At 33.9% G+C, this 72,089-nt stretch overlaps 3 protein-coding genes and 1 non-coding gene across 4 annotated transcripts in view; 2 read left to right on the top strand and 2 right to left on the bottom strand.

The window, feature by feature from the left end:
* LOC108199680 (uncharacterized) overlaps nt 1–1,427 on the top strand; it is a 5,965-nt gene extending 4,538 nt beyond the window's left edge. The window contains exons 5-6 of the mRNA XM_017367614.2: nt 209–364; nt 1,109–1,427. Of these exons, the coding sequence (XP_017223103.1) occupies nt 209–364; nt 1,109–1,246 (294 nt within the window). The 3' untranslated portion in view covers nt 1,247–1,427. The remainder of the gene's footprint in view (nt 1–208; nt 365–1,108) is intronic.
* An 8,098-nt stretch (nt 1,428–9,525) lies between these two features.
* LOC108197326 (protein OXIDATIVE STRESS 3 LIKE 1-like) lies at nt 9,526–11,188 on the bottom strand. The gene is made up of 2 exons (XM_017364908.2): nt 10,735–11,188; nt 9,526–10,211 (listed from the first exon to the last, which is right to left on the bottom strand). Exons 1-2 carry the CDS (start codon nt 11,058–11,060, stop codon nt 9,719–9,721), a joined length of 819 nt encoding a protein of 272 aa, XP_017220397.1. The 5' UTR covers nt 11,061–11,188; the 3' UTR covers nt 9,526–9,718.
* Nucleotides 11,189–65,565: 54,377 nt separating this feature from the next.
* LOC135148558 (small nucleolar RNA R71) lies at nt 65,566–65,672 on the bottom strand. The gene has a single exon (XR_010286638.1). It is a non-coding gene; the product is annotated as a small nucleolar RNA R71 (small nucleolar RNA).
* A 55-nt stretch (nt 65,673–65,727) lies between these two features.
* LOC135148455 (uncharacterized) lies at nt 65,728–66,812 on the top strand. The gene is made up of 2 exons (XM_064083680.1): nt 65,728–66,162; nt 66,255–66,812. The coding sequence occupies exons 1-2, from the start codon at nt 65,728–65,730 to the stop codon at nt 66,810–66,812; spliced, it is 993 nt and encodes a 330-aa protein (XP_063939750.1).
* Nucleotides 66,813–72,089: the final 5,277 nt, after the last annotated feature.

Raw genomic sequence — 72,089 nt, 5'->3', positions numbered from 1 at the left:
CTGTTGTATAGTTTTTTGCTACTATGTCTCTGTGGGTAGGCATTCTAAGTGATGACATTTTAACCCCTTTGCTGTGGAGGCGAGTTATGTGTAGTCTTGGATTGGATATACCAGTATAAGCTAGGTTGATCTATAAGGGATTATTTGAGCATGCTATGTTCAAGGATATATATCTGTTTATTTATTCCGAGAAACATGATCTCCACAGGTAGCCCAAAACACTGCCGTATCACTCGCCAAATGCTCAAAGTACTTGCAGCATTTGGATATTTCGTTCTGCCGGAATTTGTCAGATGAAGCTGTAGGACTTGTTGCAGATAGCTGCTTGTCCTTGAAAACATTGAAATTGTTTGGGTGCACCCAGGTATGTTCATAATAACTTTGTTTAAAAGAATACACTGCATGTCGCAGAAAGTATTCAAGTAGGAAAGATAATGGTCGGAGTGTTCATATTTTCTTCTCCATATGACTGGTTATGCAGTGGCACCCCACTTTCCCCCCTTTTGTCTTGTAAGTACACTAAATGGTCTACCTTTGCATTGGGTATGTAAATTCCTTTCTGTGGTAGATATACTAGACAATATGCTTCTATAGTTGTGAACGTACCTTTCCTTCCTTGCAAGCGACATGATGACATAGTTGGCTTTCTTAAAGCAACAAAATTATGCATCTAAGCTTTTGCAGGCCTGTGTTGACTGTGTGTTCCTTACAAGAAAGCCTGATGCTGCCACATCCATGATAATTAAATGAATTAAGCTCTCCTATATATTGTCTTGATATAGCTATATGTAATCTCCAAGGAACTTGCTCAGCAGAATTTCCTGTTTGATGGTCTGGCTTAGAAGGTGGATGATTCATGTAGTTATTCATTAGGATGTTAGATAGCCTAACACCTTCGGAGACTGTCCATTATTATTCTTGTCAAAGAAACTTTGAATTTTCTCATCTGCAGTATCAATGCCCAAAGTACAATAACTTGTTTGTGTGTATTATAGATGTCTTCTATGATACTGTTCTCTTTACAGTACAATTATGAGATTCTAAATCTTATCAAGTGTTGTGGGATGTGTGCATGCTTATACTTCTTTGACATGAAATCTTTTTGCAGATCACAAATCTTTTTTTGGATGGCCACTCAAATGAGCAGCTACAAGTTGTTGGATTGCAGTTGACACCCATATTAGAAAATATCAAGGTACCTGAACTTGTAGGACCATTACGGTACTCTTCAGTGCCTTCTCAGTAAATTCCTGTCTTGGATTGGAAAGCAGAAGTTTATATCACATCTTCAAAACGCTTGTTTGTGCATTTTGTTCGTTTATTGACTAAGCCGAAAATTTCAAGGCTCTTTTTATTGTAGGGATTTTTTTCTATGTTTCATTTTGTCCAGAGAATTTGATATCATAAAAACTTTTCAGAGTTCTTTATGTTTGATTTTTTTTTTTTTTCTTTTTCTTGGAATGGAGAGACTAGAGATACCTTTCAGAAGTGTGACTCTTTTGCTGTCAAAATAAAAACTGTTACCGAAACTCAAAAGGAAAACATATTTTCAATATTTTTTAGGTTCTTTGAGCAATGACAAGCATATGTGTATGCATATGCATAATAATATATATGAGTTGGGTTCAGTATACTACAATATTATTTATAGTCCTTGTAGAATGTAGACCAAAGAATACCCCGTTGAATTATAAAATCAATAAATGCTTGAGATTTATTAATGACTAATACAGTTATTTTTTAAAGTTTTATATTATTTTGTATATGTATCTTTTGGTGCTACATACCTGTAGAAATCGACAGCAAGCCCTGCAATACAATAGGAAAGAATCGACGGTCACAGAACAATCATTGTCCTTTAAAGAGTGAGATTAGTGCAACAACACGGTCATCTTATTCACTGTATTTGGGGACAAACGACTTTGTTTTTATCATCAAGTTGGAGGGAAGTTGGAGAACTCTACTCATCTCTTTTGCTGACCAACCTAAGGATTCTTCAACATAAATCATGTTAAGTTTATGTGGACCAATAAAATTACAGTAACTATTATATAACTCGTTTATTGTTGGGTGTTCTGCAAGCTGAGAAGATGAATGATAATTGCTGAAGAAAACAATAAAAACAACTTTAGGATGATATGTATAAAAGTGCTGAACATTTCACAAACTACATAAAGAGATAAAATGCCCTGATTTCCAGTTGTGTGCTTATAACTGCCACATGAAAGTAGTAATTATCATGTATTATACCGTATATGTGAGAGCTTGTGTGTATACAGATTTAAAAAAATTTAAAAGCAGGGATAATGGTGATCATTAGATTAAACAAACTGGATGGTTAAGGGGTCATTCGATAACAAGTGAACCACATCAGTTTAGCTGGACGAACAAAAAATGGATGATTAAGATCATTTGTTAAGGTTTTTAGTTTTTGGACGAACCAACAAATTCTCTGGACGACTGGGCCACTGGAATGGGGCTGGACCATTGAGATTGGTGTATAACAAGATCATACATCAACAAGCGGTACTTTTTTTTTCTTTTATAAGCATTAAAGTTCATTGGTTAATTTTAAATTAGTGTTTGTATATCATAAATTCTAATTTATGATATGATAAATAATCAATTATTTATTATAATATTATAATCAGGTGTAAAGTAATATATTCAATTTATTATTATTATTATTAATATATTTATGCGAATTTTGTTTAATTGGTCCGGGTCATTATATTTAAATAAAATATGTCTTTTGGCATAAATTATAAAATCATACCCCTTAACTAATAATAATCAAATAAATGAAATATAATTGAATGTTACCTGCATTTGTTCACAAATTTAAACGGTTCATAAATTATGGTTGAATTTTATCAAACGATTATTCATTGTCTCGTTCAGAAATTTATCTGATTCAAAAATCGTTGTCATCCAGAAAAATTTGTACAGATTTATCAAATGACCCTTAAGATGTTGGTCTTCAATACTATAGTGCTTTTGTGGTCTACAAGGAACTTTTCTCTAATATATATGTATGTACTAGGGATGTGTGTGGTGCGATTTGGTGCGGTTTGCACCTAAAACCGCAACCGGAACCACATAGGTGCGGTTTCTAAAATTCAAAACCGAAACCAAACCAAATACCATGATGCGGTTCGGTTTATAATATAAGCGGTTCGGTTTTATATGGTGCGGTTCGGTTTTCAAACCATAAAGATCGAGAGATTATATGGTTGCATCAACACCAACCTAGCTACGGGTGAGTAACTTCCGAAAGCTGCTGAGACCTAATTAAAACATAAGCAGACCTGCAGGTTACTGATCATGTGTTGATCATGTATCCAGGCCTTTAACAAGTTTGCAGTCCCTGTTGATATGCAATTTTTACCTACTAGAGCATAAAAAAGATAGAGTACATGACTACATCAGTGCCAAAAGAACAGAACTGTCCAATATATCATATACACTTTGGAATTCAAAATACATAGAAGCAGAATATGCAGCAGGATTACAGTAACATGAATTAACAGTTTATAATTCATATTGTCTAAATTAGAATACATCAAAAGAGGGCCAAGGCAGTCGAGCTAAAGTCACTGGCCAAGGCAGTGTATTACAATTCCATATCTAAATATCTAATTATATATTCTATAATAAATATAATTTATATTTTTAAATATAATATATAAAATAAATAAATAAATATATTATTGCGGTTCGGTTCGGTTTGTATTCGGTTTTAAAAATATTTAAAACCAAAACCAAAATCAAAGTAGCGGTGCGGTTTTTATTCGGTTCGGTTTTTATTCGGTGCGGTTTTTCTTGGTGCGGTTTCGTCCGGTTTTTGCGGTTTTTGGTGCGGTTTCGGTTTTCGGTGCGGTTTCTGCTCATCCCTAGTATGTACATTGTTGTTACAGTGGAATGGATAAACATGTTCAAGAATGATTTTTCAGCAAATTTATTTTTAATCAAGTTGCATCAAAGAAGAGAAACCAGATCTAAATATATTCGTGAGGCCGGGGCGTTGAGGTGATGTTCGATGTCCAAAATAAAAATCTAAGAGGTAATTTAATTTGGAGCTGAAAATCTAAGAGGTAAGTTAATTTGGAGGTGATGTGCTAAAATGATATCCTAAATAAAAATTTAAGACTTTATTTAATTTGATAGTATATTATGTTCATTAAGTTTATGAGTATAAAAAAGTACTTGGAGGGGTGTATTGTATTGAGATTATGAAGCATTTTTTTGCATTTATGAAATCCGAGGGTATTCGATTGGGATTGTTTGAAATCCATTAAAATCTCGAGGTATTCAATTGGGATTTCAAATTATGCTACAAAATCTAGTAGTACTCAATTGGGATTTTAAATTATGCTTTAAAATCCGATGGTATTCAATTGTGATTGTTTAAAATCCATTAAAATCTGATAGTATTCAAATGTCGATGGATTTTTTTTCATTTCATAAAATTATGGATTTTGTGGCATTCTTCAGTGTATTTTAAGTTTTTTGAAATCCCACCAAAATCAATGGGATTTTGAAGCATTGTCCCTAAATCCTATCAACTCTGCGACATTTTACCAAGAATCCGCACAAAATCAAAATCCCATACAATCCATTCCATTAAGATCTCAATCGAATACACTCCTGTTAATGATTTTGTGGACGGAATAACATTTAATGCTTTGAAATGTAAAATATAATCTAGGGGGAAAAAGATGGTTGTCGAATGTTGACAAAGTCATTTTTGTTAGTCCAGGTACATGGCCGGGTCATACCCCATCTACTGTTTCCGTTCGTACTCCTGCAGACAAGCCCATACACCACTTGATCCAAACACATTTTGGACCAGTAGCTGGCCCGCTTCAATCCCACAGAGAGAGGAAGTCCAGAGTACGACACTCGCGCTCACTTCGCATTACAGGCCCGAAAGCCCATCTCTCTGCTAAGGAAGAGAGAAATATGAACTCGGCCCATCTCCAACCATCTTATTGCTCCCACTTGGGTTACAGGCTCACGTTACTGAGCCCAGCGAAATCAGTGACACTTGTAACAATACTTAAACACAATACATGTTTAGAGAATACTCGATGTGGTACAAAAAAGTGTCTCGCATTGTTAAAAATTCAAATTCACTTTATGTCAAAGATGAGAATACTTATATCCTGTAAAAAAGAAGACGACGATGATAATATACTCATCATGCTTTTAAATTAAAATCTGAACATTAATCACCCAACAAATTAACAATAGTGTTCAAGTTGCTTCTCTTTTTTTTTCTTCTTTTTTTCCAGGGGTTTTTCTCCCCACAAAAGCTGCTTTTAAAGTTCTTTCCGATGACTTTATTGCTCCAAACCTGTGTTGGGTCAAGTTACTCAGCCCAGCGATAGTAACAAGTAACAACACTTGTAAATATACTTCTTCTTCTTGTTATTATTTTAAAATTTTCAATATACTCCGATTAATAAGAAGTGGCTTCCATAATTGCATTGTCAAAATCCAGTACAATAGAAGAAGAAGAAGAAGATGGTTGCTGAGTTAAAAACGAGGTGATCACTGTATAGTTTTAGCTGGTCTGTTATCCTTCCGGTAAGAGCAAGTCCAACAGATGCCCTATATCATGTCTAAGTTATAATTTAGGGCAATTGATCAAAAAACTTGATCCAACAATTTCCTAGTGATGCCTTATATCATTAGGACAACCTCCTCAAGCCCTATTTTTGGGTCACATCTCACCTTGCCCTATTCAATATTTTATTATAAATTCTCATCACATTCTATTTCTCTCTCTACTTTTATATTATGCTTAAATGATGAAAGAGAGTCTTTAATAATAAAATATTAAACATAGTGTGAGAATAATACACATTGTTAGAGTTCAAGTTAGTAAAGTATGTCCTAAATTACTATGACATAATATTTTATATTATACTAGTTGAGAATCCGCGCGTTGCGGCGGCCTATAAAAATTATATTAATGATCTAATATTAATATTTGTAGAATAAAATAATTTTATGACTGTCTATAAAAAGTATATTAATGTTTCAAGTTAATATTTGTAGGATAAAATAAAATTATATTATAAAAATCTTGATGTAATACAAATACAAATATATAAAATTGCAAAATTGGACTATAATTCATGGTGAAAAAATGAAAATAAATTTATACACGTAATTAACAATTTAAAGCATGACGAATCTTAATTTTATTTGTTTTTTTTTTTGGAAAAGTAATCATGTTCTTACATTGTCACCTTCCTCCAATTTTTTTAAACTGATTGTGCACAAAAACATTTAACTTAAATATAACTACCCTCTTAAAAGTTGCTTGAACGGAGCAAACAGATAATGCATGAATAATTTTTTCATGTATACAAAGTAAATAATATAAAAATTAACAACAACAAACATGTCCGATGAATAAAACAAATATTATAAAAGAATAACCAACAAACATACATCATTAATAGTTAATAGTTAATTTATTTTATTGACATCAACCATCAATATCTTATTAAGACTATATTCTTTTCCCGTATTTGGATTTGTCGACTCCAATGTAACGGTCTATAACTACATTTGCTTGCAACAACTTTTACTGTAACAGCCTTCACTTATTGTTGCAGAAGAACGACACCTCCGAATTAGAAATCGAGCAAGAGAAAGGTATTTCCAATTTTTGATATTTTTCATCCAAATATTTCAGAAAATTAAAAAAATAGAACGGAGCGATGTGAGAGGCGCCACCTACACGCCCCTTGCTTCTCCTTTAAAAATCGAGTAAGAGAACTATCAGGTAGGTTTGTGGTATTGAGAGAGGAGGTTGTGTTTAGATGATCAAAATCCTACGATCTATACGGGTATTTATAGGTGGAGAAAAACTTGTTTGCTACTATTTTCCATAATTAAATAATCTGAACAAAATCAGATTAAAATTTTCAAGCTACTATATTCCATAAATAATCTGTCTTTCCCATAATTGAATAATGGGATAAATATCAAGTTGGTGACTCGTTTCGTCCAAATATATCAATTGAGTGACTGATTCCTAAATTGACTCAAATGAGCTACTCATTAAAAAAATTTGTATCAAAAATATCACTCTATCGTTAGTCGAAATTTTGAAAGTACTATATATTGAGTTTCGCACATTTTTTATGAATGGTATTACATCTAAATGAAAGATTCCGAGTGCTAGTATTTTAGATAATATTTTTAGATTTTTAAAAATTTATCTCCTATTTATTTTTATTTAAATAAAATAAAACAATCAAAAAATTAAAAATAAATAGTTGATGAAATTTTAAAAATCTAAAAATATTAGCAAAAATAGTGGGACTCAGAATCTTTCATTTGGATGTAATACCATTCATAAAAAATGTATGAAACTCAATATATAATATTTTCAAAATTTTGACTAATGATAGAGTAATATTTTTTATACAAATTTTTCTAATGAGTGTCTAATATGAGTCAATTTGGAAATCAGTCACTCAATTGATACATTTGGACGAAACGAGTCACCAACTTGATATTTATCCCATTGAATAATCTGAAACAAAATCAGATTAAAACTTTCAAGCTACTATATTCCATAAATAATCTGAAACAAAATCAGATTCTTAAACTTGCTTCTAATATATCCGAAACTAAAAAAGGTAATTCTATTTTTTGATATTTTTCATTCAAAAATTCCAGAAAATTAGAAAAATAAAACGGAACGATGTGAGAGGTGCCACCTACACGTCCCTCGCTTCTCCTTTATATAAGTATATTGATATTGATGATTTGGGGCATTAAATAGGACACTCTTGGACTTGCTCTAAAAAGAGGTAAAATATGCAATTGGCGGGACTACATGCCCAACTGCCCAAGTTACAAGGGGAGTCAACGTCATTATGTTTTACGGGTTTGATGTGTCCATGAACTCATATTTCGTGCTGCTAAATTTGATGTATTTATCTTGTTTTGATTAGCGGAGATTTTATATAAATTACTTAATATATTTTTTATTATTTGACGATTTGACTTTTGACACACATTTTTAAGTTTTTTGACCGGGTAGTTAAAAATATCATTTCTAATTTTTTTCTGAATAAAAATATATAATCAAAATTCTACTCCCTTTGTTTTCAAATATTTGACGTTTGACTTTTCGGCACACAATTCTAGGAGCTTTGACTGCATATTTAGAATTATTATTTTTAAAATTTTCTTTTTTTGAATAAAAATATTAATCGTATATTTTAATTCACAAAAAAAAAATTAAAAATATTAATTCTAGTTATGCAGTCAATGCATTTGAAAGTGTGTGCACAAAAATCAAACGTCAAATATTTGAAAACAGCGGGAGTAATTCACAAAAAAATTTAAATACCCGGTCAAAGGACTTAAAAGTATGTGAGTAAAGTCAAATAATAAAAAACAAAGGGCATATAAAGAAAACGAATGTTTCAAGAATACTCGTTGTGGGACACGAAGTGAACTAGAGAAACACAAAAAGGCGCTATGCAAATCATTCACTTCGTGCATCTATAATTTTAATCGACTACTTTGTGTCCCCGTAATTTCAATTACATTGCAATAGTGTCAAACCTGGTCATCATACAAAATGGTTGGATCCAAATCAAGATAATATGAATTACGGAACATCATCTTTGCTTAAAAACAAAAAAACACAAGTAGAAATAAAAAGATGGTTGTTAAACTGGGAGAGGTCAACTTGAGTGGAACCCAGGCAGGACTCCTATAGAGCCGGAGCCTGCTAGATCCCAACCTTGTGCTGGAACCTAGACCTGACCTGTAATCCATCCCTGTAAGAGGCTTAACATCTCATCTAATCCCCGTCGAGTACACAACTAGGGACTACACTAGAAGTCCTCCTCACATATGATGGGCAAGACAGTTTAGACCCAAACAAGATCAATCAAACCCAATTCCCTGGGGAAATTTTATATCCGAGCAATTTTTTTATATCCAAAGCAAACATGAAAAGACGAAATTATCCGTTGTTTTTTTCTTTTGTTGTTATTGTGTATGCACAGGGTCAGTTTTGTCTTTTCATGCTTGTTTGCTCTTTTTCTTTTGCTGTTATTGTGTATGCACGGGGGAAATACTCAGCCCAGCAATACTTACCGTCTTTCTATTAACATATAAACACAATGAATGTTCTAAAATTATCCATGTAGGACACAAATTATAGGAAGACCAAGCTCTTTCCTTGTACTCACAAATTCATCAGAACTGTCATGTAATGAGTTTCCACTTAATCCAACTCTTTCTTCTTGCGTTTGAAAGATGATATGACGTTAAACGAAAAGAAAAATATAGATACCACGGTGATCCTTTAGTGATGACATATTTTTATGAACTTTTTGGTGGTTGTTACATGAGTGCGGAAACACAAAACACGTACCGAGATTGCACGTCATGATAACCTAAAACAGAAGACGATGAGTAACTACTAACCACGAATGAATGATTTTTGCAAGGCTAAATCAGTGGATGCCACACACAGATATATGCTCAGTGAGAAGATTGTTGTTGCATTATACTTTGATAACATTCTAGGCCAAAACAACAGTTACAGACTTAAAAAAAGGCATAAAGCATTATGTAAAACAATTGATTACAAGAACATTCTATCATAAAGAACTATGAAATTGACTTGCCTACATTCATGAGAGCATGATGAGACTTGCCTTGTATGTCACTGTCAGTCCCCACTTCTATTATCAATTACTAAGGCAGTCGAGGCTGTAGTAGCCGCTGCAGAATGTTGCAAATCAGAAAGAGAGAAAGACCTCCAGGGAGAAAATTTCCGTACAGGTGTTGGAGGTGATACTGACGATTCATTATTAGGTGATTTTGATCGTCTACCATTTGGAGGCAGAGGTGGCAAACATGGACTATGTGATAATGATTTTGAACCAAGGCATTCATTGTTATTATCGCAATCCAAGCTACTTATCATTGCAGACAAAGCTAAAGAACTTCTGCTCGAGTTAGCAAGCCTTTTCGACATGCCACTGCTAGTGTTCTCTAAGATCCGACTCTTATCCCAATAAGTACTATGAGCAAGCAAGTTCTTCCGTTTCCTAGTGTAGGCATCTTCCTTCTTTGAAATGTCTTTAACAGAAGAAGACGAAATATCTGCTAGACTTGTAAAAGATTTTGATTTGCCACTATAGAAACTTGATATGCCTCTCCTACATAAGTTCAAAAATCAGAATCGGGGATGTTAGTAACTTGCACAACATTTAAAAAAAAAAGCACTAATCACCAAAACTACATATTCTAAACTTTTTTAGCAACCAACCATTCTTGTTTTTAGTAACAGCACTTGTTCTTGTTCATAGTGTAGTAGTAACATACGTCAGTATTCAAAACAAACCCGAATTTCAATCAACACCCAAATACCCTTACAAGCAGACAATCTACAACATTAATCTCCTACTACCACTCAATCGACCCACAACTTCTTTACAGAAAGAGCAATTAACTATTAAAGAGAAGACAAACTCTAAATTTTAATCAACCACTTAACAAATTATCCAATTAGTAAGTTCATTTTCCGAAATTACAAAAACTAAAATAACCAAATTAGCATCAATTCAGTAAAGTTCACATATTTATCAAACAAAATTCAGCAAAACATCAAATTAACAATCAATAAACTACAAAAACGAAATAAAACCCTAAAGATGTAAACTTTAAATTATACGCACATACTTTATAGGCAATACTTCTTCAAGTGCATCCAAACAATCCAACGGTCCTTTGAAGCTACTCTGAACCTCATCATCACCTCTCGAATCATCCTCGCCGTCAATTGATGATTCGCCGCTGACGTCACTGTTCTTCCCGATCGAAGACGAGCTACACGAGTCCAGCTCATCGGCTCGCTCATTAACAGCAATCGCCGGCAACTTGACCGCCCGATCGCCGGTAAACCTGCTGGAATCGGCCGGATCGCAGATCGGTTTAAACGGCATCCGATCGACGAATCCTGGCCGTTGGATTAGGTTATTAGTAGTGGTTTGGAATGCGATCGACATAGTTATGGAACTAGTGAATGCTCATATGTAGTCGCCTGTATGTTTTATTGTGTGTTTATCGAGAGAGATAGAGAGAGAGAGAGATGTGAGAGAGACGAGAATGAAATGAAGAAGAAATGAAGGCCTTATCCTCATCCTACCTAAACATGACTCATATTAAAATACATTATCTGCTACACGTTTGTCTCTATCCTCCCAGCGAAAATCAATTTGGATTCCATTTCGGTTTACTACATTTCTTATTTTAAAATTTTAATTTAACACTTATATATGGTATAATACTCTCTCCGTTCCAATTCATCCAAACTTTGACATGCAATTAATAATTATTCTTACATGCTCTTGAAAATTGAAAAAATATTTTTTAAAATAAAATAGATGTAGATTCTGATAATATATTTTTTTTTATAATTTTTACTAATTATTATATATATATAAATTTTAATCAAAGTTTGATCAATTTGAACATAAAAAGTCAACCAAGACAGATAAACTGGGACGGAGGGAGTAATATTATATACTTGTAAGTTTCAATAAGTGCTAATAATTTTAATAATAATAGCATAGTACAATACCTTCAAAAATATAATATAATAATATAATATAATTTTTGATATTTATCTAAAATGTGTTTTAAAGTCATTAGTCTTTTAAAATGAATACCAATAAGTTGCTCGAATAATATAAATAAATTTTAGAGTCATTAGTGTTTTAAAGTCATTAGTCTTTTAAAATAAAGGAATTGATAATAAGTTCCCTGGTTTACAATTTAAGCTCCAAATCCAATTTCTATACCATATTTACCCATGCATTCTCTACATATTTCATTCATATTAGTGGTGATAATGAGATTTGGATAAATAAAAATTGAATTGGAGTTTAAATAATTAAATTTGGAGCTTATTTATCATTTTCCTAAAATAAATACCAATAGTATAATAATTTTTCATGTAATAAGTGTGGTTATAAATATTTAAGAGAATTGGAAAATGTGTTTAAATATTAATAAAATGAATCCAAAAATATAAGCAAAATGATAATTATTACAAAACTTAGTGTCATTTTTTTTGGAAATCATTACTTCAACTCATATTAATAATAATGAGATCATGTACACATAAATCACCTAATTAAATTCGGAAACTTGTCACGTTATTTAGAAAAATTTGTAAACAAAGATTTTGTAAATTTGTTCGGATAACATATTTTGGTTAAAATGATATCATCATTTATTAATATAAATATAAATATATATGATAAAGAGTTTGTGATTATATAATTTGTTCATTATTGTGATAGCAAGATTTAGAGCCGCAAGGTTTTGGTTTTAAGTAATTCCTGACTTTAACTTGAAAAATATTCAGCTTAAAATCAGAAATAAGTCAAAAAACTGATTTAAAGTCAGAAGTTAGATTGTGCTATTTTTTCAATGTCTTAATTGTTTTGAACCTTTTTTTGAGAAAAATTATTCATAAATCATAAATTATTCATAAATCATTTTAATTTTTATTATTATATTTTTAATAACTTATAAATTACGTCAAAATTATCCAAACGGATATTTAAGCCACATTAAAGCGTAAATCACGTTGCTGTTGATTCGAGCATTAGAGTGTGGATAAGATCTCAAACGGGTTTTATACGTCTAAAACTGATGACGGAACGTAAGAATCAGATATAATAATAAGCGAATAAAGAAAACAAGGCGTCTAGTTACAAAGCTGACGTGGAAATTCTTAAGCTGCATTGAATGAGTCGCTAATTTCGGATGAATCGTCAACGACACCGTTTCGAAGAAATGTTGGGATAATGGAGACGAGGACGTCAAAATCATGAATTTGTAGACATTGAACGATACAAATAAAAGAGGAGCATGATTCTTTGTAATTGACAAAAAGAGAAAAATTGAAATTTTGGACAAGGGAAATTAAATGAGGAGCACATGGAGGATTTGTGATCTTACTTTTTGATGATAGTGAGCGCAAAGTTTGTATTTTATGCCCCTATTATTGTATTGTGGTCCATATATAACGGTGGTTTTTTAGAAAATTTATATATCTGGAATTGTTTTAGAAAATATTGAATTTTATATTATTTTGTTTATTAAAATCTCTCGGTTATAATTTTTTTGTCAGAATCCTTCTGTTATATTTTTCCTACAAAACACTAGGATTTATTTTGGTGAAAGAAAATAAGGGCGGACCACATGGAGGTATTAGTGAAGAAACCTTTTAGTGTGATAGTGAACACAAGATTTGATTTTTGTACCACCGCTAGCTGTTTGTCTAGCTTAAAATCCCCGCTTAAGTCTTTTTTTACTTTAAAGTCAGAAATAAGTCGTAAACTGATTTAAATTCAAAAGTTAGTTCGAAGTATTTTTTTCAGTGACTTAGTTTTTTAAATTTATTGGATAAAAATTATCTATAAGTCATAAATAGAGTTGTTCACGAATCGAGCTGTTCGCGAACAAACTCGAGATCGGCTCGATAAAAGCTCGGTTCGGCTTGGTTTGTTAAGGACTCGAGCTCGAGCTTTTAGTGTGTTCGACTCGAGCTCGGCTCGAACTCGTTCTGCTCGTTAAAACTTCAAAAAAATGCAATATTTTCAGTATATCATTATAATATGTGCATGTTATTGAACTCAGAATCGATCAACATCTAATACATCTATACATTTTAATGAAACAAGCAAAGTTTAAAAAAAAAAATATTTGCTTTGCTATTTTAAGAGTAAGCAGCAGTTTGACATTATCTTTTTTTCTGGCTCGGTTCGGCTCGGCTCGACTCGACTCGACTCGACTCTGCTCGTATTTGTTCATGAACAAGTTCATATTCGGCTCTTTAGTTGACGAGCTGGAGCTCGAACACAATTTTTGTTTGATAAAAGAGCTCGGCTCGGCTTGCTAGAAAAAAAATTTGAAAGGATATCTTCGATATTAATTTATTTTGGTATTTATAAATAAACGTAAAATTTAAATCACCTAGTAATCCTCCCAATAGGATCATTAACTTGCATGATTATCCTTAAGTGGAAAAGTTATTTCTAGCAAGTCATTTGAAAAATCATCTTATATTTCTTCGTATCAAAATACCTATTTTTAAGAAATATATTTTCACGCAATATTCATGCTGAGGGATATCGCCACTCTACGATATTTCCCTATCTTCATATTGCAAAATTAAACTCGCATGAAGATCGAAAAAGGATTATCAAGATTTGATATTCTTTAGAACCCTCATGTAATATTATTTTTAAAGTGTCTTAATTAAAGTAATTTATTCCCTGATTTACAAATTCCTATTTTACGGGATAAATTATCTTTAATTATCCAAAAATAAATCTTTCATTTCAAAAATTGTTTTCTATCCAAAAGAAAGATTTACTCTATCAAAACATTAATATTTGGATGGTCAAATATTAATATCCATTTTTCTTGGTTCATTAAATATTTTCTCCAAGGTCTCTCAAATTACTCATTTTTTCGGAGAAAAATATTTTAATACTTAGAATACACTTTAAAATTGTCAAAACCATGATTTATCATGAATCATACTATTCTAAGTATTTTGGTATCAAAAATTAGTCAAGGGTCTACTCGTTTTGACCAAATACTAATTTTCTCGGTTTACGTATATTTCCTTATTTATCGAAGGAAATTAATTTAAATACTCAAAAATATTTCCATAAACTCCAAACTCTTTTATTCTCAAGGAAATATATTTGTAGTATTTATCCAAGTCAAAATTCTAGCCAAAAACGTTTTACAAATCTTCAAAATGATTTACGTATTTTATTCATACCCGAAAAGCGGTTTTTATCGTTTTAATTCCGGATAAAATACTTCCACTTGCTAGAATGACTTGAAACTCTGGGGATGTCATTTTTATGATGTGATGTATGTTAGGTAAAAGTTTCGTGATTTTTGGAGAATGTTTGTCGGGGTGTGTTTCCGAACGGTTGACCCGAGAAGCTTTGACTGAGCGTTTGACCTAGGAGACTTTGACCAAAAATTACCAAACTTCACAGATTTCCATTTTCCAATATTTAGAAAATTGTCATATTTTTTGTTGGATTTATTGGAGATGTTTAGAAATAAGCTAGTTTTAATTAACGATACTTAATCGTTAATTAATAGTTAATTGGGTTGCATTGGGGTGTGTGCCTTATCCTCTTCCAAGCAATAAGTGCTGAGATAAGGTGTCACATGTTGGTTGTCAAGTTGCTAGGCTAGTGGACAAGAACAATGTAGTCATCCCTTACATCACCTACCCATTTACATCATCCCTTACATCACCTTCCACTACCCACTACCCCAAAATTTCCCTATAAATACCACCTCATCCCCATTCATTTTCCACACAAGCTAAAGAGCTAATTAGTTGCTGGGAATTTTAGAAGTATTCTCTCTTTCATCTCTACAAACACTCTCTACAAATACTTCTTCTCTAAAACCTCTTTTCTTATACATATATATTTATATATACAAGGTTTTAGTTATATAAGCTTAGTTCAACCAACCAAGCTCTCTCCCAATCCAACTAGCTCAACCACTACTACTTTAGGCCTCCCGTAGGGCTGCCCAAGTTCCGCCACTAAGCCAAAATCCGGCCGAACCTCCGGCGAATTTTTCCGGCGAACTTTCCGATCGTTTTTGTAAGTGGTTATTATTTTAGCTTTGATCCGAGTCTTAACCGACCATTATATATACAAGAGCTCGTTATTATTCTCGATCTATTCATCTTAAAGCTCTTCATCTTATATCTCTTATAAAAGAGATTTCTTATTTCGAATTAAATTCAAACACGAACTAACAAAGTCGTGTTATTCAAAATATAAATATATATATATATACACGAACTATAGATTCGGTGTATATTCAAACGAACTAAGATTCGTTACATTTGAGTTATATACATAAACAAAGTTTATATCTTTCGAATATACTCAAATATATTTTGATACAAACGAACTACGATTTGTATCTTCTTACGAACTAAAGATTCGTAATAAATCTCGAAAACGAGATTAATATTTGACGACGGTCAAAATCAATTTTATTAAGCTTGATTCTATTCCCAACTATCATCGTATTGTTCCGTGGGAAGAAAATCTAAAAGGCTTACTTTAATTCTTTAACTTTACTTAGCACTAACTTAGCCAACTAACTTATTTACTTTCCGCTATTTACTTTCTGCACTTTATTGTTATTATTTATTGTTGTTGTAATTGCGGATTCTAGTTTGGCTATATCATTATATTGTGCTAAAGTTAAAGAAAGACTACACTCTCTCTCTCCGCACTAAATCGATTATATCTAGTCTAAAAAGACTATATCAAGAGAAGAGTTGTATTAAGAAGAGTCCATAGCCAAAAGAGCTATATCAAAAGACTCTCTTAAATCCGTACTTCGAAAATAGACGTATATTCGAAGTAATATATACTTAGTCAAAAAGACAAGTATTATACAAGTCTTAAGCGAGACTAAAGCTTATAAGACTTTTATTACTCCAACTATATACTCATCTTTAGTATTGGAGTAAAACATCAAGTATACTTAAATCTTTCTAAATCATTCGGAAAGTATACTTTAAATATATATATCATCAACATATATATATACCCACTATCGGCCTAGTTGCGTCTAGTCCAAAACCCTTTTTATAAACTAAGGTTATTTGTCGTAGATATTGTTTTCTAAGTTTTGCAGTGAGGTGAAGTGAAGTGAGGTGATCTTCGTTCTAAGACCCAAGTCCTAGACGAGCTAACGGGGAGTTAGTCGTCTTTGCACCGTGAGGAAGAGGAAAGACCCAAGACCTAAGACCTAAGATCCAAGACCCGCAAAAGTTTAGAAGTTCAAAGACTACACCCAGAGTACAACGACTTTGAGGAGGTGATGGGAAGTTACGCTCCAAGACGAGTCTTGTAAGTTTACATTTATAGTGAGGAGGTAACGGGAAGTTACGCTCCAAGATATATATTTGTAAAGGCTTCTCCGCCTACTGTAAAGGAGTTTCTTTATAGTAGAGAAAATCTCGAGTCCGGGGAGGAGCTCGGGGACTGGAGTAGGGGTGAGTGGACTCCAAGTGTTGAGTTAGCCACCGCGAACCAGGATAAAATCTCGTGTGTCGTATTACTCTTACATTGCTTCCGCACACATAAACTGCCTATACTCTCGATAAAAGCTATTCAAAAGGGGGATAAATTTTATTACACCACATCAATTTTTAAATTGGTGATTAAGCTATTCAACCCCCCCTTCTAGCATTACACTCTATCGGGACCTAACAATTGGTATCAGAGCCAGGTTGCTTTTAAAAGTGCTATTTGAATTTCAAGCACAAAGAAAAGTAGATCCGATATGGCTTATATAAATGCTATCGGTTGTAGTGAAGGTCTCTCAAATTCTAGACCTCCTCTATTTGATGGCACAAACTTTGCTACTTGGAAAACGAGATTTAGAATATATGCAAGATCTCAGGGAGTCAAAGTTTGGATGGCCATAGAAGATGGTACGATTATACCGACTAAAATTGTCGACGATACCATCATCGAAAAGAAAGTAAGTGAATACACTCACGAAGAAGAAGATAGAATGAATATTGCCGCAAAAGCGGAAATGGTTCTCACAAGTGCACTTGCGGAAAAAGAATATAAACGAGTAAACAATTGCAAGTCGGCACAAGAAATGTGGAACAAATTAGTGGTAACCTATGAAGGTACTACCGACATAAAAGATTCTCGAATGGACACATTGATCCAAGAATATGAAAACTTTAAACTCCAAGATGGAGAAAATATCATCGATATGGAAACAAGATTTACTCGAATAATCGATGAACTATCTCAACTCGGAAAGAACTACACACAAAATGAAAAGAATCGAAGAGTTCTTAAATCTCTACCTCCGAGTTGGAAAGTGAAAGTCACTACTATTAAAGAGATGCATAATCTCAATGACTATCACATTGATAATTTATTCGGAAACCTTCATGCTTACGAAGAAGATAATATTCCGGATGTTGTCGTTCCCAAAGTGGAAGACAAGAAGAAAAATATGGCACTAAAGGCTATATTAATCGACGAAGATGAAAATGATGAAGAATTAAATGAAAAAACTTCAAAATCTCGATGAAAGCGAAATCGCTTTACTCACGAGACAACTTCGTCGTGTGCTTCAAAGCAAAGCACAAAGGTATGGAAAAGGCTTCCTAAAATCAAATAATCAACAAAGAGTATTTAACTCTAATGGAAGGCCTAATTACTATCAAAATTATTCTCCAAACTACAAGAGTAATTTTCCTACCAACTCGGGCTATAACAAAGGTAAAACCAATCAAAGCCCAAATGGTTATAATACCAATAATTACACTCCTCCAAAACAAAAAGAACAAACTCCGGAGGAAACACAAGAAGTGTGTTTCGAGTGTAAACAACCGGGTCACTATAAACGAGAATGTCCTAAACTTTCTAAAGGAAGGATTCTCGTGGCCGAAAACGGTTGGGATTTAAGTGAAGATGAGGAACCTCCCGAAGCAAGTGAAGAAGTGGTTAATCTATGTTTGATGGCAATTGAAGATGCTTCTACATCAACGGATCCTTCCACTACTAACCAAGAGGTAAGTATTTCTTCACCAACTTTAGTTGATATTCCTCTTCTTAAACTCTCTAGTTTAAATTTGTCAAAAATGGAAAAGGATGAATTGATCAAGGTGCTAGTTGAAATGAATACTCGATATGATTATCTTGATCAATTATTTTTATCTACTTGGTCCGAGAAAGAAAAACTTGAAGATCTATATCAAACTCAACAAAAAGAGTTTTCTCGGATAAAGGAATCAAAAATTAAACTTGAAGAAGAAATGGTATCTCTTCAAGATTCCTTTAATCTTGATAACAACAAGATCAAGAATGAAATTACAAAGTTGGAAATTGAAAATATTTCCTTGTTGTTGCAATCTAAAGAAATGGAAGATGAGAAGCTTAAATTAAATGAAAACATTGGAAAGCTTCATGTTGATTTACTAAATCTTAAAATATTAAATGAGTCAATGACTCAAGAAAAAATCAACTACGAGTTATCAAAAAGATAAACTCGAAAAAGAATTTGCTCATGTCCTTGAAGTAAAAGAAAAAGAGTTCAAAATAGAAACTCAAAAACTCAAGGATGCTCACTCCAACATCTTAGCACAATATATAGATCAAGAAAGAATTCTTAATGCTAAGATTGATGCCTTAATTAATGATAAAGAAGATCTTGAACGAACGATTCAAAGATTTACCAAAGGCAATGAAATGTTGGATAAAATGGTACATTCAAAAATATCCTACAACCGTGAAGGATTGGGATATGATAAAAATGCTCAAAGAAAGAGAAATGTTCAACCAAAAGTACAACACTCAAAAATGGCTTCCAAATCACCTATGCCTAAATGCACATATTGCAACAAAAATGGACATGAAGTTCAAAGTTGCAAATTCAAGAGTGGTGAATTTAAGGGGAAGCATATATGGGTTCGTAAAGGGTCAAATCAATACCCCAAGGTTGAAAAACATGTACCATACAACAAAGTTGTAAATGAGCAAAGGCAACCAAGATTTAGTTATCATCAACAATCTATTCCGTTTCAAAGAAGAAACACACGAAACAAGACCTTCTCTAATGGTCAAACTTCCAAAAATTATTATGTACCAAGTTATGATTTCTATTCTCAAAATACAATGCATTATCCAAGTAATAGAAATCATGTGTATCAATATGAAAACTCTCAAAGATATAATTCGAGAGATACACGGTATTATGATAACTCAAGTAGGAACAATGCACCTCAAAATTATTATGCTTCAAGAAATGTGTTGCCTACTTCTAATCCTTATCTTTATTATGAAGTACTAACCCCAGGACCCTCAAGACAAAAGGGTACCTATAAATATACTTGATTTATCTTGTAGGAATCCTTTGTTGTTAAGCAAAACATGTGGTACCTCGATAGTGGATGTTCAAGGCATATGACCGGTAACAAGTCTCTCTTGAATGAAATTAAAAAGGTAACCGCTGGAGTCGTCACTTTTGGAGATAGCAGCAAAGGTAATATTATTGGCATTGGAAATATAGGAAATGAACATTTTAAGATTGCCAATGTACAATTAGTTACGGGATTGAAATACAATCTCCTCTCGATAAGTCAACTATGTGACAATGGCTACAAGGTAATTTTCTATCCATCACATTGCTCAATTCTAAATAAGGATGGAAAATTAGTACTTACATGTCCTCGTAGCAAAAATGTCTATACTTGCGATATTAGCAAACATAATAATGTGTGCCTAATCACTACACAAGATGACCCATGGCTATGGCATCGAAGATTAGGACATGCTAATATGAAGTTGATTAAAACTATATCAACAAATGATCGTGTTAGAGGTATACCAAAATTGAACTATCAAAAAGATCATACTTGTGAGGCTTGTGAAATAGGCAAGCAAATAAGGGCATCTCACAAAGCTAAATTCATGGTATCAACCTCTAGACCTCTCGAGCTATTACATATGGACTTAATTGGTCCGGTGCCCGTACAAAGTCTCGGAGGATGTTCTTATACTTTGGTAATTGTTGATGACTTTTCACGTTATACGTGGACGGAATTTCTCAAAGCCAAAAGTGATGCTTTTGAGTCCTTCTCGTCATTGTGCAAAAAGATTCAAAATCAACAAAATAATACCATTGTTTATATAAGAACTGATCATGGTAAAGAATTTGAAAATTCTAACTTCACTCAATTTTGTGAAGAAAATGGTATTACTCATAATTTTTCCGCTCCATATACACCTCAATCAAATGGAGTTGTTGAAAGGAAAAATAGAACATTACAAGAAATGGCAAACACGATGCTTAATGAGTATCGTCGTCCTAAGTATTTTTGGGCCGAAGCTATGTCAACGGCTTGCCATATACTAAATAGAGTTTTACTAAGACCAATTACACAAAAGACTCCATATGAGCTTTATTATGGTAAAACTCCGAAACTTAGTTATTTTAGAGTTTTTGGATGCAAATGTTTTATTCTAAACTCTAAAGATTACCTTACGAAATTTGATCCTAAATCAAGCGAAGGTATATTTCTCGGTTATTCCACAAATAGTAAGGCTTATCGAGTATTCAATCTTAAAACTCTTGTGGTGGAAGAATCTATGAATGTTGCTTTTGATGAAACAAAACCACCCTCGAAGTATATTGATCTTGTTGATAAAGAAGATGCACAACAAGATGGGATTGAAGATATTATTCGACAATTCGAAAATATGGAAGTCGGGAATACCCCTCAAAATAATCCATTAGAATTGTTAAATACGGAAGATGAACTTCCTAAAGAAATTCCTATTATACGAAGTCATCCTTTAGATAACGTATTGGGTGACTTAAGTAAAGGAGTTCAAACGCGTTCACAAGTACAAAATGTTGTGAATCATCTTAGTTTTCTATCACAAATAGAACCTAAGACCGCTAAAGAGGCTTTACTTGACGAGGATTGGATCTCTGCAATGCAAGATGAATTAAACCAATTTACTCGAAGTAAAGTGTGGGAACTCGTTCCAAAACCCGATGATACATCCATAATTGGAACAAAATGGGTTTTTAGAAATAAATTAGATGAAAATGGAACGGTTGTTCGAAATAAAGCAAGATTAGTTGCTCAAGGATATACTCAAATGGAAGGAATAGACTTCGATGAAACCTATGCTCCCGTAGCACGAATTGAATCAATTCGAATGCTGTTAGCATTTGCTTGTCATAAAGGTTTCAAAGTATATCAAATGGATGTTAAATCCGCCTTCTTAAACGGGATTCTAGAAGAAGAAGTTTATGTAAAACAACCTCCCGGTTTTGAAGATCCTATTAATCCGGAATATGTATATAAATTACATAAAGATCTATACGGATTAAAACAAGCTCCAAGAGCTTGGTATGAAAGGTTAAGCAAGTTCCTTCTAGAAAATAAATTTAAAATGGGAACTGCCGATAAAACCTTATTTACGAGACAAGAAAAAGATGATATATTACTTGTCCAAATATACGTAGATGATATCATTTTTGGATCAACAAATGATAATCTCTGCAAGGAATTCTCTGAACATATGAGTAAGGAATTCGAAATGAGTATGATGGGAGAATTAAATTTCTTTTTGGGTTTGCAAATTAAGCAATCCAATGAGGGCATTCATATTTCACAATCAAAGTATTGCAAAGAAATGCTCAAGAAATTTGAAATGGAAAATGCTAAACCTATTTCAACTCCCATGTCACTCTCGGATAAATTAACGGAAGATCCAAAAGGAATACCCGTTGACACTAAGAAATATCGTGGTATGATCGGAAGTTTATTATATATTACCGCTAGCCGACCCGATATTCAATATAGTGTTTGCAAATGTGCAAGATTCCAAGTGGCCCCTAAGGAATCACATTTATCCGCTGTAAAAAGAATATTAAGATATTTAAAGGGCACTGTTGATCTAGGCCTTTGGTATCCAAAAGGCGTACCATTTAATCTAGTATGCTATTCTGATTCGGATTATGCCGGACACTTGGTAGACAGAAAAAGCACTAGTGGTACATGTCAATTTCTCGGTGGATGCCTAGTTTCGTGGTTTTCAAAGAAACAAAATTCCGTATCTATTTCAACCACTGAAGCTGAATATATAGCTGCTGCAAAATGTTGTGCTCAAATTCTATGGATGAAACAAACATTGGCAGACTATAATATTAAATTTGATGTCATATCAATATTATGTGACAACACGAGCGCTATTGATTTAAGTAAAAATCCCGTGTTGCATTCACGTTCCAAACATATAGATATACGACATCACTTTCTACGTGATCATGTCAATAAAGGCGACATAAAAATGACTCATATTGAAACTGAGTTTAATATCGCTGACATTTTCACTAAGCCGTTAAGTTCCGAAAGATTTGCCAAACTACGTTTGGACTTAGGAATGTTGGAACCGGCTAAATAATATTTTGGCATACTCATTATAAAATAATAAATGAGTGCTACTTATTATTTTAGTTATTTTATGTACTTTAAATATCATTTTTAATTCGGTTCTTTCAAGTATACTCTAAAAATTCAGATTTGTCAATAAAGAAATTTATTGATCGGATTTTTCTGAGTCAAAATTTGGGAGTTCATAATTGATTACTCCCTCTGTCCCCCTCATTTGTTTACAGTTTTTTCACACTGCTCGACACGCATTTTAATGCGCATATAAAACATAGTTCTATAGCTTATTTTTAAATTTTTTCTTTTTTGTATAAAAATTTAAACATCAAATTTTTATACAGAAGAAAAAAAAGTTCAAAATAATTTACCGAACTACGTTTTACGAGAGCATTAGAATGCGTGCCGAGCCCCCGTCCCCCAATGTAAACAAATGAGGGGGACGGAGGGAGTATTATATTTATTGTACAAGCAAATATTGATGAACTATCAGAAATATTTGTGAAATTTCTAAATATGAGAGTCATTCATAAATTATCATGCCAAAATGAATTACTATAATTATTCAAATATTTATCCCATAATAATATTCAAAGAAGTTATCTAAATAATGGGAAATATGGTATTAAAATATTCTATGAAATTTTGGAATATTAAATTTGGAATTATTCTATTTTACAAAATTGTCCAACAAAACTATCATATTAAAATATTCATTTTTGGACAAAATTGTAATAAATTCCAAATATCATTTCAATTACTATTATTCTATGTCAAAAATAGTTCAAATATTTTAAAATATTCAAAATTATCCAAATCGTATTTTAAATTGTTTTTCAAAATTTTGGGTAATTTTGTTTGATTTTCAAAATTATTTTTCGAATATTTAAGTATTTATTTTACAAGACAGAAAATTCAAATACTGTTTTTAATTTTAAAAGTGTTATTTTCGGGTCAACACCCGTGGATCCAACCCGACCCGGCTGAAAACCCTAAGATCTTGACCGTTCGTTTTATTCAGGATCTAATCTCAGCCGTTTATTAAAATGATATATATACGGTTATATTAATTTTTTACTCATTCTTGCAGCCACACACACACACTCGAGTCTCTCTCTGTTTCTCGAACTCTCTCGTCTCTCTCACGAAACCCTAGCTTTCTCCGGCTATTATACTTACATTTTTCACCGGAAATCGCTAGTTTATCTTTGAAAATGCTTCCATCTTTGATTTTCTCCTTCGTTCTGAGTCAAATCTTTGCTGCACGTCGGGATTGGTACAATAACCGTAGTTTTCAGTCTATAATCACGCATCTAAGTGATGGATGTTGTGATTCGACATGAAATCGACATTTATACATCGATTAGATGTAATGCATTGCGATTTTGAGCCGATTTTAATTAAGCCCCAATTAGGGTTCTTGAGATTTTCAAAACTCTAGCTCAAATCGACATGTGTTAGACCTAATTGATGAGTTATCTGACGATTTTATGCAGGTTTGAGGCTTTTTTAATTCGATTTGTTACTCAAATCGAATTAGGGTTTGAGGCGGCTATTTGATTTCGGTGTTTGATTCGCTTAAATCGGTGAGAGCAGTCTCCGATTTGTGTATTTTGGTAAGTCTCGAGTGGTTTCCAGGCCTCGAGCTCAGGTATAAAATCTAAACCCTAATCATGTTTATCTCTGTTTTTCACCATACTAAGATTATCTGTAGAGGGTTTTGCAGGTGTGGATTGGAGCATCGAGGAAGGAGATTGGAAAATCTAGAGCGCAGCTGGGCAGGATTGCGTTCTGTAATATACCTTGTGTATATGTTACAAAGTAAGTCCCTAAGAAGCTGCTATGCCTTGGGGATAGGTATGACTCTAAACTCATAGATATATATATATATTTTGAATAAGGAGGATGGGATTTGTTGGCATATTGGTGACTGTTGGATTGTTGGTTTGTTGGATTGATGGTGGCTGTTGGATTTGGTACTTGTTGGATGAATTTTTAATTGCTGATATGTGATTTGTGTGTTCGAAATGTAATATTAATTGAATATATTTGCTATCTGGTTCAATTTGACTGCTGGTTTTGACTGTTGGATTTTGAATTCTGGTTGATTATGTACTGTGGTAACATTTTGATGAAATTGAATATCTTGTCAGTTTTTAAAATTGTTAAAATTGAATTTTATGCTAAAATTTGACTTGATGATATTTGAATTTTCTTAAAAATCTGGACTTAACTGCCTCATTTGATTAACTATGATCTCTGTTAACTTAATTAAGCTTTAAGTCAGTTTAGTTAACTTAGTTTAAGTCTTAAATGTGGTGTTTAGACTGCTAAAGTTTTAGGTTTATGACCTTAAGATGGATTTGTTAATTAATCTTGTCACTGTTAACTGGATTAATTGTATTTGTCAAAATAGAATAGTGAAGGCTGGTGTAACTGGTTTTGTAGAAATTGTTTTTATATTGACTTGCCTCTCCACTAAGTGAATAAAATATTATTAAAACTCAACTTTTCTGAATGAATCATGTGACCTCTGCTGAGTTTGTCCCCTGCACTGCTATACTTGAGTATTTGCCTACTTGCTCTCAGTCATGTGATAATAGATTAATATTAACTTAACAGAAAGTCAATTGTATTTTGTTGATGATGTGTCCTCTGCAACTTGAACTTGTGTTATTAATTGATGAGGTGTCCTGTGCTGGTTAATTCTGAGTTTATCTTACATGATGTGTCCTGTGCTAGTTAACTTTGTGATTATTATATGTGATATGTTCTGCTTTGCTTAACTATGTGATACTTATAATGATGTGAGATACTTATGCACTTCTTACTATTTATATTTGTTGGTACAAGTCTATGATTAGTGAATTATGCACTCTGCCATGGTAAGTCTTCATATACATGACTAATATAAGGAGATTACATAAAAATTAAGTAGAAAACTCCTAAGATAGGACACTACACACACCATGCCCATGCATTAAGACTTGGCTTGGGGGTCCTATGAGCCCCTGGGTATCTGGATCACTGGTGCATCTGGCCACTAGATTTAGGCTAGAAATTAATGCATTAGGACTTAATCTCTGTGTTGAATGACATAGCATCTGCATCATATCTGTGTGTATGTATTTCTTGACTGCTTAAGCTGATATGTATGTGTCTGCTTGTATTTAATAACTTGGAACCTTATGTATATTCAAACTGATATATGTAAATGGCTGCATGCATTAAATGAATTCTGGAGTGTGTCATATGTAGAGTTGCTTATTATCTGCCTATTTGTATAGATATCATCATCTGTTTTGAACTCTGTGGTATTAACTTGATTTGAAAACTCTCTTAAGCAAGCTGATATCCCAGTTGTTTCTTCTGGCCACCATTTTACACTAAGTCAATTCATTAAATGTGATATATGCTATATGTTTTGTATGTATACATGATTGCACATTTCATATACACACACTTTCACTTATATGCATGCTGTCTCACACAATCTGATGTATATGTACCTAACTGTCATATATGTGCTTGTTTGATCACTCATATTACTTGATATATACACCTCTGCCTCATATATGCATGCAAAAATTACTTGATATATGCATTAAATGCTTATATGTGCATGCTTCACACACACACACACACACACACTTTTCATGCAAACTGATCATTTTTCCTATAAAAGGACTTGCATTGTTTTTCAAAACTTACACCACCTCTTAGTTTTCAAAACACTTTGCATGGAATTCAAAAAGTTGCACTCTAACCCTTCTTCAAAACCTCTCCATACTCTCCCTCTTTTACAAAACATGGAGAGAAGGTTTTATTCTGAAAATCACAACCATGATTTCCAAACTGTCAATGGCAAACCTCTTCATACTTATCATAAAAAGCAAAAACAAATGCATCAAAACTCTTCTCACAACCACAATTCCAAACTGCATATGCATAAAAATATCACCTCTGCACCAAACACTCAAGCTTCTAGGCACACACACACACTCCAAATGCTAAACCTACTGTGAATGCTCCTAAAAGTGTGTTAGTTGATCCATCCAATCTGTCTAAGCTTGATAACATGCTGTTGAATGTGCAACCTGGTATGATGATCTATGTTCCTCAGAATGGTGTGGTGCATAACATGTTTTTATCTGCTAAGTGGGAAAACATGATATTTTATAGAGGTCAGAACTATTTTGTGCATTTGATTGGTGAATTCTATGGTAATATGGTGGTTCAGAAGGGGATAGATGATGTTCTTAAGATAAGTACTGTAGTGCATAACAAAAACATGCTTGTTGATGTTAATACTCTGAATAGATGCCTTAAGTTAGGTGAGAATGTGCCATTTCAGCCTTGCATCAACATATATGAGAAGTTTGTGTTTGATAAGAAGGAATTTGAGTTGCTTGTTGGGTATTTCTGTGATTGTGATGTTCCTGTGGATTTGTGTGATAGAAACTGTGCCATTGAGTTTCATCACTTTACTCCTTTGTACCAACAGCTTGCTATAATTATAAGGTCTAATCTATTGCCTAAACCTAAGAATACTCAGTTCTTTGATTTTGTGGATTTAAAGGTTATGTTTCAGTTGGCTACTAATCAGGTTGAGTTTAACATTAATTATGTGATCCTGATTAACATGATAATGGCTTTTGAAGTTGAGTACATGCCTTATGGACTGTTGTTAACTTCTCTGTTTGAACTATATCACATTGCCATGCCTAGGGTGTTAGCTGAAAGGATTGAATATTGTGATATCTCTAGTTTGGTTAAGCACCAAGTTTCTCTTAGTGATTGTAAACCTTTGACTGTGACTCCTGTTTGTATTACTCCTGAGGTGATGATAATTGGTAGTAAGCAAACTGCAAATAGGTCAAATTCTGAACTTGATAAGATTAAGGAAGAGATTAACAATCTTAAGGAGATAAACCTATTTATCATGGCAAGGTTAGATCAGTTAGAGAACAAGTCTAAGGAAGACTCTACTGTTGGTAATGCTGAGGGTATAGATGAGAAAATGGATAGGTTGTTTAATGAGGATATGGTAAAAGAAATGGCTGAAAAATCTGATAAGTTGGGTGTTGAAACTGGTAAGTCTGATGCTGTGATGCTTCCTAGTTTGAATGATTTGTCTGATGAGTTGGTATTTGTTGATGTTGAGGAGCCTGAGAAGGCTTAGATCTGGTTTATACTTGCTCTGTTATCTGGGAATGATGGCTGTTTTGGTCCTGGTTTTACTGGTTCTGTGGTATGGATATGTTAATGGTTGTTCTGGATTACTGAGGCTTTAACTTGGCCTGGTTACTTTCAGTTGTTGTGACTCTGCTGGCTTTTGGAGTTTGCAGTTTGATTCAAACTGTCTATCTTTTCTTTTCTGTGATATTACTAATGAAGTTTGTAGGCCTTTGGCCTTTTGGTTGTAAAATTGCAGGTGTTTAGTCCATGGGATGGACTGATTTTGTTATAAGTAATATATAATATGCTTTTTAACTAACTGATTAATCTTACTACAAAATGCCTTATTACAGTATCATATTAACTGTGCTAGATCCTGTTGCAATATTATGCATGAAATTCATGGAACTTTAATATTTCTTTGAAGATGTCAGCTGAGTTTATCACTCTCTTAAAGACTATGTTTGTACTACTAAAGAGAAGTAAATTAAACTTTTGTGCAAAAGAATGTACTTGGTCATTTTTTGTTAGTTTACAGGGTCTAGTTGAAAGTTATGAAATGCTATAATACTAATGTGATTTGCAGGTTTCTATTCTGGAGTTTCGAACTGTGTACATATGTAATCTAATTCCTTATCTTATTGTACGGTTCAAATTTCAAGAATTAATGGAATTTCATTTTGAGATTATATTTCAGCAATACATTGCATTTGTCTCATAATATTATGAATTCAAGAAAAGTCTATATTTCTTGCAAGGATTTGACTTCGTTTTTTTTAAGCATTTACTGCACAAAAACGAACGGATTATCACTTATAAAATTTCAAGAAAGCAAAATGGCTTCAAGTGATAAAAATGAATCGAAATGATCAAAAAGAAAATACTCTTTCATCGATTCAAAACTAATATGCTCGAAAACTTTACACGAAAAATATGAAACCACTGAGCATTTTTATCAAGTCTAAAAAGAAAACTAATTGCTTAAACTTGATACATCTCGAAACCAAAGTGGCTCAAAAATTACAATACTCGAATTTTGAGTTAATAAACATTTTTGAAAGATACACATTTGACTTTCAAATATACAAGATATATCAAAGTCATTCAATATGAAAAAAAATTCAAGTCAATTATGAAATAATCTATTCATGTATCAAGGGGAAGCGACTTATCAAAAGAATTATTTGTACTTCCTAATATCTATTGACCAAATCACTCAAAGAGTTTTCAAAATATGGTCAATTAGTAAAGGGAAGCAAATCAAAGTAAATTATCTCTTCCCTACTAATACATCTACAAAACGATGTGAATATTGAATACAAAGGAAATATTTTTTTCAGGAAGAGACGTGCTTTTTAGTCAAATTACGATATTCTACGAAACAATCGTACCTATCTAAACGGGAAAGATTATTTTTGGTTTTTATCAACCAAAAGGGGAAGAGACGTGCAATATATCAAAATTTAAATATTTTCATTGCACGATCAAAAATTAAAATTTTCCCAAAGATAGAGAAAAGAAAATTTTGGTTTAAAATTTTAAAATTGTCTATGTATCTAACCAATTTCTTTTCAAGGTAACGCTATTGGAATCACGAGGATTATAAGTTTTTGCTATTAGGATTGCGAAAACTACAAGTAATATTTCTGAACCCTTTTATGTGCCTATGTGAAAATAATTTTTCAAATTCATGCATACACTGAGGGGAAGCACACACTTGTAAAATTTAAATTTTAGGTTTGTTTGATAAATACCAAAAAGGGGAAGATTGAAAGGATATATTCGATATTAATTTATTTTGGTATTTATAAATAAACGTAAAATTTAAATCACCTAGTAATCCTCCCAATAGGATCATTAACTTGCATGATTATCCTTAAGTGGAAAAGTTATTTCTAGCAAGTCATTTGAAAAATCATCTTATATTTCTTCGTATCAAAATACCTATTTTTAAGAAATATATTTTCACGCAATATTCATGCTGAGGGATATCGCCACTCTACGATATTTTCCTATCTTCATATTGCAAAATTAAACTCGCATGAAGATCGAAAAAGGATTATCAAGATTTGATATTCTTTAGAACCCTCATGTAATATTATTTTTAAAGTGTCTTAATTAAAGTAATTTATTCCCTGATTTACAAATTCCTATTTTACGGGATAAATTCTCTTTAATTATCCAAAAATAAATCTTTCATTTCAAAAATTGTTTTCTATCCAAAAGAAAGATTTACTCTATCAAAACATTAATATTTGGATGGTCAAATATTAATATCCATTTTTCTTGGTTCATTAAATATTTTCTCCAAGGTCTCTCAAATTACTCATTTTTTCGGAGAAAAATATTTTAATACTTAGAATACACTTTAAAATTGTCAAAACCATGATTTATCATGAATCATACTATTCTAAGTATTTTGGTATCAAAAATTAGTCAAGGGTCTACTCGTTTTGACCAAATACTAATTTTCTCGGTTTACGTATATTTCCTTATTTATCGAAGGAAATTAATTTAAATACTCAAAAATATTTCCATAAACTCCAAACTCTTTTATTCTCAAAGAAATATATTTGTAGTATTTATCCAAGTCAAAATTCTAGCCAAAAACGTTTTACAAATCTTCAAAATGATTTACGTATTTTATTCATACCCGAAAAGCGGTTTTTATCGTTTTAATTCCGGATAAAATACTTCCACTTGCTAGAATGACTTGAAACTCTGGGGATGTCATTTTTATGATGTGATGTATGTTAGGTAAAAGTTTCGTGATTTTTGGAGAATGTTTGTCGGGGTGTGTTTCCGAACGGTTGACCCGAGAAGCTTTGACTGAGCGTTTGACCTAGGAGACTTTGACCAAAAATTACCAAACTTCACAGATTTCCATTTTCCAATATTTAGAAAATTGTCATATTTTTTGTTGGATTTATTGGAGATGTTTAGAAATAAGCTAGTTTTAATTAACGATACTTAATCGTTAATTAATAGTTAATTGGGTTGCATTGGGGTGTGTGCCTTATTCTCTTCCAAGCAATAAGTGCTGAGATAAGGTGTCACATGTTGGTTGTCAAGTTGCTAGGCTAGTGGACAAGAACAATGTAGTCATCCCTTACATCACCTACCCATTTACATCATCCCTTACATCACCTTCCACTACCCACTACCCCAAAATTTCCCTATAAATACCACCTCATCCCCATTCATTTTCCACACAAGCTAAAGAGCTAATTAGTTGCTGGGAATTTTAGAAGTATTCTCTCTTTCATCTCTACAAACACTCTCTACAAATACTTCTTCTCTAAAACCTCTTTTCTTATACATATATATTTATATATACAAGGTTTTAGTTATATAAGCTTAGTTCAACCAACCAAGCTCTCTCCCAACCCAACTAGCTCAACCACTACTACTTTAGGCCTCCCGTAGGGCTGCCCAAGTTCCGCCACTAAGCCAAAATCCGGCCGAACCTCCGGCGAATTTTTCCGGCGAACTTTCCGATCGTTTTTATAAGTGGTTATTATTTTAGCTTTGATCCGAGTCTTAACCGACCATTATATATACAAGAGCTCGTTATTATTCTCGATCTATTCATCTTAAAGCTCTTCATCTTATATCTCTTATAAAAGAGATTTCTTATTTCGAATTAAATTCAAACACGAACTAACAAAGTCGTGTTATTCGAAATATAAATATATATATATACACGAACTATAGATTCGGTGTATATTCAAACGAACTAAGATTCGTTACATTTGAGTTATATACATAAACAAAGTTTATATCTTTCGAATATACTCAAATATATTTTGATACAAACGAACTACGATTTGTATCTTCTTACGAACTAAAGATTCGTAATAAATCTCGAAAACGAGATTAATATTTGACGACGGTTAAAATCAATTTTATTAAGCTTGATTCTATTCCCAACTATCATCGTATTGTTCCGTGGGAAGAAAATCTAAAAGGCTTACTTTAATTCTTTAACTTTACTTAGCACTAACTTAGCCAACTAACTTATTTACTTTCCGCTATTTACTTTCTGCACTTTATTGTTATTATTTATTGTTGTTGTAATTGCGGATTCTAGTTTGGCTATATCATTATATTGTGCTAAAGTTAAAGAAAGACTACACTCTCTCTCTCCGCACTAAATCGATTATATCTAGTCTAAAAAGACTATATCAAGAGAAGAGTTGTATTAAGAAGAGTCCATAGCCAAAAGAGCTATATCAAAAGACTCTCTTAAATCCGTACTTCGAAAATAGACGTATATTCGAAGTAATATATACTTAGTCAAAAAGACAAGTATTATACAAGTCTTAAGCGAGACTAAAGCTTATAAGACTTTTATTACTCCAACTATATACTCATCTTTAGTATTGGAGTAAAACATCAAGTATACTTAAATCTTTCTAAATCATTCGGAAAGTATACTTTAAATATATATATCATCAACATATATATATACCCACTATCGGCCTAGTTGCGTCTAGTCCAAAACCCTTTTTATAAACTAAGGTTATTTGTCGTAGATATTGTTTTCTAAGTTTTGCAGTGAGGTGAAGTGAAGTGAGGTGATCTTCGTTCTAAGACCCAAGTCCTAGACGAGCTAACGGGGAGTTAGTCGTCTTTGCACCGTGAGGAAGAGGAAAGACCCAAGACCTAAGACCTAAGATCCAAGACCCGCAAAAGTTTAGAAGTTCAAAGACTACACCCAGAGTACAACGACTTTGAGGAGGTGATGGGAAGTTACGCTCCAAGACGAGTCTTGTAAGTTTACATTTATAGTGAGGAGGTAACGGGAAGTTACGCTCCAAGATATATATTTGTAAAGGCTTCTCCGCCTACTGTAAAGGAGTTTCTTTATAGTAGAGAAAATCTCGAGTCCGGGGAGGAGCTCGGGGACTGGAGTAGGGGTGAGTGGACTCCAAGTGTTGAGTTAGCCACCGCGAACCAGGATAAAATCTCGTGTGTCGTATTACTCTTACATTGCTTCCGCACACATAAACTGCCTATACTCTCGATAAAAGCTATTCAAAAGGGGGATAAATTTTATTACACCACATCAATTTTTAAATTGGTGATTAAGCTATTCAACCCCCCCTTCTAGCTTAAATTACACTCTATCGGGACCTAACAATTGGTATCAGAGCCAGGTTGCTTTTAAAAGTGCTATTTGAATTTCAAGCACAAAGAAAAGTAGATCCGATATGGCTTATATAAATGCTATCGGTTGTAGTGAAGGTCTCTCAAATTCTAGACCTCCTCTATTTGATGGCACAAACTTTGCTACTTGGAAAACGAGATTTAGAATATATGCAAGATCTCAGGGAGTCAAAGTTTGGATGGCCATAGAAGATGGTACGATTATACCGACTAAAATTGTCGACGATACCATCATCGAAAAGAAAGTAAGTGAATACACTCACGAAGAAGAAGATAGAATGAATATTGCCGCAAAAGCGGAAATGGTTCTCACAAGTGCACTTGCGGAAAAAGAATATAAACGAGTAAACAATTGCAAGTCGGCACAAGAAATGTGGAACAAATTAGTGGTAACCTATGAAGGTACTACCGACATAAAAGATTCTCGAATGGACACATTGATCCAAGAATATGAAAACTTTAAACTCCAAGATGGAGAAAATATCATCGATATGGAAACAAGATTTACTCGAATAATCGATGAACTATCTCAACTCGGAAAGAACTACACACAAAATGAAAAGAATCGAAGAGTCGGGGAACATTTACACAACACACTGTGTCCCAGCCGTTGGATCGACGATCCAACGGCCGGGAGAATAGGAAAATATTTTAAGTATCCGCGGTAAATAACCGCGGACACTAGGCACACAGGGCTATCCGTGGTTAATAACAGCGGACAACACAGACATATGTATTAACTGTCAAAACCCTAGGTCTCTCCTTCTCCAAAAAATGAAATTATACTCTCCTTTTTAAATTTATGGATTTAGATGATTATTATGATTAAACTAATTTTATTTTGAATAAATAACAATTAACTTTATTTTATATTATATGTTTAGAATTCTTTGTTTATATATTTTTAATAGTTAGTAGATTATTATTAAAATTATCATTATTACCTATACATTCTAATATTAGTATTTTATTATAATTTTTAATTGTTATTTTTTTAAGTTTTTTTATTGATTGACTATTTTTTTTTGTGAATAGTTAATATATAATTTTTATTCTTGTCACATATTATATACTATAAGTATTATTTATTTTTTGTGTTATATAAAATATATTTAAATTTAATTTATTTAACAAAAATATAAAATGCTACTTAGACAACATATGTTTTTAGACGTTTATGCTAACTATTTTTGTATTTTCTCGATCCTTCTTGCTTTCTAACTTCATGGTTTGCTGTTTATATTGTTTCTCTCTTTTACTTTAACAAGGCTGTGTACTGTTGTAAAAGACTTCGTGATTATGGTGATATTTATGTACTTAAAAGAAAATATATAATAAATATTATTCTCTTTTATGTGGTATATATAACACATAAATATTATTCTCTGTAAAGTATATAAATATTATTCTCTGTTAGGTCCAATAAACTCACTATATAAAATGATATAGTGATCACAATCTGTAACACAGTATAACAATATAAGAGATTGAAAACAATAAACTCTTATTCACAAAGCTTGAATGGTTACAAAAACTCTCTCAGTGATTTATATTGTATCACTAAGAGCTGCTAGGGTTCTTAATAATATACTCGATTACTCAACTCATATAGAGTAACCCTAACCTGTGTTTATATAGACACAGTTACAAAATCAATCTCTGATTTGATATCCTATAAATCTGCTATGTATTCTATCAATCAAAGATTGCTCCAGTTTTCTGTTTAGTTTCCATAGCCAGTAAATCACTCCTCCGCTTCTATCCTTCCTTGAAGTATATCCGCTTCTGAGCTCTTTCCACGTGTAAACTCTGACGAGTCTTGACTATGTAAACTCTGATCAGACTTTATCAAACTCTGTCAGACTTTACTAAACTCTGATCAGCTTCCAGATTAAACTCTGATGATTCCTGTTCTAAAACAAACTTTAAGAACATTAGTAATCATCAATTATATCTAACAATCTCCCCCAACTTGTGCATAAATAAGTTATGTGCAAGTTAACAGATAATTGATGATGTCAAAACAGTTAAGTCAAATGCAACAGAGTTTAACTTTATAACAGAAAACTTTTAAAACTTACAGAAACTTTACTCCCTAACTTCATAGACACCATGAGCAGTCTTTAAGTATCCTCTGAGGAGTTGTTTTTCTGCTTCTTCAAGAGCTGCTATCATCTGTCTCTTTACATCTCTTATCTCTGGATCTGAAACTCCAGTTTGATAGATTGCAGCTCTGAGATCATAGATCTTGTTCTTCTTCATGCCCTTATTCAGCATAATGTGGCCTTTGTCAGATTCTTCATTGAAACTCAGAGCACTGACTCCAGCTACTGTCTCTATTTTGGCTGAATTTTTCTTCATCTCAACCAGTTGTCCTTGACTGTTGAAGTATTTTGGAATGAAAGGTCCAGCATTTTTGTTTCCTGTAATACCCATCTTTCTTCTGATTTGATCTTTAAGCAGGTTGGAGATGTGTTGACATGACTTGTTTTTCACTTGAAATATGTGTGATACATATCTCAATTCCTCCCAGTGTTTAGCATAGAAATCTGCTTCAAGTACTCTAAACACTGTTCCATCAGACATGAAGTAGATAAGAATATTATCTCCTCTGTCATTCTTCACCAGCTGGACTGAATCAAGTTTGTCCATTTTTTCTTGCAATGCTCCAGTCTTGGGAGCACAGAGAGATGAGGGGTCATCTGGTCTTGATCCTATACTCTGATCAAATTTTTCATATTTGGATCCCAGCCCTCCTTTGTCTCTTCCTGCTTTTCGATGAGAGATTGGTTGAATTGAGCCCTTTTCAAAGCTTATCTCAGTCATCAGACTAGGCTTTGCAAATCCAGCTAATGGAGTAATTGTTGGTTTGAACACAGCTTGAGCTTTGTCAGAGGTTGTGTCTTTCTTTGCTTCTGTATTAACTTGAGCTATGTCAGAGGTTAATCTTCCTTTCTGTGATTCTGCAACATGAGCTTTGTCAGAGATTGCAGCTTCTGTTTTCTTTTCCTTTACAACTTGATCTTTGTCAGAGGTTGTAGATTTCTTCAGAGTGAATCCTCTCTCAAGATGTTCATCCACTTTGCTTTTGCCTTTAGATGTATACTCATCCTCAGAGTATATCTTTTTGACAGACAAACTCTGATCAGCAACAGTGGCTTCCTTAATCAGTATCCCCTTTTCCTTTGGTTTGGCAGTTGATTTTGCAGGCTTCTGGATTTTTCCTGACTTTATTGCTTCAGCATGTTCTTTCTTTAGTTCTTCTTCTTCTGCAGCAATCAACTCCAAATTCAAATTGGCTTCTGGATTTTCTTGTTCAAAAATCAATCTAGCAAGCTCTTCATCAGTCATGGGTTTGTCTGATCCAGTCACTGGTCTTTGCTTAGATCCAGATGTAAAATTATGTGTTGGAGCAGACTTTGTGCTTTGCTTAGACTGTTTCTGACTGTCAGAGTTTGAAACTCTTCCACCAGTCCCTGATTGAAATCTTTTGTGCTTTGTGAAATCATCAACATCATCATCATCATCATCCTTCTTCTTTCTCTTCAGAGTTTGAGTAGTAGACTTGCATTTGACTTTAGCTACTCTCTCCCCCTTTTTGACATCATCCTCACCAGGAATCAGTATTGATGTGATCAGAGAAAGTGAAGATTGGATGGCTTCCAGCTGCTTGGACATCTTCTCTTGAGTTGATTCAATGATGATCATCCTCTTGTCCAGGGATTCATTTGCAGATACCAGCTTCTGAACATTATCTTTCAGAGGTAGAAGAGTCCTTTTCTTCTCCATGTCATTTGTCTCCTTGATATTAGCTACTTCTGTTCTGAGACCATCTATTGATTTAGATGTCTGGGCATGAGCAGGATGAAATGTCTTCAGATAAAGAATTGTGCCTTTGAGGCTTGACATAACATCAGAGTTTGTGATTTTATTCTCTGCCATAGATAAAAATTCTTCAGCTTTAGTTGGCTCCAGAGAATGCTGGTGGCTCAGCCAGAGTTTATCCCATACTTCATTGGGTGGATCAACCTGAAGATCCCTGGGAAGTGGCTCAGAGTCTGTGTTCAGAGTTTGTAGCCTGGCATTATACTGGCTGGTGGACTCCCACTTCTGTTGTAGATGTGACTGAGGAACTTCATTATCATTGTCATCATTGTCATCATCTGAACTTTCATCATCCTCATCAGATGCAGGATCAGCAACTTTCTCAACAGTGTCTTGAGCAGATTGTTCTTGAGCTTTAGACTGTGATTTGCTAGGTTCTTCACCAGTCTTAGCAAGAGACTGTAGGGCTTCCATAGCTAATTTGTCAGATTCATCAACTACATCAGACTTGTAGTTTTCTGGAGCTGTATCATGAACAATGGCACCCTCAGGAATTTTCATTGGAGATTGAGGAATTGGAGTTGGGGTTCCATGATCAGATATGGGATCAGATACTGTTGTTTCAGCTTCAGCTGTAGCTTGCTCCTTGCAAACAATTTCTTCATCTACTTCAGATGAAGTAGAAGATGCTGTAGGAGATGTCAGAGGAACAGCTTGGATAGGAAGCACCATCAGAGCTTGAGAATGTTCAGCAACTGGAGTTGATGGTGTTTGCTCTTCCTCAACTGTGAAGTCAGTTATTTCAGTGATTGGGACTTTTGCCCTCTCAGGCTTTTGAGCCCTTCTCTTGAATCTGGCTGGCTTTTGTTGTGGACTGGTTTGAACAGGTTCAGAGGTTGTTGCAGGAGTAGGTTCCAGATCATCATATTCATATGCTGCAACAAGCCTCCTTCTTTTCTGCTTTGGAGGAGAAGCAGTTTCAGTGTTTACTGGAATCTCAGAGTTTGCTTGGGGCTCAGAGTTTACTTGAGCCTCAGAGTTTAAATGAGCCTCAGAGTTTACTGGCTCATCAGCGTTTGTCGGCACTTCAGAGTTTGCTTTCAGAACATGTGTAGCAACAGAGGTTCTTGTTCTTTTGGCAGTATAGGGGGCTGCATCAGACTTTGCAGCCCTCTTGGACTTCGATGCAGATGACCTGGCTGCTTGAGAAGAGACTGGAGATTGTTGATTTGCTGGAAGCATGTTCAGTCTATCTCTAATTTGAGCTGGAACTTGTAATGGCCTGATTAAATGCTACCTCTCCAACAGATGCATTGAACAATAATTGACAGAATCTTGAGAAATATATGACCTGTCTATTCTCATGCATTCTTTCACCAATATTTCTAAGAACTAATCTACCAAAATCAAAATTAGTAGAGTAGATCAGAGAATACCCAATTTGCAGCATATCCATGGGTATTGCATCCCAGTTGGTAGATTTCTTCTGGAAGGCTCTGGTTATGCAGTCGAAGAAGAAACTCCACTCCTTCCTGAGTCCAGGACGCTTTAATTGGCCCAATTTGTCCAGAGAATCATAGTAGCCCAAGTCAGTCATCATGACTCTTAGATTTGCATCGCCATTCGTGATGTAATTGGAATGCTCAGGTAGGTTAAGAGCTTGACGGACTGTGCCTGGAGTGACAGCATACTCCTCCCCTTCATAAGAGAATATAATGGATGGAGATCCATTTGTACCACCATTATCATAGTGACCCGTCCTCCAAAAATTGATAATTTGGCTTCCAGAGAGTCTGGCAGGAGCTGTAAGGGCTGTGGCTAGAGCACTCTGTGCCAAGAAACGCTGGAAGGGATGATAATCCCTTGGGGCTTCAGAAGTGTCAAGAATGGCTGCATAGTTGTTGGGTACAAAGTCCACACCTGCATGGGTAAATGTAGTAGTTGCCATTATAACAGAGATTGTGAGTAGAGAAAGGTGTTTGAGAAAAGTTGTAGGAGAAAAGATTTGAATTTCAGAGAGGAGAGAGTAAGAGTTTGTGAAGAGAGTGTGTGTAATGAGCAATATAATCTGATGTGATAAACTCTTCAGATTTTGTGTAGCTGTACACGCATGGCTCTCTGTTCTCTTGGACACCTGTCGGATTTTCACTGGTAGATGAGAGTTAGTGGGATTGAGAAAAGAGAGTAATAATCATTAGCGCAGTAAAACATGTGCAGTTATAAATGCTGATTACACGGTCTCCTATTAAAATGTTTTTCATGTAAACCCACTAACAATACATCCGTTTGGAATACTCCCTTCATATTTTCTGAATATTTGAACTCCTGAAAGTATAAGAGTTTAGAAAATCAAGATCAAATCTCTCGAATTTTAAACTCTGAGATTTAAATCAAAGAAAATTAATTCTTAATACCTCAGAATAAAGACATAATGTATAGAAAATTCATCAAAAAAATCAGAGTTTGTCATAAAATCCATAGCTCAATAATGTGCTTGTGAAATAATGTGCGTGATTTAACATATTAAATCAGAGACTAGAGAATTTCACAATTTCGTAATTATAAGGTAGACAAGAATAATTTATTTAAACTCTCAAGACATAGACAATAGGCATACTCTGATGGAGAAATATAAAATAAACTAACCCCCCCTTTTTTTTTTCTTTTTTTTTTCTTTTCTCTCAAAGGACGCTTTCCAGTGTAAATGAATCACGACCTTTTAAGGATAATTTTGCAACAGTATTTCTCCAGTAATCAGAGATTGTGACTGGTCACCATAGATTTTAAAATCTTGGCAATTACTTAATACCAGTAAGTGTTTGGGTCTTCCCAGTCACTGTCATATAGACATCTAAGATCTCAAAGGAGTACCATGCTTATTTGCAGGGGTGTGTATATAGCATCAGAGTTTATAATCATTGTCTAACTTACTGAGAGAAAATGCAAATTAATCAGTCTCACTTATAATTAAGATATGTGAAGTAATAGAGTCTCAATGATATCAATATGCAGATGGTGTAATATAGTAGCACATAATTGAGATCAAGATTAAAGAACTGAACTAAGATTCATGATTACTAATTCAGATCATGCTTCATAATATCTTCACAGGTTAAGTGACTCAGAGAAATAAAAATGAGATCATTTATCAAGATTCAGAGTTTACAAACATCAGAGAATATCGTCAGAGAATGACGTCAGAGAATGTCAATCAGAGTATAGCAAACAGAGTATTTCATCAGAGAATGTCATCAGAGTTTAACAATCAGAGTATATCATGGAAAGTGTGTGAGCAATACATATGGTAAATTGACAATTTAAATTTGAAAGATCTGACCATTATGTTTACTCAGTTCCTGATATCATTCCTAGCTCATTCACCAGCCTAGTAAAGGTTGCTTCACTTAGTGGTTTGGTGAATATGTCTGCTAGCTGCTGTTCTGTGGGAACAAAGTGAAGTTCAATGGTTCCTTCCTCCACATGCTCCCTTATAAAATGATATCTTATACTGATGTGCTTTGTCAGAGAATGTTGAACTGGGTTTCCTGTCATAGCAATAGCACTTTGGTTATCACAATAAATAGGAATTTTAGAAAAGGATAACCCATAGTCCAACAGTTGATTCTTCATCCAAAGAATTTGAGCACAGCAGCTGCCTGCAGCTATATACTCTGACTCTGCTGTTGATGTTGAAATGGACTTCTGCTTCTTGCTGTACCAAAAAACTAGTCTTCCACCCAGAAATTGACAACTCCCACTTGTGCTTTTCCTGTCAATTTTGCAACCTGCAAAATCTGCATCAGAGTATCCAATTAAACTAAAATCTGATTCTCTAGGATACCATAATCCCAATGATGTGGTTCCTTTGAGATATCTGAATATCCTCTTTACTGCAATCAGATTAGGTTCTCTTGGATCTGCCTGAAATCTTGCACATAGACATGTGGCATACATTATGTCTGGTCTACTTGCAGTCAGATAAAGCAAAGATCCAATCATTCCTCTATAGTTTGTGGTATCCACTGATGCACCAGTATCTTTGTCTAGTTTGGTTGCTGTTGCCATAGGAGTGGTTGCAGCTGAACTGTCTTGCATACCAAATTTCTTCAAAAGATTTCTGGTATACTTGGCTTGATTTATAAAAATCCCATCTTCAGTCTGTTTAACTTGTAAACCCAGAAAATAACTGAGTTCCCCCATCATGCTCATTTGGTACCTTGACTGCATGAGCTTGGCAAATCTTTGACAGAGTTTAGCATTAGTGGAGCCAAAGATAATGTCATCAACATAGATTTGAACTAAAAGCAGATCATTACCATGATTCAAATAAAACAGGGTTTTATCTATGGTACCTCTAGTAAATCCACTTTCAAGAAGAAATTGAGCCAGAGTTTCATACCATGCCCTTGGAGCCTGCTTTAGTCCATAAAGTGCCTTGTCCAATCTATAGACATAGTCTGGATGCTTTGGATCCACAAAGCCTGGAGGTTGTTCAACATATACCTCCTCATCCAGTTTCCCATTTAGAAAAGCACTTTTGACATCCATCTGAAATACCTTGAATTTCTTGTGAGCAGCATAGGCCAGAAAGATTCTAATTGCCTCCAATCTTGCAACTGGAGCAAATGTCTCATCATAATCAATACCTTCCTGTTGTGAATACCCTTTTGCCACAAGCCTTGCTTTATTCCTTGTAATGACACCCTCACTGTCAGTTTTGTTTCTGAACACCCATTTTGTACCAACTATAGATCTGTCTTTGGGTCTTGGTACTAGGGTCCATACTTTGTTTCTCTCAAACTCATTTAGCTCCTCCTGCATTGCTTGAATCCAGTCAGCATCTTGAAGAGCTTCCTCCACTTTCTTAGGTTCAGTTTGTGACAGAAAGCAATGATGTAGACACTCATTTGCTGTAGCTGTCCTTGTTTGCACACCTGCTTCTGGGTTGCCAATTATTAAATCAGGTGTGTGAGATTTTGTCCACTTCCTAGCATGTGGAAGTTGACCATTTTCATCATTGGATCCTCCCCCTTGATCCATGCTCTCCTGATTCTGTTGATTATTCTCTGTAGCTCCCCCTAAATTTGTGCTATCAGAGTTTGAATCAGTATTCTCTGATGAGTTTGAGTCAGCATTCTCTGATGAGTCTTGGGTAGAGTCTGAACCATTCTGATGCTCCCCCTCAACAATTGCTTCATTATCATGAACTTGTAAATTTTCACCAGAGTTTGCTGTATTTTGTTCACAGTCAGAGTTTGACTGTTCATCAGAGTTTGTCGAATCAGAGAATATTTCTTCATTTTCAAAATGCAATCTTTCATGATCATCCATGTCTGCTAAGCCAATAATTTTCTTGTCATCAAATGACACATGTATGGATTCCATGATCACCTTGGTTCTGAGATTGTAGACTCTGAAGGCCTTTGTTATCAGAGGATAACCTACAAAAATGCCTTCATCAGCTTTTAAATCAAACTTGGTAAGCTGTTCTGGATGAGTCTTCAATACAAAGCATTTGCATCCAAATATATGAAAGTACTTCAGATTTGGCTTCTTTTTCTTCACCATCTCATATGGGGTCTTGCCATGCTTATTAATCAAGGTTGCATTTTGAGTGTAACAAGCTGTTTGAACAGCTTCTGCCCAGAAATAAGTAGGTAATTTAGCCTCATCAAGCATAGTTCTGGCAGCTTCTATAAGAGTCCTGTTTTTCCTTTCAACTACACCATTTTGCTGTGGTGTACCAGGTGCAGAGAATTGTTGCACCACACCTCTTTCTTTGCAGAACTCTTCCATTGTTGAATTTCTGAACTCAGTTCCATTATCACTTCTAATGATCTTTACTTTGTCTTCAGATCCATGATCCAGTTGCTTCACATGATCCATCAGATGCAAGGCTGTTTCATCTTTAGTGTGAAGAAAATATACCCAAGTGTATCTGGTATACTCATCAACAATAACAAGAGCATATTTCTTCCTTGCAATGGATGGTACATTAACTGGTCCAAATAGATCAACATGTAGAAGATAATATGGTTTCTTTATTGAGAATTCAGTCTTACTCTTGAAAGATGTCTTTCTCTGCTTGGCCTTTTGACATGAATCACATAATCCATCAGATGTGAGTAGTGATTCAGGGAGTCCTCTCACAAGCTTTTTCTTTATAAGCTCATTTATGGAGTTGAAATTGAGATGTGAGAGTTTCTTATGCCACTTCCAACTTTCTTCTGCAGAGATTCTTGTAGACAGGCAGATTGCTTTTCCTTCAGAGTTTGTAGGCAAGTGGATTTCATAAATATTCCCATGTCTGTGAGCAATCACTGCCACTTTGCCTGTTGACTTGCTTACTATCTCACTGTGTTCTTCATAGAAATCAACATGATATCCTCTGTCACAGATTTGACTGACAGAGAGTAAATTGTGTTTTAGCCCTTGAACAAGAGCTACATTTGATATGATGACATTTCCAAGATTGATGTTGCCATATCCCAGAGTCCTTCCTATGTTGCCATCTCCATAAGAAACACTTGGGCCAGCCTTCTCCACAAACTCTGACAGCAGGGACTTATTTCCAGTCATGTGTCCTGAACATCCACTGTCCAAGACTAGAATATTCTTCCTGTTGCCCTGCAATCACAAAGACCACTAATTGTTAGTTTTAAGGACCCAGACTTGCTTGGATCCCTTGGCCTTATTAGGTTTGTTAGCTTTTGCAGCGGAATATTTATTATTATCAGAGTTTGAGCTAACAGACTTTGCAACAGAGTTTGTACTGGCAGAGTTTTTATTAACCTTTAAAGAAGGTTTCAATTGATAATAATCATAATACAAACTATGATATTCTTTGCAAGTATAAATAGAATGCCATAAACTACCACAATGAAAACATGGATCTTGTGGTTTATATCTAATACTACTTTTTCTAACTCCAGACTTTGTAGGTAAAGAGTTAATGTCCTTGTTCTTCCTGCAAAAATTAGCAAGATGATTAGTATTCCCACAGTTATGGCATGTCTTCCTAGGTGCATTTGGAATAGGCATGTAGTTATTACTCTTGTCTATTCCAATCTTGCCATTTCTATTTTTCCTAGGCTCCCTGTTTTTGTCATCAGACTTTACTTCTTTAAGCTTATGTTTAAGCTGTTTCTGAGTCATCAGTCCTATGTTAACCTGTTTGGGCTTATCAGATTTTAAATTGTTGTTAATCTCTGATTTTGGTCTATTCTGTTTAGACTTAGAGGATTCAGCAACAAATTTAACAGGTTTAACCTTAGGTTTTTGAGTTTTAACAAACTCTGTTTTTGATGACTCAGCTTCTGAGTTATCAGTGTAACCTAGTCCCTTCTTCCAGTTTCCACTACCTAAGATATCCTGAGTAGTTTTGCCTGAATTAGTCCATGTCTTAATGATCTCCCTTTCCTTAGCAAGTTCTGATTGAAGAGATGCATACCTCTTTAATAATTCATCTTTGATAATGACAGCATCATCTCTTTCTTTCTGAACTTCCAACATTTGAACTAATTCTTTTTCTAGATAATCATTCCTTTTCTTCACACTTAGAGTTTCAGATTTTAATCTTTCATTTTCTAAAGTCTGATCTCTAAAGCTAATATGCAAAGTTTTAAGAAACAATCTTAACTCAGTTATATCTTCAGTATCAAAGGCAAGAGTAGAATGAGGTACCTTTGCAGTAGATTCAGAGTTGTTGTCAGTGTTTGCCATCAGAGCATAATTGACTTCTTCCTCTGAATCAGATGTATCTGTCCAGTTTCCTTTCTTGGTGATAAAGGCTTTTTCTTTTTCCTTCTTGGCTTTCTTGCATTCAGATGCAAAGTGACCCTTTTCACCACAGTTGAAACATGTATACTTGTCAGCCTTTCCAGCTTTCCCTTCCTTGCCCTCATTCTTCTTGAAGTTCTTCTTATCATAAACTCTGTCAGAGTTTCTGTCTTTCCTTGAAAAACTTTTGCCTTTGTTGAACTTTTTGTAAGCCAACTTCTTGAAGCTTTTCACCATCAATGCTGCTAACTGCATCATCTCACCATCACTGTCATCAGAGTCTGAGACATCAGAGTTTGAGTCATCAGAGTTTGATGACTCAATGTCAGACTTTGTGACATGAGCTTTTCCTTTGCTCTTAGTAGCTTCCTCTTGAACTTTCAGAGCAACAGACTTTGATTTGCCTCCATGACGTTTGCTTCTTTGCTCCATCTCAAGTTCATGAGTCTTCAGTCTTCCAAAAACATCATCAAGAGACATTTCTCCAAGATCAAGATTGTCTCTTATTGCGGTGACTTTCAAATCCCACTTTTCAGGAAGAGCCAGAAGGAATTTGAGGTTTGAATCTTCAAGATCATATTCCTTATTCACCAGAGATAAATCATTCAACAGTTTGACAAATCTGTCATACAGATCTGTCAAGGACTCACCAGATTTTGAGTCAAAGTGCTCATACTCCTGTGTGAGGATGGTTTTTCTGTTCTTCTTGATGGCTTGAGTTCCTTGACATCTGGTTTCCAGAGCATCCCAGATTTGTTTAGCAGTTTTGCACCCAATCACCCTATTAGACATTGCATTATCAAGGGCACTGTGCAGAAGGTGTTTCACCTTAGAATCTTTACCAATTGACAAGATGTCCTCAGGGGTATAATCTTTCTTTTCTTTTGGAACCATCTTCTGAGGTTCATCTGCAATCCCAACAGAGAGCTTGGTAGGCATATGTGGTCCATCATAGATCCTGTCAAGGTATTCTGGATCAACAGAGTCTAAGAATATAATCATTCTCTCTTTCCAGACTGGATATTCAGATGCCTTAAGGATTGGAACTCTAAAGGACGAAGCTTGTGATTTTTCAGACATGATTGTGATTAAGATCTCACTGTAGTAATCTTAACAGACCTGGCTCTGATACCACTTGTTAGGTCCTATAAACTCACTATATAAAATGATATAGTGATCACAATCTGTAACACAGTATAACAATATAAGAGATTGAAAACAATAAACTCTTATTCACAAAGCTTGAATGGTTACAAAAACTCTCTCAGTGATTTATATTGTATCACTAAGAGCTGCTAGGGTTCTTAATAATATACTCGATTACTCAACTCATATAGAGTAACCCTAACCTGTGTTTATATAGACACAGTTACAAAATCAATCTCTGATTTGATATCCTATAAATCTGCTATGTATTCTATCAATCAAAGATTGCTCCAGTTTTCTGTTTAGTTTCCATAGCCAGTAAATCACTCCTCCGCTTCTATCCTTCCTTGAAGTATATCCGCTTCTGAGCTCTTTCCACGTGTAAACTCTGACGAGTCTTGACTATGTAAACTCTGATCAGACTTTATCAAACTCTGTCAGACTTTACTAAACTCTGATCAGCTTCCAGATTAAACTCTGATGATTCCTGTTCTAAAACAAACTTTAAGAACATTAGTAATCATCAATTATATCTAACATTCTCCCCCAACTTGTGCATAAATAAGTTATGTGCAAGTTAACAGATAATTGATGATGTCAAAACAGTTAAGTCAAATGCAACAGAGTTTAACTTTATAACAGAAAACTTTTAAAAATTGATGGGTCCCACCACTTCATCCACTTTTCTTCCTCTTTTCCACTACTTTATTTCTTAACCTCCGTGCCCAAACCAAACGTAAAGAATTGGCTGGGACGGAGGGAGTATATATTAACTATTCACAAAAAAAAAAAATTAGTCAATCAATAAAAAAAACTTTAAAAAAAATAATTAAATTTATAATAAAATACTAACATAAGAATGTATAGCTAATAATGATAATTTTAATAATAATCTATTAACTATTAAAAATATATAAACAAAGAATTCTAAACATATAATATAAAATAAAATTAATTGTTATTTATTCAAAACAAAATTAGTTTAATCATAATAATCATCTAAATCCATAAATTTAAAAAGGAGAGTATAATTTCATTTTTTTGGAGAAGGAGAGACCTAGAGTTTTGACAGTTAATACATATGTCTGTGTTGTCCGCTGTTATTAACCGCGGATAGACCTGTGTGCCTAGTGTCCGCGGTTATTTACCGCGGATACTTAAAAAGTTTTCCTTTTGTCCCAGCCGTCGATCCAACGGCTGGGACACAGTGCGTTGTGTAAATGTTCCCTGACAATCAATTGTCAGGGAACAGGACCCATATATATATATATATTAGGAAAATATATATTAAAATATAAAAGTTCTAAAATGAATAAGGTGCAATATAATTTTTATTGAAGCACGAAATTACAAGATGGATAAGATGATAGTATAATTTTTGGACAGTGGCCTGTTTTTTTGTTAAATGAAGAAGTTTTCTTAAAATCAGGAGAAACAACCTTTTCATAATCATAAACGTAGAGTTTCAATACATGAACAGTCCAAGAGTGTCATGCACTTGAAAATTCACAAATTTTTGGTATTGAAGTTGCTCAAAACTTTGTCAACATTCACAAACTTTTGACACTCCCGATTAAAGTTACTCAAAACGTTAATAATATTTTCTTTCTAAATTTACGTTCGATTTTATAATATACCTAAATAACAGAAATTTTCAATATGCATATCATACTAATAAGACATTGTCTTCTCTTTGAAGTAAAAAATAAAATCAAATTTCTACCAAATTGATTGTACAAGATATGAAATCCTTTTAGAAATAATATTTATAGGTTCTTAACTAATCCATTCCCACTCTCCAAAAATCATTAAGAATTTGACATAAGAAAATATATACTTTAAACAAAAAAGCTATACACAGAATATTATATGAAGATACCTTTTATTCCATTTCAAGTGAAATATCTTTGTTGCTTTTATCGTCCTATTGTTTGTTTAAAATCGATATTCTATTCTATAAATACCAGAACATCAAACATAAGGAGCTGGATAAAAGTTGGTGGTGAACTCAAGTCGCTTAGTAACCCATCAAAACGATTTATTCAAAACAATATTTGTTTTGGTGATTTACTAACGCGATTTGTGTTCAATTTACTATTTAATATATCACCTTTCATCTCGAAAAAAAACAAAAATATATCACCCTTTCACATGTTGGCTATCAACCAAGAGCTTGTTTGTCCCTGCTTTAAGCTAGGACTTAAAGTTGTTTCCAACTTTAAGCCAACTTTAAGCTAAAAAATTCTGTTTTCTGTTTTCTGTTTTCTGTAATAAGTCAGAAGTCTGTTTAAAGCACAAATAGGTTGGAAACTGATTTAAAGTCAGAATTTAGTTTGAGATATTTTTTTCAATGACATAATTTTTTTGAACTTTTTTTTTATAAAATTACCTATTAATCATAAATTACTTATAAAACATTTTTTTTTTGAACGCACTTATAAAACACTTTTATTTGTGTTATTATATTTTTAATAACCAATAAACCGTTATAAGTCAAAATTATCGAAACATATATTTTAAACTCCCTTACTTATCACATAAGTCACGTTAAATTTTAAGTCAGGTTAAGTCATAAACCATAAACTAACAGATTTTAAATCGATGTACCAGCCAATCAACTTTGAAGAATCCGCAACAAGACAAACCCGGTTATGCTATTTAATTGTTTGAAATTCTGAGATTTTAAGTGAACATTGTCGATGTACGCTTAAATCTTAGTCTAGTCATGGTCAGAATTTGTAGATGGGGAGAAGTTTTCTTATTCCAACTTCATAAAATTATCTTAGGACTTGCATCTTGTTAATCCCAATTTTTACGCCCGTCTGACTATATATATTATCAGTTAATTTATTAGCTAGATTTAGTATATTATTTATATAATAACTTTTTAAGTTTAGTGTATGAGTTATAAGCCCAATCGTCTAGTATCAAAAGATTTTCATGCTATACATAGTTGAGAAAGACTAATATTTTATATGATTTTTCATGCCATACATCACATTAAAAAAATCAATTTTTTACATACGGTATTATTTTTATACCCAAGAAGGAGATTATTTTTATAATTTTACGGATATGGACAATTATCAAAAACACGTGCAAAATACGTTTTCAAACCATTCCTTATATGATTAAGAGGAAAGGAGGACGGTATAGCTTGCTTAATGCTAAAATCAACAAAATTTATTAAACGTATACTTCACTTTTACTATATATTCTTCTCAAGTTTCTTCGTCTTTTTTTTTTTTCGATGTGGATTGTGGGTTTTTCTTTCTCTATATAACAAGGTTATGAAGCCAACACTAGAAAACAAACTAACTACACTATCAAGTAAAACAAACTAACTAAGTGCCTGTTTGGGGTTGTGGTTGTCAACCACAACCGCAGCTTTTTGTCAAAAAGCTGGTACAAGGTTGTTTGGTAACGTTTCAAGCAGCTTTTTTTAACCGCGCTTTTTGTCTAAAAGCTGCTTTTACAGAAAGCAGGTATACCCCTGCTTTTCACAAAAGCGGCTGTTGCGCCCCGCTATTACAAGTCTGGCATCAAACCCTAGCACATGTAATTGTTTTTTTATTAAAACAAAACAACAGAACAAGCCATACACACTTATGAAATACTTTTTTTTTATTTTAATCTGGATTATTATTGTCCGTTAAGCATTTAAAATTACGTAATACTAAAAAATTATTTTATTTTATATTTGAATATAAAAAATAATTGATAAGTTACTGTTGAAAATATTTCACCTTAATTATATAGTTTTGCAAATAGAATATAATTTTTAATCATAAATTTTAATATTACTTACTTTTTATTTTTTTAGTGTAATGAAGAGATTGACTTTAATAACTTATAAATGAACTTATGAAATATATATTATTACAAATTATATATATATATATAATTTGTAGTAATAAATTATATATATATATAATTTATTAGTATTAATATATACATATATATATATATATATTAATACTGATAATATATATTCTTTTAAAAACCTGATACATTACAAAAAAAAATTAGTTAATTTTAAAAAAAAAAGCAGTATTAATAAAACTTGCAGTACACGTATAAAACATTTTTATTGTAATAATGTATAGTAAACAACAATAAATTACTTTTTCATTAAGATAACTGATAAAGTAAGCATCATGCATCCTCCTTTTCCATTACTCCTATAACTTAATTTTTATCCTTTTTTTTCTTTGTGAAAACTTAATTAATTTTTTATTATCTTATTTTATACAACTATAATTTGTTGTTCAATATTTGTATATAAAATAATGAATAAAATATTATTGTATTTATAACTATAACTCCAAACAGCAATTTAACAAAAAATTTACCAAACAGTTTGTTTTCAGCTTTTACTCAAACAGTACATTTGAAATTAAATTTACCAAACAGAATCAGATTTTATAAACAGCACTTTTTTAAACAGCACTTTTACTCACAGCAACAACAATTTTCAACCGCAATCCCAAACAGACCCTAAGACTTATTGCTTGGTTTTTGGACAAATTTTATTTATCCCACATCGAGTAGATTTTGAACAGCTCTCCTTCTTAGGGATGACAATCGGGTCGGATCGGATCGGGTTTCATGAAATCCATATCCAATCCGTTATATTTCGGGTCGGATCGGTTCGGATTTGGATATTAAAATGTAAAATCTAAATCCAATCCGTCGGGTTTTTTCGGGTTTCGGATCGGATTCGGGTTTCAACCGGATATCTTAAAAAATATATAAAAATAAAAAAATTATAAACATGTCTAAACTATGATAATTAAGTATTTTTTTTTCAAAATTAGTATTATTCGATGGGATCTATTTGTTTAAATTAGAGTAATAAAAACTTAAACAATATACAATATATTTTATACAATATATTATTAATGAAGTATTTGTCTTAAATAGAATCCCTTATTCATTTAACTTAATTTATTGATAATGAGATTATTATATTACATTCATCAAAAAAATTAAATAAACTATGTTACACACACACACACATCCATATTAAATTATTTTTATAATATATATATATATATATATATATATATATATATATATATATATATATATATATATATATATATATATATATATATATATATATATATATATATATATATATATATATATAGGGGTAGGATCCTGAGAGAACCCAAATAATCGAGAGAACTAGAGAACTCCTCCATCCACCGTTGATTACAAATCTCAATTTAATACTATTCAAAAATAATATCTTCATAATATCAATCAAATCTAGTGAGACTGAGGGTATTTCTGTACCATCTAAAAACAATAAATCAATCACAATTTATTACCATATTTATTGAGATTCTTATTTAATGCTTTCATATCTTTCATATCTTTGATTTAATGCTTCTATATCTTCTTTATTTTTTTTTCAATTGAAATATGGAAGTTATATATAATGCTCTATATTTTTTCATATTCTTCTCTTAAATGAAATATGGAAAAATACTTATTGGAATCTTAGTAAAATATCCATTGGTAAAATATTTTCATTACTTAGTATTTCTAGATTCCGTAAAAGATTTAAAATATTAGGAGACTTTGTAAAAAATATTCGGAGATATTTTGTAAAATATTTTCATTATTTATTATTTTACTAAGATTCTTTTAAGTTTTTTATCCGTATTTATTGAGATTCATATTTAATGCTTTCATATCTTTCGTATCTTTGATTTAATGCTTCTACATCTTCTGTATTTTTTCTCAATTGAAATATGAAAGTTATATATAATGCTCCATATTTTTCATATTCTTCTTTTAATTAAAATATGAAAAAACACTTAACAGGATCTTAGTAAAATATCTTCATTACTATTTCCAAATTTCGTACAAGATTTAAAATATTAGATGATTTTGTAAAAAATATTCGGAGATGTTTTGTAAAATCTTTACATTATTTATTCTTTTACTAAGATTCTTATAAGCATTTTATCCATAATAAAATATATTATATATATATATATAATATTCGGGTGTTTTCCGGGTTTCGGGTTCGGATCGGGTTCAGATATGATTTTGGGTTTCGGATCGGGTTTCAGATCGATAGAGGTCATATCCATATCCAAATCCAAAAAATTTCGGGTACAAAAATCAAATCCATATCCAAATCCAAAAAACCGGGTTCGATATATCCAAAAAATCGGGTTTCGGATCGGGTATCCATTAGATCGGATTATTTTGCCATCCCTACTCCTTCTAAAGTCTATATATATAACAACAATAGGCTTATTTATTTAAAAAAAATTGAAAACAACTCACTTCTTCCCATACTGGGAAGAATGAAGAAGAGCTTAGAACTTCCCTAAGCTCCACTTAAATAAGTAAAACTTTTTTTCAACTATTTGCAACTTTGCTTGGGCTTCACTTGAGTTTAAGCAATCTAAATATGTTAACATAAAACCAATGACTTTACAACTAAGATGAAAACAATCATCTAAGTCCCACATTGAAAAGTTATAAAAAGTTCACCTCACATTTTGTATAAAAGATTCAAGTTTGTATACTATTTGACTAGAAAGACAACTTGTCCCACATCGAAAAAGTGTGACTACAAGGCTCATACCTCAACTATATATTAAGGTTAAACAAATTGCCTATATATTAAAAATTGAGCTTGGCTATTTAGCTAAGCCCGATTTATATTGGCTCAATAAACTTGGGTCGAATATAATTCCAAAATTTTATCCATCTCCCATTTAATGAAAATTAAGACCACTTTCCTGGTCAATAATTATTTCCTTTTATTGGACGCCCATCAATATTTTATTATTATTATTATTTCTTTTCGGGAATAGAAGGTATAAATACTACCGAAACTCTACGCAAAGTCAAATATTTCTCCACTTTCTATTTGGGGACTCGATAATTAAATATATCAAAACCTTTTCCCTAGTTAAATTATTAATTATGAGAGCCTTGATATCAAGGCAAACCAACATTTCACTAAAATAAATTTATAAAAAAAATATAATACTCGTTAAAATAGACATAAATTATATATTGATCAAATAGAATGAAGTCGAGATATTGCAATGTGTGTATTATTTCTTGAAATTATGTGGTGAGTCTGTATTTAAATCTTGTAGGAAAACATGGTTTTCACTCATATATCGAGTTTTGTGAGATTTCATGTCCAAAATTCATTTGTACTCCCTCCGTCCCACAATACATGTTCCTTTGACTTTTTTCACGTAATTTGAGGTGCAAATAAAACATATGTCTATATATTATTTTTCAAATTTTCTTTTTCTGAATAAAAATATGGATGTTATACTTTTATTCAGAAAAAAATTTTTGAAAAATAATGTATAGAATTATGTTTTATTTGCACATCAAATTACGTACAAAAAGTCAAAGGGACATGTATTGTGGGACGGAGGGAGTATTTATTTTCTGTTCCCAATAGTCATTAATTGTTATTATAATTGCTTGTTTGAGAAATTAAAAACTCTGAAATTTTCTGGGGAATCTGCTGAACTGCAATTATATACCGTGAGGACTGTTTATGATGGTGTTATACTTTTCTTAGCGCTGGTTATGGAGGGATCCTTGGATTGATACATGTAGTCTATTACCTTTCTTTACCGTTGACCGTAGGCCTGTAAACGGATCGGCTTTGGATCCGGTCTAGCTAAATTCATATCCTAATTCATTTAATTTTATCAAATTCGGATCGGATCGGACCAAGAGTCGGATATTTTACAAGTCAATCTATATCCAATCCATTCGGATCGTGGATAATCAGATCGGAAATCCGATCTACTAAAAATTATGAAATATATTTTTGCACAGTGGACAATGTATTAACCTTCCATAAAAAAAGAAAAAAATTAATATTTTTTAGCTTTATTAATTCATGGGTTTTAACAAGCACAAAAGGGAACTAATAAAGCTGTAAAGTAAAGTTTGCGGTTTCATGTTATTAACAAAAATACAACTACAAAACTTTGTTGGTTGTTCCTATAAAACCTTCAACATAGAATGTATCAAGTAAATAGAAAAATGTTAAATAAGTTGCTTGATACTTCTGGAGGAATCAAATTATGGTCTGCTCATCTATTTATAAGGGTTAAAATCAATTAATATGTCCAAAATATAGAACAAAGTGATTGAAGATGTGTTACAGGTGGAATATATATATATATATATATATATATATATATATATATATATATATATATGTTTTTGTATGCAATTATTATTTTGATTTGTTAGGATTTCGATGATTGAACACCAATATTATGGAATTATTATTTTACGTTAGGCAGGATTTAGAAGTTTTGCTTGTTGTTCACCGATTTAGAAGTGCAGGACAGGATAGGGAGAGAAACGAATGTGCAAGACAAATATCTGCAACCCTTGGATGTGTAAAAAAATGGATGGTTATGATTAAGTCTCTCCATCCTCCACAAAATACAGCCTCCATAGAACTTTTCTCTCTCTCTCTCTCTCTCTCTCTATATATATATATATATATATATATATATATGAATACATGACTCAGTTTTCTTTGGGACTTGTTTGCAGATGATCAACTTTAACAAATCTATCTTATTCATTTCACCGAATACTACGGAGGAGGAGCGGTCGACCTTTGTAAGCTCTTTAAGTATGCAAGTAACTGATGCGATTGAGACTTATTTGGGGTTACCAATGGTGGGCGGAAAAAATAAAAATGTGGTGTTTAGATCAATAAAAGACAAGATATGGGTTAAAATACACTCTTGGAAACCTGATCTTTTCCCACAAGGAGGCAAGGAAATCCTTCTAAAAGCTGTCATTCAAGCAATGCCAACTTACTACATGTCATGCTTTAGAATTCCAGAAGGACTTCACAATATGAGGTAGTCGATATGTTCCTAATGACCGTTGCTCACGGGACAAGTAATCGTGTAGTGCAATAGATGTTTAATCACTCTAGAGAGATAATTAGTCGTCATTTTCATTTTGTTCTAGAAGCACTGTGTCTGGTAAGGGATTACATAACTCTGACTTCAAACTTTAACGATGGATCAAAATTTCATAAACATCAACAAAGTAAATATTATCCATATTTCAAGGTAATAAATATAGTAATATTTATTTTCTAATATATGAACACATTAATCTTTGCCATTTTTAATATTTTTATACTAACTACAGGATGCCATCGGAGCTATTGATGGATATATTAAATACCGTATACCGGAATCAGAACGCATAATCTATTTTGGTTGCAAAGGATATGCCACTCAAAATATTATTGTCATATGTGATTTTAACTTGTGTTTTTACTTTTTCTTGGGCGGGTTTGGAAGGCGGAGCACATGATAGTCACATTTAAATCTGAACTTAATTTTTCACATCCTACCGAAAATAAATATTATCTTGTTGATGCAGGTAGGGATGTCAAACGGATATTTAGGATACATATACAGCTATATCCAAATCCGGATCCGAGAAATCAAAATCGTATCCGAATTCGCGTTCGAATACGGAACTATTCGAGAAAAAAAATCCGTATTCGAGTCCGGCGGATATTATCCAAATACTGATAATATCCGAATCCGGACCCATGTTTCAAAAATTGCTAAAATTTTATGAAATTCGTATTTTTAGGTGGAAAAAGAACCATATTTTTTAATGATTGTTTTTAGAAAATAAAGTTAATTTGATAAATATTTTTTTCTACCAGGACCAACTTGCTTTGCTTTGAGCAACAACATCACACACTGAAAACAATATTTATCAACCAATTAGGCTACCAGCACTCCCAGCAGACAACACCCATAAAATCAGAATACAAGTCACCGAGTCTATTAAAGAAGCAAATAAATTACAAAAAAAAAAACAAATCAAACTACATTGCCAATTATAACAAGTATAATTCACAGCTCCATTTTCCAGCCTCCAGCTCCATGAAATGCCCTTTTTAGTGCGAGTGATAAGACTGACATGAAAAATACATTGTGATAGTGTTTGCACCTGTTATAGGACAATAGGTATTGGTGGTAGGGGTGCCCGCGGGTCGGGTTGGGCGGATTATAGGTTAAACCCTAACCCAACCCATTTAGTTCGGTTTTTTTAATTTTTAACCCAACTAAAGTTCGGTTTAAATTTCATCGGGTTGGGTCGGTTAGGATTTATTTCGGTTTGGGTTGGGTAGAATAGGTTACTAGAAAATAAGTGTGAGGTAAGGTCACTTAGTTTTGTAATTTCACAATTTTTTCGAGACAAGTTGAGCTCATTATCGAGTTTGTTTGCCAATCGCTTAGTTCTTATTAAGCGGAACTCATGATTCGTTCAAAATAGAAATTGTTTCACGCATTTATTATTAATTTAAGTAATATGTGATATATTTTTAGTTTAGATAGAAAGACACCTAAAATTATTTTAGTAAAAACAAATAAAATATATGAAAATTAAATAAAATATGCGGGTCGGGTTAGAATGGGCGGGTTATAAGCAAAACCCTAACCCAACCCATTTAAATCGGTTTTAATAATTTTCAACCCAATCAAAATTCGGGTTAAATATTTTCGGGTTGGTTTAAGGTCGGGTTGGGTCGGTTCGATCGGTTTGGGCGGGTTTTGATAACCCATGGGCACCCCTAATTGGTGGTTAGATATTGATCCTTTAAAGCATTTGTAAATAGCAGTCCCCGTATTTTCATATCTCAGTACCCATTTTGAATATAAAATACATAATAATGAGAAAGATGAGTATATTTCCAGCTGGGGAAAAAACATTTTTAGATTGGAAATTTGGAATTCACTAGCTAGTTAATAATCAAATTTACATCATTGAAAGATGCAGTGTCGTTAAATTTGCAGAATAAAAATCAACGTCTTGTCACTAATTCAATATTACATTACTCTATATATTCCATGTACAAAAAGTTGAAATTCAACACAACTGCCTAAATCTTTAATGTTTGAACCTTCTAACCATAAAGTGAAATCAATCAAATGAAAACAGAAAACAGATCTTGTACTATGACATCTTTTAAAAAATTTCATTTACTTAAGACTAGTATAGTACATACATGTCACCTTAATGGGCAACAAAAAAAGAGGCTTTAGCAAATACAATATGTTCTCTCAGACAAATAACTACAGGGTATTTGTTTTATGTTGATATGTCCAGAGCTGTTCAGTTGCTGTAATAAAAAAAATATATAACCCTCTTCTCTCCTGGAAGGGATTCAAATGTACTTGAGATATGGCCCAAATTCACAAAAGTTTGAAAGAATAATTCTTGCAAGGCCACAGAGTATCAAAATTGAAATAAAAAGCATAATGACGTGCAGAGTAGATCAAATGTAATTCTATTCTAACCAAATGCTATTTTAGAAATCACATGTAAATTTCACCAAACAGACTATGAAATATTTAACGCATTAGCAACAGACTCTGAAATGAGATGTACTTGCAACAACAATCCATTAGTGCTTGAGTTCCCTTCCTGCCGCAAACTGCTCCCGAGAATATTAGTATATCAAGTAATATAAGTAACTATACAGAAAATCAGCAAGGAAATTACATGCTAGCTTACTGCTTTAAAGTCCATATCCCATTCAATATCCCAGTCATTAGAGATGAGATTGCAGGTCATAAATGCACCGTCCTCAGAATTTTTTCCAGATTGACCTATATAAAACTTAAGAGTTAGAAACATTTTAAATTTGTATACCACAAGTATAACATTTAATATTTAGAGAATACAAAATGTAAAACATACCATTCTTAATGTCCAGAAGCCAATCTTTGACACACATTAAAGTTTCAACGGAGTCATCATTTAGAGAAGAACGAGTGTCCGTTATAATGCTACATCACTTACCAAAAGAATTTTATGGTGCAACGGAATAAGTAGGAATAGCTAATATATTTTGAGCCATCCGTGCAAGGATAGGAAATTTAGGCCCATTAAGCTTCGACCAATGAAAAATGTCAAAAACTTTTCTTTATCCATCGGGAACAGCCATTCTTGAAATATTCCTCCACCTCATTTTTCTTTTATTTTCCCTCAAGTTACTATTTGCAATGAAGTCCTGGAAACCTCTCAACCATTCTCCACCAACTAAACTTGCACTACTAAGACTTACACTACCAGAGCTTTCTTCAAAAACTCTATTACTTCCAAATTTTTCAGAATATATTAAAAATCTGAACTAAGAACTCACGCATTTTTTTAATATAAAACTCAGCATATATATCATATATGCCCTTGTAAGCATAAGAAACAATAGTCATTTTATATCTAGGATCAAGAACAACAGCCACGGTCAACAACTTATTGCATTCTTCCCAATACTTATCAAATTGAAGTTGAATTTGATTACCCATTGCACTAATCCAGTCATCACTAGATTTGTCCCATATTTTAATGCTTCTACGAATATGAATCACATCAATAAAATACATATTCACAGTTGGATATTTCACAGCAGAATGTTTTTCTGTTATATCTGAAAATATCTTCAAACGATCACAAACCTTCTTTCCATTTTCACTAACTAGTTCAGAAGGCAGACATTTAAATTCAGGATCTAGTTCTTTTAGACGATCAGTGGCTGGTTGGAGTTCAAGTGATGCCACAATCATGTCATAAGTTAAGTTCCAAAGAGTATCAAAATCAAAAGGGATCCGTCTCTTAGTGTTAAGTTTGGTTTGAGACAAAGCAATAGTAAACTTCTCATCTCTTTGGGCTGAAGATCCGATATATTTTGTTGTCCTTTGAATTTTTTCAATTAAATGATCTACCATCTCTAGTCCACTCTTAACAATCAAATTAAGAATATGTGGCACACAATGCATGTGAAACATGTTACCATTATGAACAAGTGCTTGTTTACCATTTAACCAATTTTTAATTCCTAAAAGCATCCTTGAATTATTAGAAGCATTATCAACAACAATTGAGGACAACTTATTATCAATATTCAACTCTAAGATTCCTTCTTTTAACCACGCACTTAAATTTACACCACCATGAGGATAAGGAACAACACGAAAGAAATAACTCGTTTTTATATTACCCAATCGTCATCAATATAGTGAAAAAGTGACACAAAAATAAGATCTATTTTGGTGCTTTGGCTTCCACCCATCAGTGGTGAGACAAACCTCGAAGTCAAGCTTTCAATTTCCTTCTAAATTCACTCTTTCTTCACTACATACAAATCCAACAAGTCAGATTTTATGGTATATTGGGACCGATGATTATAAGAAGGTATCACATACGATATCCAAAGACGAAAATAATCATATTCTGCCATTAGAAAATGCATATCATGTTTGGCAATCATTTTAGCATATAAAGCACTCTCAACAGTATGATCAAATTTATGAACCCCTGATTTTGGCCCAGAATTCTTAGTACTGACTTGTTTTCCTAACAATATTTGCGACACTGGAACTTTTACTAATATCACTCGACAGTTTTTAGTGTGATTTTTTAAATAAGTTGTTCTTTGGTCACTTGCACTGTTAAAACAAGTTTGACAATACTTACAAATAGCATCAACTTTCTTAGTACCTTTTGTGTCGTTTTATATTATTAATACACGGAATATTTTACAGAGTCAAAATGTAAAAAATCAGTATTAAAATAAAAAATTAACAAAAGCAGATAATACAAATAAAAAGGTACATCATTTATTTAATATTAGGCGCAATTTCATCTCGTTTTGTAATCCACATTGCAGCGTTATTACCTTCTCTGCTGGATTCTCCACGGCTAATATTCGTGCTTGAAGTTGAATTTTCCATATTATAAGTTTCTTGTTCAACAATATGTCAAACATTATTTGTAACATTTAATTTCTCAATATAATTATGAACCATCATTGTAGCCAAATCAATATTTGTTTGCATATTTATTTTATACATTGACATATTTGCTAAAATGACAAATCTAGCTTTCCACACTCCAAATTTCCACTCGATAACCATTCCACAAGATGAATGTAAAGGATTATATCTTTCTTTTGCATTTCTCAATTCATGTGAAGTACCATTAGCGCGACGAAAATCTAGTAAATGATATCTTATTTTTGAACCCTTATATAGGGTCATATATCCTTTTTTATGTGCATAAATTGCATCTACGGATGTCAAAATGATTCAAAAAATTCAATATCCGTTCGAAATATATGTATTCGTATCCATAAAAAACGGATATTATATGTATCCGATGTATGCTGGACATTATCCATATCCGAATCCGAGTATTCAGGATACGTATACAGATACACATCTGAATCCACAAATATTTGAATAAAAAAAATAAATAAATATTATGTATAATATAATATTTTATGTGGTTTAAAATATATTTATAACACTTATATTATAAAATAAAGTAAGCATTACATATTTTATTAAATTTAATTCTAAATTCAACTTTAAAAAGGTAAAACATTTTATTTACTATTAAAAAATAATATTTTAATAAATAAAGCCACAAAAATGAAAATTGAACAGTGAAAGGCCCAAGAGTCCAAAAGGATAAAGACCCTCGTCCCTCGATCAGTCTTCAACAATCCCACGAAACCTGCTCACTTCGTCGCCGCAAACAAAAAACCTTATTGCCGCCGCAAACCCACTTCGACTACCTAAGTACCTCATCTTATCTCACGAGCACGCCTTATTCTCAATTCTTATTAACGAAAAAGGTTAGTTTTCCAATCTGAATTTCAATTTCTTTATGTAACTGGTTAATTAAGATATGCTATTTAATTATACGAAGACTCTTAATTTGATATCTTTTTAAATCTTGTATAATATATATATATATATATATATATATATATATATATATATATATATATATATATATATATATATATATATATATATATATATATATATATATATGAGTTGGGCTCTATGGGGACAATTTTATTTAGAGTCATTAGAGACCTATGTCTCTACCGTTGGATGAAAGACAGATCTAAAGGCCAGGATTACATATTTATATATAAATAAAAATCTTTACAAACATAACAGCAGGCAGAGAAAAACTATCCTATACGAGATTGGCGGGCCTATCTACAGCTGTTACGATTTTAAAATTATCCTCTGCAAGATAATCGTGATTCTCCCCAACTCCATATCATCCCGATTCTGAGAGACAATGCAGGACAATAGCGGAAATAAGTAGAGAGCAAGTGCAAGCATGATTGAAGGTACGGAGCTCCCACTTTTCTTTAATAAGTTGAATGATGATATTTGTAATGTGTTGGGTATTTGTTTTGTGCAAGACAACTTTAAACGATGAGGCATACATAGGTTGATATTATGTTTTGATTTGTCTAGCTTTAAGGAGGAGCACCCACAATTTATTTGACAAAATTCCGCAAAGAAACATTTTATCTTGTTCTAGTTCTTCTAGTTTGATTATTTACTACAGACCGATTACATGATGTCTCTGTAAAGGATGTCTTGTTCAAAGACACTTGGTATAGCTATATAATGTTTAAACGAAAAATCGCCAGTTCACTCCTGGGGGTTTTATTGCCTAGGTGCTAATTGTCGTTTTTACTGTCCCCTTGAATAATAAGGGATGCAATTTGATTTTTTTGGGTCCTAGTTTTAAAGTGCCAGACCCGTATATTGGGAAAAAACACAAATGCTAGTCACGACATTTTGGCAAAAATATGCTGTCTAGTTTAGTTTGGGATGAGTTTTTGCTTGACTCATTGGGCATAGTTTCGACGCTCTTTTGAGTATATATGGTCCTTAAAAGACCTCCCAATTTACAAACTGTTTTTTTGTCAATAGTATAACAAATAGCCTAGGATAATAAGGCCCGTGTATATGTTACTCTGTTGCCAAAGGGTGTCCATCAGAAAAATGCAGGACATGTTTTAGAATATACAGGACAAGTTTTATCCATCAGAAAAATAAATGGTGATTGTATTTAAGAAAAAAATTTGTCTATACAATTAAACTGTGAGAAAGCTTATGATACTGAAAAGCTATTGTATCTACAATTTAGAATTATATTTTCTTTATATATTTTGATGTATGTGTACACTATTTGCAGCGAAAAGATGAAAAAGAAGTATGCTCATTTGTTCACCGTGGTTGAACAAAGAGACTAAGAGGCCTCCGGTATACGTGGACTTAGACACGGAGCAGAGGCGTTCTGTGGTGGATAACAAGGCAAGGCATCTAAAAGATTCCAGTGTAGAAGAACTCGAAATTTCTTTTACAAGGAACATTAACTGGGGTAGTGGCTTAGGGAGTTTGAGGAAGCCGGAGAGTAAGATTCCAACGTAAGCACTCCTAATCGTCAAGCAGTGTCCAACGTGAATTTTGAAGATGGTAGTGATGACGATGACTTTGTTACACCTCTGGAGAAATTTGGGAGCATCAGTATGGTTAACGAAAGAGGAACGAGTAATTCAAGGAGGAAGACAAGGGGAAACTCGAATAAGCAAGCAATTGTTGCCCTTGTTAGTGGCTTGCCGGAAGGGAACACAACAGCACAACAGAGGAATTTCTTGTCCGAGGAAAGCGTGGGACCAATCTGAAAGAATGAGAATTCAGGAAAATACTTATAAGCTAACACAGAAAGCCACTATACTGACTGTCACAGTTAAAAAGATTGACAAACCTTGGCGGGAAGCTTGTTCATTATGTGCCACATACAAAGCCTGTGATTTGCCGAATCCCAGTGAAGTCTCAACGCTTTTTTAATAGCAGGACATTGATCCGTTATAGCACAGTACGACACACGACCCATCGCCTCCTTAAATGAGTTAAGCAGCCATTTAAAATTTTTATAATTCTCTTTGGAAATAGCCCAGCAGCGAAGGTGACATTCTTCCAGTGATTGTTGACGCCTGTAAATGGAACAAAGACCATGTTGTAGTTGTACATTATAACAAAGCTGATAAAGAACAAAAGAATTTTCGTCCCGCAGGACAAAAAATAAATGCAAGACAACTGCAATTTGGGAGGCCAATTGCATACTAGCTGTACTACTGAGTTAATGCTAACAAGTAGCTGTTTCTCAAAACTATAAGTAATAACATATTCAACAACACATACATTGGCAGATCATAAACATTAAGTTTAAAATTTGGGAAGCAATGGCTACACTAGTAACAAAGCTTAGGTGCATACCGATTCGTGCGGAAAGTTGGGTCAAAGGACAAATATCACCAAATACCTCAAAATTTGCTTGAGCAACATCATCAGTTCAAAAAAGCCCGGTTAGGTGTCCGTCGTGTTTGACCGTGTAAGAATAGTAAAAAGCACCCTTAAACTTCGCCCTCCAAACCTGAACTTCCCAAGTATCATTTTGGCATCATGTTCCGCAATCCGAACCTTGACATCTCGCGCAAAATTTTTAAAGTCATTCTTGGTAGCACCTATATCTTTCTAAGATCCTGCCATTTCTTTTGCTAAGGTATAGGCGTTTGTAGGCCCAAAATTTGCACGAGCACAATCCATTATAAAATTTTGATGGACAATAGACAACTTGCGATTACACCTTAAAAACATTCTTTCCGCCCCTTCAACCAATGCATGATTATGCTCTTCAACGATGCTCATAACAACAATTCCTCGACGAGCAGCAGGCTTCATTATTATATGTGCTGGACAAAAACATCTAGTAGACGTTGTCCTGCGGTTTTGAGAATTGTCCACATTTTTGCCTTTGTTCACGTCCGGATTACCACCACGACTACATTGGAAGTATTTAGCCAATAAATTACCACGTCCGTCAGACCTCTCAGTTGATTTTTGAACATTAAATCAACATTGACGACCATATTCACGGTAAAAAATAAAGGCATCGTCTAGTGTTTAGAAATGCTGATTCGTATGAGGTCTAAAGGCCTTATCACAATTAGGTGTCCAAAACTTAGTCCCATTGGGAGAACGAAACAACTAGCTTCACACGAATTCAAACATGCTGTAGTAGCTTTCAAAAAGGCCTTTTTACATGTAGTCTCATCAGATTTATCAACATCTGATAAGCGTGCATTTTATCTTAATATTGTCCCTATATTTTAGTTATTTTGTACTCAATTGGATTTTTATTTAATAAATATTAATGTTTTATTGTAGGATGCAAGGAATTCTAATCAAATATGGATTGGAGTTTAAATAGCAAGAATTGGAGTTTAATTCGAATAAAATTCGGATTTAAGGCCAGCTGCGCAGCATTCACTGTTTGGACCATATCTGGAGTTCTAGAAGTCCAAATCAGGTGATTCAAGAGCCCACGCGAAGCTTAGAACAAGGCCTTTAATTCAGAGGTGGACTTGCATTTTTATCCCAGTCTAATAATCCCAGAATCAGAGTCAAAAAGTCAACTGCGAATGTCCTCTAAGGGGAATTCTATTGTGATTCGGAAATCTCCTTGTATTTTGCTTAATTCATTCAAAATACTTTTAATATGGATATTATGGTTTTAGTATTGAGACACGGTATGAGATAGAGAAGGGAGGCACACGCATAGAGAGAAAGAAGAAGCGAGACGGAAGAGATTTCAGCCATTGAAGACATTCAGTGGATTTGTTTCTTCATCTCTTTGTTTAGAATTCTCTCCTTAACTCTTGTTATCATGAACATGTGTTTCTTATTCTTGGTTGATGATGATATTTTGAGTATGAACTAATTGTATAAAGTTGGGATTTTTATGGAATCCTAGCATGAGGATTTTGGTGTTTTGTTAAGAATATTGTACGCAACAAGTTTTTGGCGCCGCTGCCGGGGACTATTTTAGTTATTAATTGCGAATTTGATATTCTTACAATTTGGTTTTTGTTACTTCTGTTCTAACGGGAGTAATTTTTTTGTGTTCATCAGGTCTCTTTGTGCATGAGCGAAAGACACCCAGTGGTATTTGACTTTGATCCTGAAATTGAGCGAACATTCAATAGAAGAAGAAAAACACAACGCAAGATCAAGCAAACACAAGTAGCTATGGGTGACAACGTTAATAATGGAGACATTCCAGCTGGTGAATTTATTGTGGATGATAAAGATCATGCTATTCGGCAATATGCGGCACCCCGTTTCGACGAATTAAATTCGGGGATCATAAGACCCAATATTCAAGCAACACAGTTTGAGTTGAAGCCGGTCATGTTCCAAATGCTTCAGACTATTGGTCAATTCAGTGGGATGCCTACCGAGGATCCTCACCTTCATCTTCGTCTATTCATGGAGATCAGTGATTCTTTCAAATTTCAAGGAGTAACTGAAGATGCTTTGCGCTTGAAATTATTCCCTTATTCTGTGCGAGACAGAGGTGGAACCTGGCTAAATTCTTTACCGGCAGGATCAGTCACAACATGGAATGATTTGACAGAAAAGTTCTTGAGCAAGTATTTTCCTCCCACTATGAATGCAAAGCTCCGGAATGAGATCAATTCTTTTCAACAGCAAGATGATGAATCTTTGTATGATGCATGGGAGAGATTTGAAGAATTACTCAGAAAATGTCCTCATCATGGTATTCTTCATTGCATTCAGATGGAGACTTTTTATAATGGTCTCAATGCTTAAACAAAGATGGTGGTGGATGCATTAGCAAATGGGGCTCTTCTCTCTAAGTCTTATAATCAGGCTTATGAAATTCTTGAGACAATTGGAACCAACAACTATCAGTGGTCATCTTCTAGAGCTCAAACAGGTAAAAAGGTAGCTGGAATCTATGACGTGGACTCTATAACTTCGATGAAGGCTCAACTAGCATCTATGGAGCATATGCTCAAGAATCTGAGCATGGGCAGTAATCAATCTAAGGAGCAATCCCTCAGTTCACAGATTAATCAAACCAAGAATATTTCTTGTGTATTTTGCGGTGAGGCTCATACTTATGATAGTTGTCCTTCTAATCCAGAATCTGTCTTTTACATGGGAAATCAAAATAAGGGTGGCCTTTACTCGAATACTTACAATCAGTCATGGAGGCAACATCCTAATTTTTCTTGGAACAATCAAGGGGCAAATTCTGGAACTTCAAATAGCAACATAAAGTCCAATTATCCACCCGGATTTTCTCAACAAGCACCTCAGTACTTGAAAATATGTTGAAGGAGTACATCATCAAGAATGAAGCTAGTAGATCTCAGACTGAAGCTCTGGTCCAAAGTCAAGCAGCATCCTTAAGAAACTTGGAAAATCAAGTTGGGCAACTAGCGAATGAGCTAAGAAATAGACCACATGGCACTCTCCCTAGCGACACCGAAAAGCCTAAGGGTGTTGGGAATGAGCATTGTAAAGCCATGACACTGAAAAGCGGAAAAGTTTTAGGGAACAATGCTACTGATGCCAAACATGATGATTATGTTGAACCTAGTGGCAATGAGGAAATTTCTGATGATAAAGAAAGCGATAATGACAAGGTATCTCCACTAAGGGCTTCTCCTGAAAAATCGCACATTCAGCCACAACCTCCATTTCCCCAACGGTTTCAAAAGAAAAAACAGGATGTTCAGTTCAAGAAATTTCTTGATGTTTTGAAGCAGCTTCACATCAATATTCCACTTGTAGAGGCTCTTGAGCAGATGCCTAATTACGTGAAATTCATGAAAGACATTCTTACAAAGAAGAGAAGGCTGGGGGAGTTTGAAACTGTAGCTCTAACGAAGTAGTGTATCAACATAAATTGCCTACCAAAATGAAAGATCCAGGGAGTTTCACTATTCCTTGAACTATTGGTGACTCTTATTGTGGGATGGCATTATGTGATTTGGGGGCTAGCATAAACTTGATGCCTATGTCGGTGTTCATAAAATTGGGGATTGGAGAAGTTCGGCCTACTTCTGTCACTCTTCAACTAGCTGATAGATCTCTTGCTCATCCAGAGGGAAAGATTGAAGATGTTCTGGTCAAGGTAGACAAGTTCATATTCCCTGCTGATTTCATCGTGTTGGACAATGAAGCTGATCGAGAGGTTCCCATTATCTTGGGAAGAACATTTCTTGCTACAGGAAGAACTCTCATCGATGTGCAAAACGGAGAGCTAACTATGAGGGTTCATGATGAAAAGGTGACTTTCAATGTTTTCAAAGCAATGAAATATTTTGATGATGTAGAAGATTGCTCGGCTATCACCATATTTGATGAGCTAATTTCTGATAAATTAGACTCTAATTCTTCTCATGATCCTTTGGAGAAATTAATACTGAATGTTTCTCAAGAAGAAGATGACAATGTTGAACTTTTAGCTTGGTTGGAAGCTAATTCACAGGTTGCAAGAACTAGGGGACGCTTTGAGTCCTTGGATTCGTCGTCAAGGGAGTTCAGGACTCCTAAGTCATCAATTGATGAACCACCAGAGTTAGAACTAAAAGCTCTTCCTTCTCATTTGAAATATGCTTATTTGGGACCTTCCACTTTGCCTGTTATTATCTCTGCTGAATTATCTATTGCCCAAGAAGAGAAATTGGTAGAGCTTCTGAAGAATCACAAGAAAGCTATTGGGTGGAGTATTGCAGATATCAAAGGTATTAGCCCATCTATTTGCATGCATAAAATCTTGTTGGAAGATGGTGCCAAAGGTTCAATTGAAGGCCAGCGCAGACTGAATCCTATTATGAAGGAAGTGGTGAAGAAAGAGGTAATTAAGTGGCTAGATGCTGGAATTATTATCCGATCTCGGATAGTGCATGGGTGAGCCCAGTTCAGTGTGTGCCAAAGAAAGGTGGAATCACGGTGATAAAAAATGAAAATAACGAGTTGATCCCTACGAGAACAGTCACCGGTTGGAGAATTTGCATTGACTATCGGAAGCTGAACAAAGCCACTAGAAAAGATCACTTTCCATTGCCCTTTGTTGATCAGATGTTGGATAGACTGGCTGGATGAGAGTATTATTGTTTTCTTGATAGGTACTCTGGCTACAATCTAATAACAGTTGCTCCCGAAGATCAACACAAGACTACTTTCACTTGTCCTTATGGTACTTTTGCCTTCAGAAGGGTGTCATTCGGGCTATGTAATGCCCCTCCAACTTTTCAAAGATGTATGATGGCTATCTTTTCAGACATGGTTGGTGACTTTCTAGAGGTATCATGGATGATTTCTCAGTATTTGGGGATTCTTGATGATTGTCTTTATAACTTGGGTAAGGTTTTAGAACGATGTGAATATACCAATCTTGTACTCAATTGGGAAAAATGTCACTTTATGGTGAAGGAAGGAATTGTGTTGGGGCATAAAGTTTCAAGGAAGGGAATCGAAGTTGATAAGGCGAAGATTGAAGTCATTGAGAAGTTACCTCCACCTTCCTCTATTAAGAGCATTCGAAGTTTTCTTGGGCATGCAGGTTTCTAAAGACGGTTTATTAAAGATTTCTCCAAAATTTCCAAGCCTCTTTGCAAGTTATTGGAGAATGATACTCCTTTTCTGTTTGACGAAGCATGTTTAAAGGCTTTCGAGGAGCTAAAGCGAAGGTTGATTTCTGCACCCATTATCATTGCACCAGATTGGAGCTTGCCATTTGAATTAATGTGTGATGCTAGTGATTATGCCGTGGGAGCAGTGATGGGTCAAAGAAAGAACAAGGTATTTCATCCTATATACTATGCAAGTTGTACTTTGGCAGAAGCTCAGTTGAATTACACGGTGACTGAAAAAGAGCTTCTTGCTGTGGTATTTGCCTTTGACAAATTTCGTTCTTATCTGGTGGGCACGAAAGTTATTGTCTTCACTGACCATTCGGCAATTAAGTATTTAATTGCAAAGAAGGATGCAAAGCCTCGGTTAATTCGTTGGGTACTTCTACTTCAAGAGTTTGATATCGAGATACAAGATAGAAAAGGTGTTGAAAATAAAGTGGCTGACCATTTATCGAGAATGGAGTATATTGATGAATCTTCCTCAATGATTCCTATCAAAGAGACATTTCCGGATGAACAAATGTTTAAGGTACAACTCTCTGATTTTACGCCATGGTATGCTGATTTTGCTAATTATCAAGCCACTGGATTAATGCCACCAAATCTATCTAGCCAACAGAGGAAGAAATTCTTACATGATATGAAATCTTATTTTTGGGATGAGCCTTATTTGTTCAAACAAGGTGCTGATCAGATGATAAGAAGATGTGTTCCTGACTATGAGGTAGAAGATATTCTTTTCCACTGCCATTCATCTCTTTCTGGTGGACATTTTGATGGACAACGCACAGCTGTAAAGGTATTGCAATCTGGTTTCTTTTGGCCTTCTTTATTTAAGGATGCTCATGCCTATGTTGTTAGATGTGATCGTTGTCAAAGGGTTGGAAATATATCAAGAAGGAATGAGATGCCTTTGACAAATATTCTTGAGGTAGAGTTGTTTGATGTGTGGGGAATTGATTTCAAGGGCCCGTTTCCCCCTTCTTATAAAAATGAATACATCTTAGTGGCTGTTGATTATGTCTCTAAGTGAGTGGAAGCTGCTGCCTATCCCACTAATGATGCCAAGGTTGTTGTCAAGTTCTTGGACAAACATATCTTCACTCGCTTTGGAACTCCCCGAGCAATCATCAGTGATGAAGGTACGCACTTTGTGAATAAATTGTTGTCCAATATGTTGGCTAAGTATAATGTGAAGCACAAAGTGGCTACAGCCTATCATCCCCAAACTAATGGGCAAGTTGAGTTGTCCAATAGAGAAATTAAAGGTATTCTTCAGCAGGTTGTGAATTTGAACCGTAAGGACTGGTCTACAAGATTGGATGAGGCTCTTTGGGCTTATCGCACCGCTTATAAAACTCCGTCGGGTATGCCCCCGTACCGCTTAGTTTTTGGGAAGGCATGTCATTTACCAGTTGAGCTTGAACATAAAGCTTATTGGGCTCTGAAAAATTTAAACTTTGACATGCAACTGGCCGGTGAAAAGAGAATGTTACAACTTGATGAGTTAGATGAACTCAGATTCTTCTCTTATGAGAATGCTAAGCTCTACAAGGAGAAGACAAAGAAATGGCATGATAAGGGCATTCAATCTCGAGTGTTTGAAGTGGGGCAACAAGTCTTATTATTTAACTCGAGATTAAAACTATTTCCCAGTAAGTTAAAATCTAGGTGGTCTGGACCCTTCACAATCTTGAAAGTGTATCCTTATGGAGCTGTGGAATTGCGCGATAATCAAGGGGGTGAATTTAAAGTAAACGGCCAAAGGTTAAAGCATTACTGGGGAGGTCAAGTTGCTCGTGACAAGACCTCTATTGATTTGGTGGAGTCTTGAAAAGAAGGTACGTCTAGCCAAAGACGTTAAAGAAAAGCGCTTCTTGGGAGGCAACCCAATGTGTTTGTAAGTTAATATATTATATAATATTTTTTTGTAATTTTTTTTTTTAGGAATTTAGATTATTTTTTTTCTATTTTCTTTACTCCTGCGAGATGCCTTGATGAATTTTTTGAAGTGTTTCTGGTAATTGGTAGCTGAGAGAGTAATTTATTTAAGACATTCAGTGTCTTATTTAAATTTTGAAAAAACTTGTTTCTGAAAAAGAAAAAAAAGAAAAAATGATATAGCAGGCTCGAGCCTGATGATTTGATATAGCAGGACGAGCCTCATGATATGTTACTGCACAAAAGACAGTAGATTGTGCACGGGCGTTCATGGTCTCTGCCGGCCGTGCGAAATCTTCTGGACTCAAGCCACTTCGCGCCAGTTTGTGAGGAGCAGCAGCACGGCGGTGCGCATTTCGTGCTGGGAGTGCGCTTCATTCTGTTTAGCGCTCACATTACTGGCTTGATTTTTCTCCCGCTGGGCTGGGCCTCAAGTCCATCTAGCATCGAAATCCAGTGCTCATTTTAAAGCCACACCCACAATGTCTGCTGCTTCACGTGCTTTTTACAAACCTCTTACTACTCTCGGCCCAGCCCACTTCCAAGAGCCCAGTCCATCACATGACACTATTACTTCGGCTCTCTTATATACTCTCCTTCAGATTGTGTCTTGCGCGGAGGAATTGAGTGGAGTGCCCAGACCACTCAGACACATCATGAACAACCCATTTGTAGGCTTAGCCCGTATGCAAGACTATGGCACAGCCCAACGGCATTGTCCAAGCCCATCTTGTCTAGGAGGTCCACGGTTCACACTTCTTCAGCTACGCTTGTGTAGCAATAAAGTTCACGAAAAAAAATGGTGGTATAATTGACGAGGTTGAGCTCATTAATACTCGAGTAATTAAGTCTGTGGGGACTTTGTGCCTAGTAACCTAAAGCCTTTAATGGTTTGGGATTGCTGACCCAACACTCGCTAAATGAGTATTAGTGCATAAATCTTTAGGGATCTCAACCATTGCACGGTCAAATAAGCCACCTAATTCGCATGTGTGAACAATTTGGTTGGTGAAATCTTATGGTGGTCGTAACTCACTTACCCTGAGAAGCGTCCCGACCTTAGACCGAGCACATACACACCAAATAATAGGTAGTGAAAAAAAAAATATAAGAGAGGCATGGAAGTTCCTTTGTGACCCTAAACGAGAGTTGACTCTAATGTAACGGAGTGTTTAAGCATTATTCTGATTAACGACTTATGGTTAAGACTCTGTTGAAGTTTGTTGGTCTCTATTTTGTTTCATTAGAGAGCATGTTGAACACACACGATGCACTCCGCACTTGCAATGAAAGAGTAGCATGACTAATATGTGAGATAGATGAATACCTTGACTATTGCATTTTCTGAGGATTATATGTTAACAAGGTTAATACTTACATGATTGGAATTGTGATATTTTCATTTAGTTTGCATTCATGTATGTTGCATATTTGAGACTTGGTAGACAAGAAAAAAAATGGATTTTGTGGGTATATTCACTACAAACCCTCACGAGACCTTACTCGTCCACTAGAACTGTCTAGGGGTTTAAAGGGCTTGTTGCATATGCCAAATGCAACCGTGATCACCTACGGAAGTGGTACTAG

This window comes from Daucus carota, chromosome 8 (genome assembly GCF_001625215.2).
Source record: "Daucus carota subsp. sativus chromosome 8, DH1 v3.0, whole genome shotgun sequence".
Lineage (NCBI taxonomy): Eukaryota > Viridiplantae > Streptophyta > Magnoliopsida > Apiales > Apiaceae > Daucus > Daucus carota.
Note: the sequence above shows the minus strand (reverse complement) of the source record. Positions and strands in the feature narration are given on the sequence as shown.

Excerpts from the sequence above, each read along its gene's own strand:
- LOC108197326 (XM_017364908.2), bottom strand. The coding sequence starts at position 11,060 with ATGTCGATCGCATTCCAAACCACTACTAATAACCTAATCCAACGGCCA. Across the intron at positions 10,212-10,734 it reads GAAGAAGTATTGCCTATAAA|GAGAGGCATATCAAGTTTCT; the intron begins GTATGTGCGTAT and ends GAACTTATGTAG.
- LOC135148455 (XM_064083680.1), top strand. The coding sequence starts at position 65,728 with ATGGTGGTGGATGCATTAGCAAATGGGGCTCTTCTCTCTAAGTCTTAT. Across the intron at positions 66,163-66,254 it reads TTTCTTGGAACAATCAAGGG|GAGTACATCATCAAGAATGA; the intron begins GCAAATTCTGGA and ends AATATGTTGAAG.